The following is a 72089-nucleotide window of genomic DNA, read 5'->3' as shown; positions in this document are numbered from 1 at the left end:
ACTGCAGGTCCCAGTAATTCCATAGGCATGGAAATAGTAGAAAATATGAGTTTCTGAGAAGAGCATGTGGAAATTGGTGTTTCTCTGCTCATTCTCACGTTATGTCTCTGTGTTCGGCACTGAAATTTCAGCTGCTTTTAGCAGGAAAATTTTATGTAGTACCCAGGGGCGGCTCGCAGGGCATTGAAGGGGCGGGGCGGCACGTAGGTGGGGGTGATCTAAACATTAAAATAAATTAAATTTCAAAAACAACACTTACCTCACTCCTCACGGCGCTGCGCCTCTCCTCCGTCTTGCTGCTGGTACAGGCTTCCAGCCTGCCCTGCGGCCAATCCTGATGTGCTAAAAGCAGTGTCAGGATTGGCTGGGAGGGCCTAGTGAGCAGTTGCCGGGCTGGAGAGAGCGTGCTGCGCATGTATGTTTGGCTGGCCCGAGATGGCCAGCCAAACATACATGCACTTTGAGGGGGAGTGCTGTGCAGACCCCTTCCCTGCTCATCACCCCTAGGCCCTGCCCCTTCAAAAGAAAAGGATAATAAACAGAGTTTATTATCTTTTTCTTTGAAAGGTTTTTCAGCTGCCGCTGCTGGTGTGGGGGGGTGACACTCCCCCGCCCTAATAGAGGAGCCACCCATGGTAGCACCACAACTTGTAAACCTGACGGGGCCAGTAACTCTTGTTACTAATAGCACTGGGTTTTTAGAGGGGATTATTAATGAGGTCATGTGACTTAAACTACATTCATTTTTATTGAGGCAATACAAAGTTCAAGTTTACCCTTGCCTACAATGATTTTTGTCTACCTCAAATGTCAAATAAACAAAAAGTGGTTAGAGGAATGTTTCCAAATACAGTAGTCTAAACCAGTTGTGCCCAAACGTTTTAGAACCATAACCCAACTTTTAGAATGGAAAAATGTTGTGTCCCTCTTAGCTCCAATGGACATGAAGAGGGTGTTTTTTGCACTGTGCATTGTGTGGTGGAGCACTTACATTTACAAACAGTACATTTTCCATTGACATTGCCACTACATTTGCACAGACATAGAGGTTTCAATGATAAACTGTATTGCAAAAATTATAATGTCGGATTATTACTGAATATTTAACATTTTGCACCCCAAGTAAGGTGTCTTGATTTGCTTTAATCCTATTTAAAACTTTGTTTCCATGTTTACAAAAATAAAAGTGTTAAATTTTTACTTCCCTAACTTCTAAATGTGTATGTGTCATTTACAGGTATTTACATTTTGTTGAGTTACAAAAACACGACATTCAACAGCCTGTCCTTTCGCACACCTATACACCTGAAAAATTGTCACATAATTTCATAAATTATCACCAAAATGATCACAGATGCATGGAGGGAAAACACTTTTATGTGGAAGCACACACCTTCTGCCCAATCAAAACACGTACTCCAGGCTCCCAACATATGGACGGAGCCAAAGCCTGTCGCTAGTGATAGAGCGTTCCGACCTAATAAATTACCTGTATGTGGACGCTCTTAGGTCGATGAATCTTTTGACCAAGTGGGGCTCTCCTCACCCAAGATCAGTCAATTTAATCAAATCAATAATCAATAACGAACATAAGCAATGCCCTGATCAACATAACACTTCACAATTAATCCAGAAAACATTTCGGCGAACTATGACCTTTCGGCCATAAATAACCACACCAGTTTATTCAAAGTTAATTAATTTATTTCCCTATATTAACAAAGCTAGCACAATATAAATGTGTCTCAACACCAAATGATATATGTAAATGAACATTAATAGCTGTCCATAACGGCGGAAAAGATGCAATCTATGCAGCATTTGAATAACAAGGCATTCGATAATAGCAATGCAAATCACTAAAACTATAATCTGTAATGAGCTAATTGCATACATTGGTCAGCATAACAAGGTCTCAAATTGCATCGTGCAACAAACAAATCCTCATCTATCCTCAAATTAGCATCTGCATGTGGGACTTCATGCGAAAACAATTTAGCAACATTAATTTGGAAAACTCCTAACTAGGGCTCTTATCAAAATCAGCAGTTGGTTACCTAAAAGAAACACAATGCAATTGTACATTTCCTTTCATATTTACCAAATTCAATCAGCATTCAAGGAAGTCTTCGTCTCACAGGTACCGGTTTTGATCAGCATGGATACCGGTTTCGATCAGCATGGGACGGGGCAAAGGGGCAGGGTGGACGGGGCAATTGCCTCACAGCGGCAAGATAAAAGGACAAAACTACTACTTCATGCAAAGGGATGAATCAAAGTTAAAGTCTCTAGGGCGAGAATTTCTTAAAGTCTCTTTCTCTCGATTAGAGAAAGCACCAAAGTCTCTTTCAAAATGGCGTCGCAGCAAGATGGGCCATAATAGCTGCAATGTCCTGCAAAATGGCGGGTAAAGCTGGTAATGGCGAATAATGGCGAATAATAGCGAATGGCGAATGGCTAATGGCCGCTTTCTTCTCGTGCACCTGGTTTAAATAGACATCAGTTCAAGTCCAGTAGGGTCTTCCATTGGAGGGTTCATAGGTTGGCTTCAAATTGTCCAATCAAAAACTACAGTTCACAAGCTTCTACCTAAGCATACATTATCCTTGGAGTCGGGAACGTAAGTTGCAACATATTTTACCAATTAACTCACTTTCAGAGCGTCCATTGTCTGCACCTGCAGATTGACCTTGGAGCAAAGAAGAAGATGCCAGGCTGGCACGAAACCTTAAAGATAAGCATGTGAACCGATCTCACTGGAAAAGTACAGCTTCAAGCAAGAATACACGTTTTAGTAGCACATTGGAAAAACACGAGCATCGAAATCGTGAGACAAGGCAACTAGGCCAAAGCCTCCACTAAAGTTATGCTAAGCTAAGACATTTCTAACAAGCAAATCATGGCACACGTTTACGATTATGTCAAATTCGTACAACTCTAATACATCACGTTATATAAAGCACGCTTATAAATGTTGGCAAACTACTCTGAGGGCACATTTGTCCCCGTACAATCTTTATTAGTTTGGTTAAAGCCACACTTGATTATTGCAGTACTACGTTTATGCGCTAATAAATGTAAAACCTTCATTTCTGCGTCATCAATCCCTCCTCTGATGACTACTTGTCATCACACAAAACTATTCCCACAAATTTTATTCCATTAAAATTCTGTCAGTTCTCTTTGCCTTTTAATTCCCCTTGTTCTTGCCTTGTATTCTTCTGCCATTCTTTTCATCATTTTCTCTTCCTTCCTTCTTTTAATTCTTGCCATGATCATTATTATTCCCCTTTTTATTCCCCAAATCCCAAAAATGCAAATCAGTACTATTAATATTCCCTGTATTATTTTTAGCAATATTCCATTCCAAATGCCACCAAGCCAATTTCCCACTGAAGCAATTCCCTTTCCAACCTTCTCCCAAACTCCTGGTTCTTTCAATTCCTTCAAGTCTGCACTCTCTTTTGTTAGATTTGCAAGCATTGTTTTAATGTTCACACTGTTGTCTGGTATATACGTGCAACAGTGTCGCGCACCAAGCATTTTGCAAACGCCGCCATCCTTTGCTAAAAGAATGTCTAGGGCAAGCCTGTTTTGAAGAGTCATAGCTCTCTCTGCTGCAAGTTCAGCATCCATCAGGATTATAGCACCTGAAAACTTTGTCAACATGTTATCCACTATAGTAGACAACTTTCTTATTTTGATGGAATTCAACACAACTCCCAATGAAGGAATCATGGCTCCAAATATATCTCCTACCACAGCAGCTGCGGTCTCTCTTTTCTGGATACGATGAGATCCAGACGTCTTTGAAATCACCGATGGGTCATCCAGTTGATAAACCTTTGGGAACACTATACCCAAATAACATCTCCCCCACCATCCCTTTGGAAGACGATAATAGGCATTATGCCCACAAATGTAATATACACCTGGTATGACAGGGTCAAGTCCGTTCAGCATGAATGTCCATTTGGCCTTAAAGATAAACGTATGTTTACATTCACTCGCTCCCACAAAAATGTTGTCATAATAAGATTCACCTCGATATATACAAAATTTCCCTACATGCCAAGCATCTAAAGCTATTCTCCCTTGTGTTCTTATTGCGGCAAAAGCATAATTATCTACTGAAGTCCTCTTACTTAGCTCTTTTTCTAATTTCGCATTCATTTGTGCCCTTCTATCATCTGTGCGATCTAAAAAGCTTATTTCTACTGCAGAGAGCGAGCAGGTAAGATTTTCCCTATGTGCGTGAGCCGTTTTAAAAGGTTGCATTGGCTCGAAAAATTCCCTCATTATTTTAGCATCCCAATCTTTAGCAATCTGGCTTAGCTGCGTGATTATAGGGACATATGCAAAGGTAACATCATAATTCGAGTAAAAATACTGTATGTTTGTCTGACCATAAAACCTAGAAGTTACTATACTACATGTAATCCCATATGTAAGAGGCATGTGGTGATAAGTCACCCCTTCCTTTACCGATGTCGGTATCTGTGTACACACATAACAATCTTTCGCATCCATAGTCTCAACATATTCTGTTAGCAAGCGATAGAAAACGTTATACGAAAGTTCCTTTTTATCATGCAAGTGTCTCTCATCTAATTCTAGTCTTTTCAATGCGGTTAGTTCAGTGACAGTAACAGGAACAGGAGTAGAAGCATCAATTTTCTCATTCTCACCCTTACTACGCGTTGCAAGCACTATTGTCATTATTATTAGTACACATGCAGCTATCAAGCCTATACACGCATATTTACAATATTTCACTCTACTGTTTTGTGTAGCGTACCCAGTCATGATCTGTATAGAATCAGAGAGCTAGAAGCACCTAAAAAAAAAACTATTTAGCAATTCAGTTATAAAGCTGAAGGAGCGCAATGTTCACACAGTTCTCTTCAGGAGCCCAGTCACTTTTCGGTTAGCAGCATTTGTCTCAATTCGGCAATAACTCAATCCTCTTTTTTTTTTTTTTTTTCTGTTAGCAACGTTGTCTCAAATCGGGTTTAAGAGTCAATCAGGTTATCAAAGTCTTATCAAGTTAGCAAATGTCTCATCCGGTTTAGCAATGTCTCAGCTGGTTGTATCACGTTAGATTATAGCAATGTCATTTATCAGCTTTTCAATCAACAGTGTCCATAAAACTTTTCTTTTCTATTGGTATCTCTTCTTCTTCGTTCTCGAGGCTAAGAGATACAAATTCGTCAGTCCAATCGTCATTGACTACATATGCCCATTCTGGACCGGAATATCTCCTGTTTGGTATTCTTTTCCTTTTCAATTTTGCCTCTCTCTTTGATTCTGCCTCACTGGTACTTTCCTCTTTGGCAAAGTCTTTTTCTTCACTTGGTGTTGGTACCACGACAGACACTTCCTTTCTTTTCTCTTTCACTTTTGGCCCTTCACCGTCGTTCAACTTTTCTCTAGTCTTTACTTTTACTGGTGATATATTTGGTCTTTTCTTTGCACTGTGTCCATTCGATGGACCTGCGATCTCTTCTGAAGAAGTTTGAACAGTTTCGTTCTGTTCTGCCTTGTCCCCTCCTTCTGGGGAGTCAATCAGGTTTTTCTTTTCTTTTTCTGTGCCGTTTGCTTCTGGGAAAGCCCTCCTCTGATCAGGCTTTCCTGCTTCTTCACCTCTTTCGAGCCCTCTGTCACCGTTACTTTCTTCAGGCTCTTTGTCACTTTCAGCTGCTTCAGGCTCTTTGTCACCTTCAGCTGCTTCAGGCTCTTTGCTACCTTCAGCTGCTTCGTCGCTGTCTGAGGCTTCTCCTTGGTCTTCCCCAAGTGAATCGGTTGTTTCGTCCTCAGAGAATATTTCTCTCTCCTCTATTTCTGCTTGTTCGCTTCTAGTTCTGTTTTGCTCTGTCTCAGCGCTTGACACTTTGTTATCAGGAACTGGCAGTTTCAGCGCTTCAACTTCCTCATCTGTGGGACACAACACTTTCTTTGTATGACTGGCGTGAATCCAGTTGGGAACTCCCGCACACTTCACAGCGGTAGTTGTCGTCAGGATCACTTGGAAAGGGCCTTTCCAACGGGGTTCCAGACACGACTTCCTCACGTGCTTCTTTACCACGACCCAGTCACCTGCTCTCAGTGTGTGTCCTGGACCTTGGATCGGTGGCAAGGTGGTTGCTTCCACCTGGTGAGAGAAAGAGCGAACCACGTCAGCCAGACCTTTGCAGTAGTCTAACACCATATCATCTGTAATATTCAAAAGCGCGTTTGCGGGAACTGCAGGAAGTCTCATGGCCCTGCCCATGAGAATCTCGTGCGGGGACAATCCAGTCTTTCTGTCAGGGGTGTTTCTCATTGACATTAACACCAAAGGCAATGCGTCAGGCCATTTCAAATTTGTCGATGCACATATTTTCGCCATTCTTGATTTCAGTGTACCATTCATTTGTTCCACCAGTCCTGAGGCTTCTGGGCGATAGCTACAATGCAGTTTTTGCTCAATGTTCAGCGCTGCGCAAAGTAACTTTATCACCTCGTTATTGAAGTGACTTCCTCTATCTGATTCTAAAGAGATCGAGAATCCGAAACGTGGTATCAATTCCCTCAACAATAGTTTTGCAACTGTAAGGCTGTCATTTCTACGTGTGGGGTATGCTTCAATCCAGTGACTAAAAATGCACACAATCACCAACACATACTTCAGACCTCCATGCACAGGCATCTCAATAAAGTCCATCTGCATTCTGCTGAAAGGGCCGCCTGCCCTACCGATGTGGCTCACGTTCACAACCGTTCCCTTTCCTGGGTTCATCTGTTGACAAATGACACATCGATGGCAGATTGCTTCTGCATCTTGACGGAATCTGGGGTTAAACCAATCAGTTTTGAACAATCTTATCATGGCATCTCTCCCTAGGTGAGCCTGCCCATGATAGAACCGCGCTAGCTGCGATAAGAGACAATTTGGTAAAACAAATTTTCCCTCATTTGAAACCCATAACTCATCTGGTCTCTTTGTACATTGTGATTTAATCCAGGAAGCTTTTTCATCCTCCCTGACGCTATTCTGTAATGCTTTTAGTTCATCCATTGTATCCACGACCTTCAAGGCAAATTCTTCAGCTGGTTCGAGCTCTGGCTCACTTATCGAATTCCATTCATCCCTGAGCAATATACAGTTCAAGGCACAAAATCTTGCGACTTGATCCGCATATGCATTTCCCAGGGAAACATAGTCCTGTCCTTTTGTATGAGCACTACACTTTACCACTGCAATTTCGGCTGGCATCTGAATGGCGTGTAACAATTCCCTTATTCTCTCCCCGTTTTTCACTGGGGACCCTGAAGAGGTCAGGAAACCTCTCTGTGACCATAATTGCCCAAAGTCGTGCACAATTCCAAACCCGTACTGACTATCAGTGTAAATGGTAACCTTCATCAATGTAGACAGTTGGAATGCTCTTGTAAGGGCTACAAGCTCTGCTACTTGTGCAGAATAGACTCCTTGAAGCCAGGACGCTTCCAAGACACCTGTTACAGTACATACAGCATATCCTGCTTTCAATATTCCCAATGCATCTCTTAAACATGACCCATCAACAAAAACAATTTGGTCATTTTCATCGAGCTTAGTATCCTTAATGTCAGGTCGGGGTTTTGTGCAAAATTCAGTCACCTGAAGACAGTCGTGCTCGACGTCCTCAGCGTTCTCAATTTCAGCATTTTCACCGGGAAGCAAGGTTGCTGGATTCAACGTAGTGCACCTTTTCAGCTGCACATTCGGTGAGCCCAGAATTATTGTTTCATACCTTGTGAGTCTTGCTCCAGTCATGTGTTGCGTTCGGGAGCGGGTCAAAAGTATCTCAACTGAGTGAGGGACCATGACTGTTAATGGGTGTCCCATCACTATTCCTTCACTCTGAGTGAGGCTGATACCAACTACTGCTACGGCGCGCAAACACCCTGGAAGTGCTGCTGCGACCGGATCCAAAGTAGCTGAAAAATACGCTACTGGTCTGTTTATGCCACTGTGGGCTTGGGTCAAGACAGACAAAGAACATGCATCACGTTCATGACAAAACAATGTGAAAGGCTTTATGTAATCAGGCATACCTAAAGCTGGAGCCCTGCACATGCATTCTTTCAATTCAATAAAAGCATCCATCTCATCTCCTTTCAGCTCAATTTCATCCAATGCATCCTTCTGGGTCAGTTTCAGTAAGGGCTTTGCTAGAGTTGAGAAGTTGGGAATCCACTGGCGACAGTAGCCCACCATCCCCAAAAACTTCCTCACCTCCCTCCTTGTCTTTGGTGGACTCATTTGAAGTACACTTGTTATTCTTTCCTTCATTATTCTCCGTGACCCTTTCTCTATTTGATGACCTAAATATTTCACCTTCTTCTGACAGAACTGCAACTTTGAAGGAGACACCTTGTGTCCATTCCTTCCCAAATGGTTCAGTAGAGCAATGGTATCGGCTGTGCAGCCACTTTCTGTCTTAGACGCAATCAGTAAGTCATCGATGTACTGTACTAGGGTTGACTCGAATGGCAATTCTAACGCTTCCAAGTCTTTCTTTAGAATCTGATTGAAAATTGACGGTGACTCCGAAAACCCTTGAGGAATTCGACACCAACTGTAAACTCTGTCTAAGAATTTGAAACAAAAGAGAAATTGGCTGTCCTCATGAAGAGGCACCGAAAAGAATGCTTGTGACAAGTCGATGACTGAGAACCACTCGGCATCGCAAGGAACTTGAAACATTATCACAGCTGGATTCGGTACTACAGGGCAACATTTAACTATGATGTCATTTATTTTCCTCAAGTCCTGCACAATTCGGACCTTTCCACTCGGCTTTATCAGTCCCATGATTGGTGAATTACATGGACTGCTTAACACTTCTTTCAATACTCCCTGTTTTACAAACTCGTCAATGAGTTGGGTGACTTTCATGAGGGTGTCTTGTGCCATTTGGTATTGTGGGGTCTGGGGAAAGGTTACATTAGGTTTCACTGTCACTTTCACTGGTTCCATTCCTTTCACCAATCCCACCTCTTTTCCTGTCATATCCCACACTTCTTTTCCGACTGTTTCCCGTAATTCAGCTGGAATATCTGCTTCAGTTATCATCGGAAAAAGGTTAATCAAAGGATATTCTTCATCGACAGTTTCCATCTCATCCCCTTCTACACTGTCCTCATCTTCCCCATCTTGCTCGTCTGAATTCTTATTCCATTGTTCGAACACATAATCGAACATCCCAATTTGCACAATAGGTCTCTCCCTAACAATGATATTGGGCTTGAGTCACATACCACAAAATTGTGTAACCCTTGATAGTTACCAATTCTGACTGGTACTGGATCTGTGATTGGGTTCGTCAGGTGCCTGTTTGCTACTCCCACTATTTGAACTGTTCTCCCTGAGAGTGGCAAATTTGGTACTTCAATGCTCCTAACAGTTGAACGTGTGGCTCCTGTGTCAACCAAGAATGAAACATGGTGACCCATGACTCTTCCCTCCACATACGGACCCTTTTGATCAACTTCCAAGGATGCTGCAAGCACACAATTTCCCTCCTCATCTGAACTTTCACTCTCCCATACATTGTTTATTCCATTCTCACTGTGTAATGGGAACTGTTGTACTGTGCCATTTGTACTCATCACCTGACCCGAGACCTGTGGAGGAACCATCACTTGCTGCTGACTCACTGGTGCCAAGGGTAGTTGCATTTGCTGATTAGGTACCATAGGAAACTGCTGTTGCATTGGCTGCATTTGCGTCATCTGCATACGGGGCATCTGCATCTGCTGCGGCTGCATGGGCTGTAATCACTGCAGCTGATTTATGGTCTGAAAATTTGGGTTTGGACCTCTCATTTTCGGTCCCCTCATTGTCTGGAATGCATTGACATCATTGTTTTGCTGACCAACACCTGCACCTTCCTGCACCACCATCGGGCACTCGCGTTTCCAATGCCCGACGATTCTGCACACGTGACACGGCATGACCCTTTTCATTGCCTGCACACCATTCGGAATCACAACAGTGTTCAAATCCGGACCATTACTCCCAAAACCTCCTCTGCCTCTGCCCCTCGCCTGTGGCTGAAACATCATATTTCCCTGCGGCTGCGGCTGCGGTATCTGCTGTTGGAACCCTTGCAACCCTTGCAAACCTGTCTGAGCTGCTTTAAGTTGCATCATCATCACTTTCTCTTTCAACCTCTTCTGTTTCACTTCAATTTCGTCGCTACAGTATTTCGCATAATTCAACACCTCATCAATAGGTTTCGACTGCCAACAAATCAAATGCGTCTTTATCATCTGACTTATCTCTGGTCTCAGCCCTTCCACGAATCTAAACACAAAATGAAGCATGTCCTTCGCCTCTATTGTTTCCGTACCACTGTAGTTCTTGAACGCCTTCAACAACCTCTCATAGTAACCATGAATCGACTCTTTAGCCTCTTGGGCGGTTCGATCAATCTTCTGCCAATCCACATTTTTCGCGGCAACCTTCGTCTTCAAATGCTCAATCACCTTATAGTACAAGCTCATCACCATAGGTGATGGTGCACCCGTGTCCCTGTCTCTCTCTGGTTCACTTGTCGGCCAACCTACAGCCCTTTTGCAGTCTTCCCACAAATCTGCCGGAACCACAATCTCAAAGAGGGTGTTCAGGTCTTCCCAAAGACATTTTGCAAGCTTCACAAACCTATCAGTCTGTTGATACCATTCAATCGGTTTCTCTCTCAGTTTGGGAAAATCATCCGTAAAAGACTGAATGTCACTTCTGTGCCACGGTACATGTACTAATTTTCCCCCTGCTGTCTCCCTCATTGGTAACATGGTTATTGGATCACTACTCTGTGGTCTTTTCTCGTTGTGCTCTGGGACACTGTCTTTCTTCTTTTCCTTTTTCCTTGCCCACCTGCTTTCCCATTTGTCTAAGCACCTCCACACTTGTGCACTCTGCAGCAATTCTCTAAGGTGTGTTTTCATGCCTGCTGACCTCATGTGTTCAAAGTCTGTGGTCCCGAAATCCAATCTATAGCTCCTGCTCAAGTGTTTTGTCTTGTCTATCTCAACCCCGTTTTTGTCAGCTATTTCTTGCAACCTTCTATGTACCTTGTTCACTTCCCTCGTAATCCTGGGACATAGATACCTCAGCTCTTCTTCCGAGTAGGACTCTAACCTATTCAGACCCATAGTCCCTTCCACCAATTCTTCTGCTTCCATGTTCAACCTTACCCTATTCAGATAGTCTTCTCCCTTCCCACTGGCTGAGCTTTGTGTGGAATTCAGACTGTTGAACCACTGTGTTAGCTGTTGCGCATTCAACCCCATCAGTGTAGCATTCACATCGACTGCCATTGATGGTTGCGGCAACTTTTCAGTGTTCGATGACAGCGGTATCACCAGTGGGGGACTCGACCTCACCATTGTTGACTGAGCACATATGGGACTAAACTCCATCAAGGACCCAGATCCAGTTGGCTGAGCCACTATCGGAGTTGTCTCTGGAGTGTTTTCTATGCACCTTCTTTCCGTCCCATTCTGCACCATTAATCCTTGACCGCTCATACCTGAGTTAGGCTGAACGTACAAAGGTACCGGTGGACCTACAGTAATGGGTAGGGATATCGCATCTGGGTTCTGTCCATTCCCCAGGTTCTGAGGCATGTTCATTCCCACACTATGGGTCATCATTGCCGGCATGCCCGCCTGACTCCCCGTCATCTGAGCATGTGTGTTTCCCCCCTGCATCTGCTTTTGAGGCATCAAAAACTGGGTTGATTCAGCTTGTGCCAATGTTGGGTTGTGACCATTCTGTACTCCGATTACGGTTGGATCTAGAATCATTTCCGTACTGTTGTCACTGCTGTAGTACCTTGGGACCTGCGGCTGATAATTTTCTGCTGCTTTCAATACAGGCACATCTGGATATATTCTCCTAACCTGCGGTATCTGCGGGGTGAACAGTAAACTCGGGTCCTTAGATCCCGATGGCATTTCTGAATTCGGAGCTTCATTATTCTGTACCGGTGCCGGAGGGGCAGAACTGGTACTTGGACCTTGTCCACTCTCTGCATAAGGTGGTGGACGGTCGTTCAGCAATTGCATGATGAACTCCTCATCCTCTGACTCGTCTTCCTCTCTATCTTTGGAACACCTCCTGTTTGTCTTACAGGTAGCTTTGTTGCCTGTCGCCTCTTCTTCCTTAGCAATTGCGGGAAACAATTTTATCCCCTGCAATATATCTGACCTCCACACCTTCTGTGCATTATCCCACCTAGCGTCCGCTAGTGTCTTTTCTGCCTTTCTTATCCTGGTCTCGAACTTCTTTTGCTGTTGCTGTCTAGCCATTAGTTCCCAAATCGCTAGAGCCTCAAACTGTGCTGGCCTTGGAGGTACCTTCATGTCGTACATCGCGAATCTCAAATTCTCTAGGATCCTTATATTGAATGTCCCATGGATCGGGAACGCTACGCTCCCATGTTTCTCTGTCAGCTTGTGCCATTGCTTTAGCCAAAGGCACGGAGCTACCCCCCTTTCCTCCATTACAATGTAAGCTGGTGTACCTTCGGGTGGCGTCTCCTCTCCTACACTCGCCTTAATGTAAGACTCCCCCTTCATCGCACTCTTTAATGCTTTCAAAAATTTCTTTTTCTCGTCTTTTATTTCACAAATTTGTAATCAATAGGTGACTTTAATTCCCGGAATACTCTTCGCTTGCCTTTCCCCTTCCAATCGAGCCCCACGGACTGCGTCCAATCCGTGCGCGACCCTTCTCTGCAACCAACCTATCCCAGCGCGGCTCCTAGTGACGTCACACTCACACACACTGCGGCTGACAAAGCCTCGCGGCTAGTCCTCCTTCACTCAGCTCCTCTCGTAACAACTTCTAGCATATATCGCGAGCAACAAAAATAATAATAAAACAGATCTGTCGGTTTACTACAGGAAGGGTAACACAATCGCTTCAGGACCTTAGGGATTTTTCACTAGCCTCGGCAGTTATTCCATCTTTCTCGGTCCCCACGTTCGCAAGCAAATCTGACCCGCAGACTGCTCTCAACTTGTCAATGATCTATTCTAGTGCACTTAGAATTTGCCAAAGCCCGAAGTCGAAGTTTTCTTTCACTCCCTTAACACACGTACCGACTCGTTGACCACGCCCGATCAACCTACTAAACCGACCAGACCACAACATAAAACAAGTGTCTCATACACTTTTCAACATACTCCGGAGTCTCTTGACCTCGCAGGGCCCGTCTCAACAACAACAACCACGTGGACCTTTTTCTGCACAAAGCGCCACATACACATGAAGTTCGACGACTTCCCTACTCTCACACTCGGAGTCGCACCTCCGCTATTCTCTAAAATCCTCGCAACCTTTTCACACAATCTGCGGCAATAAGCTATGCAAGCGCAAAATCCTAACTTCACTCATACCATCACTAGTACCGCCAACGCCGATCTCACACCTCCATTCTCTCCATTCGCAAGCTCCGAGATCCCGGGAAAGTCGCGGGGGACTTAGCCCATCATCATTTTCTCAATCTGTTTTACCCAAGAAAAATCTAATTCAACACCATATACCTCTCGAGTGGGGTCCCAAAATGCCAAACCGTTAATTCAACACCATGTACTTTAAGAGTGAGGGGTCCCAAAAGGCGAAACCGTTAATTCAACACCATGTACTTTAAGAGTGAGGGGTCCCAAAGGGCGAAACCGTCCTCTGCTACCATCTACTGATAGAGCGTTCCGACCTAATAAATTACCTGTATGTGGACGCTCTTAGGTCGATGAATCTTTTGACCAAGTGGGGCTCTCCTCACCCAAGATCAGTCAATTTAATCAAATCAATAATCAATAACGAACATAAGCAATGCCCTGATCAACATAACACTTCACAATTAATCCAGAAAACATTTCGGCGAACTATGACCTTTCGGCCATAAATAACCACACCAGTTTATTCAAAGTTAATTAATTTATTTCCCTATATTAACAAAGCTAGCACAATATAAATGTGTCTCAACACCAAATGATATATGTAAATGAACATTAATAGCTGTCCATAACGGCGGAAAAGATGCAATCTATGCAGCATTTGAATAACAAGGCATTCGATAATAGCAATGCAAATCACTAAAACTATAATCTGTAATGAGCTAATTGCATACATTGGTCAGCATAACAAGGTCTCAAATTGCATCGTGCAACAAACGAATCCTCATCTATCCTCAAATTAGCATCTGCATGTGGGACTTCATGCGAAAACAATTTAGCAACATTAATTTGGAAAACTCCTAACTAGGGCTCTTATCAAAATCAGCAGTTGGTTACCTAAAAGAAACACAATGCAATTGTACATTTCCTTTCATATTTACCAAATTCAATCAGCATTCAAGGAAGTCTTCGTCTCACAGGTACCGGTTTTGATCAGCATGGATACCGGTTTCGATCAGCATGGGACGGGGCAAAGGGGCAGGGTGGACGGGGCAATTGCCTCACAGCGGCAAGATAAAAGGACAAAACTATTACTTCATGCAAAGGGACGAATCAAAGTTAAAGTCTCTAGGGCGAGAATTTCTTAAAGTCTCTTTCTCTCGATTAGAGAAAGCATCAAAGTCTCTTTCAAAATGGCGTCGCAGCAAGATGGGCCATAATAGCTGCAATGTCCTGCAAAATGGCGGGTAAAGCTGGTAATGGCGAATAATGGCGAATAATAGCGAATGGCGAGTGGCTAATGGCCGCTTTCTTCTCGTGCACCTGATTTAAATAGACATCAGTTCAAGTCCAGTAGGGTCTTCCATTGGAGGGTTCATAGGTTGGCTTCAAATTGTCCAATCAAAAACTACAGTTCACAAGCTTCTACCTAAGCATACATTATCCTTGGAGTCGGGAACGTAAGTTGCAACATATTTTACCAATTAACTCACTTTCAGAGCGTCCATTGTCTGCACCTGCAGATTGACCTTGGAGCAAAGAAGAAGATGCCAGGCTGGCACGAAACCTTAAAGATAAGCATGTGAACCGATCTCACTGGAAAAGTACAGCTTCAAGCAAGAATACACGTTTTAGTAGCACATTGGAAAAACACGAGCATCGAAATCGTGAGACAAGGCAACTAGGCCAAAGCCTCCACTAAAGTTATGCTAAGCTAAGACATTTCTAACAAGCAAATCATGGCACACGTTTACGATTATGTCAAATTCGTACAACTCTAATACATCACGTTATATAAAGCACGCTTAGAAATGTTGGCAAACTACTCTGAGGGCACATTTGTCCCCGTACAATCTTTATTAGTTCGGTTAAAGCCACACTTGATTATTGCAGTACTACGTTTATGCTGCGTCATCACTAGCGATGCTCACATAATTGTCTGGCGACAGCTGCACTGTCAAGCCAGTCCATAGAAAGCAGCAATTTGTCAGAACACAGAGCCTGATATTTAACCTCTGTCATAAAGCGCAGCAAATATGACAAGATAAATACAGAATGTTATCTTGCACATCAGCACAGAGTCTAACCTGCATGCTTAATGTTAGAAATGGGGTTTCTGGTTGGCAGTCAGTTTGCACTCTCTCCAAGCAGGGACCCTCACTCTAGTCAGGGCAATGGATATACAGACTTATATAACCACTGGACACCCCCTTGGTAGCTTAGCACAAGCAGTCAGGCGTACCTCAAAGGCAATGTGTAAAGCATGTGTACCAACACACACAGTAATACAGTGAAAACACTACAAAATGGGCATCACACCAGTTTAGATAAATAGGCAATATTTTTCTAAATCAAACAAGACCAAAACAACAAAAATCCAACATACACAAGTCAAGATACAAATTTTAAAAATAAAAAGAGTCTTACTCCATAGAAAACAATGGAAACGTTGATTTTACACAAAGTACCTGGTTTACGTAAAAAATAAAGCCACACGGGCGAGCGTGCATCAGAAAAGTCAGAAATGTAATGATTCCTCGCAAGTGAGGCCATGCGTCGTGTTTGTCTGGTTGGGTAGGCAATGTGTCATTTTTCTCCCCCGCAAGAGAGAGATACATTGATTTCTGGACAGGGCACCTCGGATCCACGCATGTTCACGATGACTTTGATGCCCAGCGATGATGAATGAGAAATCCTGGTCATACGGTGATGGAAAACCACACTGTGTGAGGTTTGTGTCGTTTTCAGCAGCAGCAAGCTGGTGTTGTATTGTTTTTCAAGCCGCGATGCAGGTGATACTTTGAAATCAGCTGCAAGGTGGGTGTCTCATCATTTTTCAGGAGGTGCGTCGGAATTTTTCCCACACAGCTCCCTGTGCCTGGATTTCAGTCCTTGTTCTAGCAGCTTCACCTTCAAGGACCCAGGGACTGGATAGGGCACCACTTGGTAGGGCAGGGGTCTCAGCAAAGACTCCAGGTGCTGGTAGAGGAAGTCTTTGATGGCCCTGAGACTTCAAAACAGGAGGCAAGCTCAGTCCAAGCCCTTGGAGATTCTTCACAAGCAGGAATATACCACAAAGTCCAGTCTTTGTCCCCTTTCACAGGCAAAAGCAGGAACTGCAGGATAGCCCAACACAGAATAGTCACAGGAAGGGGCAGCACTTCTCCTCAGCTCTTCAGCTCTTCTCCTTGGCAGAGGTCCTCTTGGTTCTAGAAGCAAATCTAAAAATCTGGGGGTTGGGTCCACTACTTATACTCCTTTCTGCTTTTGAAGTAGGCAAACTTAAAAGGAAAGTCTCTGTTGTTCACAGGACCCTGCCTTGCCCAGGCCTGGCCTCAGATATTCACCAGGGGGTTGAAGAGTACATTGTGGAGGGCAGGCAAAGCCCATTCAGGTGTAAGTGACCACTCCTCCCTCCACTTTAGTTCAAATGGCTCATCAGGATATGCAAGCTACACCCCAGCTTCCTTTGTGTCACTGTCTGGAGGGAATTCACAAATAGTGCAACTGTCATTCTGACACAGACAGGGAATACACAAGCAGGCGGAGTCACAGAATGGTTTAAACAAGGGAATGCCCACTTTCTAAAAGTGTCATTTTCAAACAGACAATTTAAAAAACAACTTTACCTAAAGATGTATTTTTAAATCGTGAGTTCAGAGACCCCAAACTCTATATCACTCAAAGGGAAACTGCACTGAAAAGTTATTTAAAGGCAGTTCCCATGTTAACCCATGAAAGAGATAGGCCTTGCAACAATAAAGACCACATTTGGCAGTATTTCACTGTTAGGACATGTAAAACACATCAGTACATGTCCAACCTTTAACATACACTGCACCCTGCCCATGGGGCTACCAAGGGCCTACCTTAGGGGCACCTTACATGTATAAAAAGGGGTCGTTTGGGCCTGGTAAATGGGTATACTTGCAAGGTCAAATTGGCAGCTTAAAACTGCACACACATACATTGCAGTGGCAGGTCTGAAACATGTTTACAGGGCTGCTACTGTGGGTGGCATAACCAGTGCTGCAGGCCCACAAGTAGCATTTGATTACAGGCTCTGGGCACCTCTAGTCCACTTTACTAGTGACTTACTAGTAAATCAATTATGACAATTATGAAAAAGCTAATTACACATACAATTTACACAGGAAATGCTTGCACTTTAGCACTGCTCAACAGTCCAGCCCACAGTCAAAACATGGGAAGCAGAGGCAAAAAAGACAGGGGAGACTACACCAAGGATGCAATGTCTAACACTTATGATAAATAGTAAATCAACGAGGATGACTGTAGTCATCAGTCAGTCCTCACAACCTAATTGCAATGAAATAGTTACTGAATGTCGTTATTTTAATTAGAAACACATGAACCGTAGAAACGCTTTTTGATGTCACAGCATATATTTTCATATACCTCTTAATGCCCCCAAAATAGATGTGCACTCGCTCATGTGAATAAGTGAAAAATTGTGAGCTTACAAACTTAAAAATTTACTTCTCAGTAAGCAACACATGGTGACAAATAATGCAACCAAGGAATACACCAGTACAGACAATTTGATATACAAGTGGTCACCACCTTTTACAGAGATTTTTTGACACAGCTATAAATTTAAAGAAGCAAATCTAAACTGAATCAGAGGAGGGGGCTTTGGTGGAGGGGTTGACTGTTCAGTCCTGTTGCCCATCCATCAAGATCTAATTAAACCTATTTTTGGCCTGAAACTGTTAATGTATTTCACCCTCTATCACAGTGGTTCCCAACCTTTTGACTCCTGAGGACCCCTCACTACTGGAAGCCCCTGGACCCCCAAACAATTTCTGCAATTTAAATTTCAAACATTAAAACAGTAATTCACAAAAAATACACAAACAAGTACACACTAAACAAATACTCAAATTACTAAAGATGTAGGTGGTCATTTTGACATTGGCGGTAAAAACCGCCTATCTCCACGGTGACGGCCGCCAAAATACCACCACTGCGGCTACCATCCATCTGCCATATTATGAGCACTGCTGGACTTCCACGACAAGAAGGATGGAAATCCGGCAGTGTTCATGGTGGCGGACGGTGGTAAGGTGGCGCTGATACCACCAGCACCACCACACCAGTAGAATGCCGCCAGACATATTATGACAGGCAATACGGCCTAGCGGTATTCTGCTGGCGGGGCGCTGCTGGTGGTAGCAGTGCCTCTTCCCGTTCCCTAATGGAAGACCTCCTCGCTCAAGGTAAGTCGGGCTTCCGACAGCCGAGGGGTGTGGGAGGGTGGGGTTTGTGTTGTGTGTGTGTGTCTGAGTGTGTGCATGAATGTGTGAGCGTGTGTGTGAATGCGTTTGTGTGTGTTGTGTTGTTTGGATGGTTGTATGCGTGTCAGTGAATGCGTGTAAGAATGGTGAAATGAGTGCGTGTCTGCATGTCAGTGTGATTGTGTGTAAGAATGTGTGCAAGCATGTCTGGAAGTATGCGTGTATGCCAGTGTGAGTGACTGGGTGTATGCATGGTGCATGTCTGCGGGTGTGTGTGTGTGTGTATGGGGGCTGTGTGTGATGAACGGAGGGGGTGTTTGTGTTTGGATCGGGCGATGGGGGTTAGAGTGTGTATGGGGGGTGGGGCTTTGGATGGAGTGGGTTGAGGGTGTCAGGTGTGTGTTGGGGGAATTGGGGAGCTGCCTACCAGTGACAGGGAAGGAATTCCTTGTCACCAGTAGGTACTATTGGCTCAGTTTTCGTGGTGTTGCTAGCGTCACAAAAACCATGGTGGTAGGCCAGCTGCCGGTGGTACTGTGCTGGCTGCCGGGTTGGAGATTGATATCTCCAGCCCGGCAGCTGATACCCCCATGGCAGTATGAGTGGAGAAGTGGCGGACTGGCTGCAGCCAACCCTCCATTCTCATAATGTGGCGGTATGTACCACCAGCCTGTTTGCGGTACTACCGCCACATTAACACTCACCGCTGGGGTCATAATGGCCCCCATAATTATGTTATATTGACAAAATATGCAAAAATGGAAAAACTAATGGGAAGGTTAGTGCTGCATGAGCCTCTCATCTCTCCAAAGCCTCTCTGTCACATGTATTTCATTTGTTTTATAGCACCGCACATACCAGTGTAAGGTGTCGGAGCACTTTACAGGGGACTACAAGGTGAAGGATTCACATACCATCTTTAATGGTAGACATTTTTTAACAGTGCTTGGTCTGGAGAAGCACAAAAGCAGGATTCAGAACATAACACAGTGGCTAGCGTTGACCATAATAATAATGCATTTCTCTGTAAGCAAACCTTTTTTTTAGCAGCATAAGGATAATGAAAGACTTGGGAAAAAACATAGCTTTCTAAATTGTTCCATGCAGCTCTTTGCTGGCAGTTCATAGCTCACTGTGCAAGATTATGATTATAACTAATGAACTGCACAGTAACAAATGAATCTCAGTGACAAAAGCAGTAACCAACTGTGCTATGCATAAAATACTTTTCTTTGCATGACACACGTTCTTTGCAGCAGGAATATTAACCATCTGCGCTACCTTAGATGAGTCAAAACTGCCACTAGACAAAACTCCCATCCCTCTCCAGCAAGTGCATTAGTCACTAGGGTTATCTTCACATTTTTATTTTTGACACAAAGCTTACAAGATACTTTGCAGTGCTTTTAAAGCTGCTGCCTAAATGAATTAACAAATATAAAAACACACAGGTTTCTGTAGAGGCCCCAGCTGCAGAAGTGCATTTCTGCCAGCCCGGGTCTGCGGACCCTCTGGGAATGTGTCAACGACCAGGCTGTGAACCGCTACTCTATCCTTTTGAGGTCTTCTCTGAGAACCACGTAGGACAGTTCAAATAATTTCCAAGAACTTAATATCAACTGTCTCTTTCTTCCTTTACTGTCAGTGGCGGCCCGATATAGGATTTAAAGGTGTCTTTATGTATTGCTTTGACTTTCACTACCCACCCAAAAGTGGATTTAGACCCACTAGTGGATCTCGACCCCAGTTTGGGAAGCACTGGCCTAAACCAGTGGTTCCCAATCTGTGGTCCAGGGAGCCCTGGGGGTCCGCGAAGCCTCCTCAGGGGGTCCGTGACTACTTAGAAAATTAAGTACTATTAACAGATTAGGTCCCCAGCTTTTAGTAATGACTCAGTAGGGGGTCCTCTGATTCCAAAAATGATTCATTGGGGGGCCCTGGGTTCCAGTAATGATAAAGTGGGGGTCCGCAGAAGTCAAAAGGCTGGGAACCACTGGCCTAAACTAATGACAAACACTCTGGGTAGCATTTATACAATTCCAGGTCTAACCTTTATCTAATAAGGTCGAAAATAATCTGGAATTGCCTTTGCGAGACTCTCTTACCAAGAGCAACAGGGTTAGTGCTGATTTGCATAAGGTGGGTCTTTGTCTAGAGTGGCACAATGGGTGAAGAATTTTGTGCTTAGTATACCGCCCTCAAAGACGCCATAGCTCCAAAATTGCTAAATCTACATTCTACGTTTTCCTCTAAAATGCTTAAGACAAAACTAATGTAAAATGATGGTTTGTTGACAGCTAGACCCACACTTGAATTCCATTCACAAGTTCCATCTTCTTAAAACACTGCCCTGGGAACTAACAGGTAGGAGTTTAAATTAAGTAGCTTTCTATTGAGTGAAAAAAATAAACTGGGAGGCAATGGATAAAAACAGAGAAGGAAAAGAAGGGATAAAAGAAAAATAAGACTGAAAGGAGAAAAACGGCGCAGAGAGGAAGAGAGTGCAGCTGTATTGTAGAACAAGAGGGAAAGAAACAAGGGAAAACGAACAAATAAATTGGAATGATAAAAGAGTAGCATGAGAAGGGTAAGAAGGATAATGTTACAGAAAGAAAGCGAAGACTGGGAGAGTAGAGGAAGCATGAGAGTGAGCAGGGAAATGTTAAAAAGTAAACAGAGGAAAGAGGGGTAGAGAGAGTGAAGAGAAGTAGAATTGAGAAGAGGACAAATGGGATGGGTCACCAGAGAGGGTAAAGGGGAAGAAGGCGCTGGAGACAGAAAGAGACGGGTAGGAGAAAGAAAACACGAGTGTAGGAGTAAGGCAAATAAGAGAAAAACAGCAGGATGAAATAGAGGGTAAATTTAGAGTATTGAACAAGAGGTAAAGAGGAAATGACTAAGAGAAACAAAAAGAGCAAATGCAATCACAGAGAGATTCAATGCAAGGCAGGCGGGGATGGAAAGGCGCGCATCAGTGTAAAGTGTATTTAACAATCATGATTCCAGCTTGGTAAACGGGATGGCCTCGCTAAGGTACATTTCGCTCTCTCATCTGTAAGCATTCGTGTGTTATCAGTGGGCTGTTACACTGCCCTCCTGTCCCCACATTACTGATGAGCACGAAAAGTGCTGCACGAAGCACTTAGAAGCTGTAATAATGGCAAATGAAAATCGTTATTTCTTCTCACGATAGCAGATCGTTATCTTGGTCACTTAACTTTTTTACATTTCTGTAGATTGCTGTTCAAGCATCGACCCTTGTGTAAAGAGTAAATCAATGCATCATGGTGCAAACAATACTGGCTGATTTAATTCCATAGATTTATGGTTCAACGTTCAAACAGTGCACTTTATGGAACATGTTTACCATTTAAGGTGAAGCTGTATTTTGTGCATTTTTACTCCCCACATGCTCATTTAGGCCCTTGCTACGAGTGACCTGTTAATTCCAACAGGCCTGGTAACAGCTATGGGGCCTGTGCAATTCTGAGCTCTCCAGCCGTATTCCACCCAGTGATTTCACCTGCTGTGAGCAGACAAGGCTTCCTGTGGAAATACTGGGGAAACCTTGCAGAAATTAGCATGGTAAATCTTATTTCCACATTATTCACTGATAGAGTATAGTCCCGTATATCTCCCCCCTCTGAAATCACCGCCCCCTCTTGTAAGACGGGGGTTGTTTAACCATAAAAAGGGAATACCGCTTGTATATATGATAAGAGGTCACGGGAAAGGATGAAGAAATATAAATGTTCCTAGAATAAACTCGCCAGACCTAACCAGCGGTCAACCCTGCAAAAGAATAAACCACTGACTGACTGGAATTGCACCACTGATAGAGAGGCCGTTCCTGGGGCTTTCATTGGAGAGGGAGGGGGAGGGGCGCGTGGACTGTAGTATTCCTGCAAGCCACGCATGGCATTAAGACGACTATGAGGCCTGGGCCCCCATGGTAGTAGCACATCTCTCGTTACGCTACTAAGAGCAGAATATATTTCTCCTCCCCACCAACTTGGAGAAATTGGGTCCGAACCCCAACGAGACTGTGGTAAACTACAGTAGTGGGTGTCACAATTCAGCCTGTCTGCCTGCAGTCAAGAATGCACTCTAAGAGCAGTGAAAACAGCATTCAGCCCTCTGAGTTCTGTAGTAGAAGGCTCAGCAATGTGTCAGTGACTGTCAGCAGGTTCATGACCACACTTGGTTGTCATTACCGCTGCATTTCACAGTACTGCTGCACTATCTGTGGTACCCATGTGCTTCATAAACAGTGCTTTTCTGCAAGTAGGAGCGCCTTATATGTGACCTGCAGGTGAATTTCCAAAGCAAACCACTCTTACTGATAAAAGAAGAACTGTGACTCGATTATCACTTTACGATAAGAATATAAATTTAATTCCCTTGTTTACTGAATGCAAAGTCCCAGATAAACACAGGGGCCCAGATTTACTAATGGCGTGGTTGCACTTGCTTCACCAAAAGTCAACACTAGCGCTTAGGTCTGATGTAGTAAGCCACGCAAAGCCACCTTGCTTGGATCTGCGTGGCCTTGCCTGACTTACTAAATCTAAAGTAATGCAAGACAGTGCAAGTGTCTCCGATATGCTACTCTGCGTTGGGAAGGCGTTCCATGGGTGAAGTTTGGGCATTCCCAAGCATCCACCAATGGATTGTGGTGCATCCCTAGATTTACTAAGAATAGTAAACGTTGGAATGCATCAAAATGGTACACCATCTCAATCAAGGCTTAAGGAGGATAAATATAATTTCTTATCCTTATTTTCTGTTTCTACATGTGCTGCAGAAGCAAGAGAGAGAGAGCAGGAATTCAGCATATATTAGCAATTATGGGGCATTCCTGCTCTCTCCATTTGACACCGGACAGCAAGTTATCTAATGCATGGCATTGCATCAAATGTTCGTAAGTTGCAGTCACAAAAGCTGCCTGGGCTAATCGGCAGACTGTGATTGCAAAAGTGATTGCACTAAAGTGGCATTTGTGAGCAGAAAGTTTTGTGACTCACAAAATCAACATTACAGTATGCTGTGAATCACAAGAAAAGAGGGATGGTGCAGTCAACACTTCCTGGTGATTGGCAAAGAAATACCCTACTGGTTGACAACTGTTCCTCCGACCAGAAACCATCAACAGATTAAGCCTGCCAACAGGAGTCTGTTTCCAGTTGCAAAGTGAGAGCTACCCACGAGGGCCCCCTCCTGTTGTGTAAATGAAAGTCATGGCATCATAGAACGTAGAGTCTGCTTCTATGATCCCTCCATGCTTCTCCCATTTCCTTTGAGCAGTGTGCCATTTGTTTTCTTTTCTATTGCAGCCTCTGTCTCTTTAGGGGCGATATGTTGCAATTACTGCACTTGAGAAAGGAGAGATGAATGCCTGTTGTCACTTGCAGGCCTTCAATCAGAAAGATCTACAGAGGACATCCTGCCTCGTGAATATTATTAGTGCATGATATTTGTACATTCTTGCGAATGACCTTGAGGGCTCCGCTAGATTAGCAGATGAGGCATAGAGTAGACACCCATGGGTGCATTCGCAAATTCTGTGAAAACACTGCAGCTGCAATTTCACCTTTCCATTCGTACATATGGACTAAACTGAAATATAACTAGATTGATATGTAAGTAGGCCAGTTTCCCAGTAGAAAGAAGGCAGTAAAGGGAGGCTGAGGTGGAAGAATGGGTCTCCAGTGGCATAATCGTGCCCTTATAGTATTGCTTTCAAACACGAATGCACAGGCGTATTCATGCATATATGGACTCGCTCAAGCATGGAGGCAAAAAATCGTTCTTGCATGCCTTAACTCACTTATTGATTCTCTAACCCATTCATGTATCAGGTGATTCACTCATATCCAATTTAAAACATGCGTTCACAAGTTCTCTCACCCACTAACACAATTTGAAATTAAGATACGAGTAACATCAACAGTTTAGGAAAAAAGTGAACAAAATGGCCAGATTAGATAAACCGTCTATATAGCGTTTCCTGCCCGTCCAGCATAGACCCAGGACAGCTGGTCTTCATGCTATCCATAAAAAGAAAATGTCCACTTATTTAATCTAAAAGGAATTAATATAGCGTGTGAACATTTAGGTGTTTCTGATATCAGGAGCTATTAATGAAACACTTTGTCCATTGTTTCTACAAAATCGCTCACATAACCCATAATGACAGAATCCCGAAAATAATAAAACAAAGTTACAGCAAAATGTTAAAATTCAATTACAGAAATATTTTAATTGTCAATGTCTGATAATGCACACACATTCACCCAAGGTGGCTTGAACTGTGGGCCCAATTTATTAAAGAGTTTTACCCATTCCTTGTCCATGGAAAATGTTTTAGTATGTCTGGCCCCATACTCAGTGACCTACACAAAACATTTTAAGAGTTGTACTAGGCTCAAATATGCAATAATGATATTGAATATATCATTATTTCTGAGGGTCAGGTGATAAAAGTATCAATCATCACTTCCTTTTGATACCCTTAGACAAACAATAATTTATCATAATTGAAGGTGTGGAGATCCTGGCATAGTGTCTGAGATGCCCGGTTCCCAGTAGAGAGGGCTACCCTAGTCTGTTTCAGTTCATACACTATTTACAGGATAAAGATCCCCTGCTGTACATTATAAGGATCTTGCAAGTCAATCAGAAGTTCCATAACAATATAGAGGAACGAGGCCGAAGGCCGAGTTTTTTCATGAGGTGACTTGTGATAGAGCGTTCCGACCTAATAAATTACCTGTATGTGGACGCTCTTAGGTCGATGAATCTTTTGACCAAGTGGGGCTCTCCTCACCCGAGATCAGTCAATTTAATCAAATCAATAATCAATAACGAACATAAGCAATGCCCTGATCAACATAACACTTCACAATTAATCCAGAAAACATTTCGGCGAACTATGACCTTTCGGCCATAAATAACCACACCAGTTTATTCAAAGTTAATGAATTTATTTCCCTATATTAACAAAGCTAGCACGATATAAATGTGTCTCAACACCAAATGATATATGTAAATGAACATTAATAGCTGTCCATAACGGCGGAAAAGATGCAATCTATGCAGCATTTGAATAACGAGGCATTCGATAATAGCAATGCAAATCACTAAAACTATAATCTGTAATGAGCTAATTGCATACATTGGTCAGCATAACAAGGTCTCAAATTGCATCGTGCAACAAATGAATCCTCATCTATCCTCAAATTAGCATCTGCATGTGGGACTTCATGCGAAAACAATTTAGCAACATTAATTTGGAAAACTCCTAACTAGGGCTCTTATAAAAAATCAGCAGTTGGTTACCTAAAAAGAAACACAATGCAATTGTACATTTCCTTTCATATTTACAAAATTCAATCAGCATTCAAGGAAGTCTTCGTCTCACAGGTACCGGTTTCGATCAGCATGGATACCGGTTTCGATCAGCATGGGACGGGCAAAGGGGCAGGGTGGACGGGGCAATTGCCTCACAGCGGCAAGATAAAAGGACAAAACTACTACTTCATGCAAAGGGACGAATCAAAGTTAAAGTCTCTAGGGCGAGAATTTCTTAAAGTCTCTTTCTCTCGATTTGAGAAAGCATCAAAGTCTCTTTCAAAATGGCGTCGCAGCAAGATGGGCCATAACAGCTGCAATGTCCTGCAAAATGGCGAGTAAAGCTGGTAATGGCGAATAATGGCGAATAATTGCGAATAATAGCTAATGGCGAATGGCTAATAGCTGCTTTCTTCTTGTGCACCAGGTTTAAATAGACAACAGTTCAAGTCCAGTAGGGTCTTCCATTGGAGGGTTCATAGGTTGGCTTCAAATTGTCCAATCAAAAACTACAGTTCACAAGCTTCTACCTAAGCATATATTATCCTTGGAGTCGGGAACGTAAGTTGCAACATATTTTTCCAATTAACTCACTTTCAGAGCGTCCATTGTCTGCACCTGCAGATTGACCTTGGAGCAAAGAAGAAGATGCCAGGCTGGCACGAAACCTTAAAGATAAGCATGTGAACCGATCTCACTGGAAAAGTACAGCTTCAAGCAAGAATACACGTTTCATTAGCACGCTAGAAAAACACGAGCATCTAAATCGTGAGACAAGGCAACTAGGCCAAAGCCTCCACTAAAGTTATGCTAAGCTAAGACATTTCTAACAAGCTAATCATGGCACACGTTTACGATTATGTGAAATTCGTACAATTCTAATACATCACGTTACATAAAGCACGCTTATAAATGTTGGCAAACTACTCTGAGGGCACATTTGTCCCCGTACAATCTTTATTATTTCAGTTAAAGTCACACTTGATTATTGCAATACTACGTTTATGCGCTAATAAATGTAAAACCTTCATTTCTGCGTCATCAATCCCTCCTCTGATGACTACTTGTCATCACACAAAACTATTCCCACAAATTTTATTCCATTAAAATTCTGTCAGTTCTCTCTGCCTTTTAGTTCCCCTTGTTCTTGCCTTGTATTCTTCTGCCATTCTTTTCATCATTTTCTCTTCCTTCCTTCTTTTAATTCTTGCCATGATCATTAATATTCCCCTTTTTATTCCCCAAATCCCAAAGATGCAAATCAGTACTATTAATATTCCCCGTATTATTTTTAGCAATATTCCATTCCAAATGCCACCAAGCCAATTTCCCACTGAAGCAATTCCCTTTCCAACCTTCTCCCAAACTCCTGGTTCTTTCAATTCCTTCAAGTCTGCACTCTCTTTCGTTAAATTTGCAAGCATTGTTTTCATTTTCAGACTGTTGTCTGGTATATACGTGCAACAGTGTCGCGCACCAAGCATTCTGCAAACGCCGCCATCCTTTGCTAAAAGAATGTCTAGGGCAAGCCTGTTTTGAAGAGTCATAGCTCTTTCTGCTGCAAGTTCAGCATCCATCAGGATTATAGCACCTGAAAACTTTGTCAACATGTTATCCACTATAGTAGACAACTTTCTTATTTTGATGGAATTCAACACAACTCCCAATGAAGGAATCATGGCTCCAAATATATCTCCTACCACAGCAGCTGCGGTCTCTCTTTTCTGGATACGATGAGATCCAGGCGTCTTTGAAATCACCGATGGGTCATCCAGTTGATAAACCTTTGGGAACACTATACCCAAATAACATCTCCCCCACCATCCCTTTGGAAGACGATAATAGGCATTATGCCCACAAATGTAATATACACCTGGTATGACAGGGTCAAGTCCGTTCAGCATGAATGTCCATTTGGCCTTAAAGATAAACGTATGTTTACATTCACTCGCTCTCACAAAAATGTTGTCATAATAAGATTCACCTCGATATATACAAAATTTCCCTACATGCAAAGCATCTAAAGCTATTCTCCCTTGTGTTCTTATTGCGGCAAAAGCATAATGATCTACTGAAGTCCTCTTACTTAGCTCTTTTTCTAATTTTGCATTCATTTGTGCCCTTCTATCATCTGTGCGATCTAAAAAGCTTATTTCTACTGCAGAGAGCGAGCAGGTAAGATTTTCCCTATGTGCGTGAGCCGTTTCAAAAGGTTGCATTGGCTCGAAAAATTCCCTCATTATTTTTGCATCCCAATCTTTAGCAATCTGGCTTAGCTGCGTGATTATAGGAACATATGCAAAGGTAACATCATAATTCAAGTAAAAATACTGTATGTTTGTCTGACCATAAAATCTAGAAGTTACTATACTACATGTAATCCCATATGTAAGAGGCATGTGGTGATAAGTCACCCCTTCCTTTACCGATGTCGGTATCTGTGTACACACATAACAATCTTTCGCATCCATAGTCTCAACATATTCTGTTAGCAAGCGATAGAAAACGTTATACGAAAGTTCCTTTTTATCATGCAAGTGTCTCTCATCTAATTCTAGTCTTTTCAATGCGGTTAGTTCAGTGACAGTAACAGGAACAGGAGTAGAAGCATCAATTTTCTCATTCTCACCCTTACCATGCGTTGCAAGCACAATTGCCATTATTATTAGTACACATGCAGCTATCAAGCCTATACACGCATATTTACAATATTTCACTCTACTGTTTTGTGTCATGATCTGTATAGAATCAGAGAGCTAGAAGCACCTAAAAAAACAAACTATTTAGCAATTCAGTTACAAAGCTGAACGAGCGCAATGTTCACACAGTTCTCTTCAGGAGCTCAATCACTTATCGGTTAGCAGCATTTGTCTCAATTCGGCAATAACTCAATCCTTTTTTTTTTCTTTTTTTTTTTCCCAGTTAGCAACGTTGTCTCAAATCGGTTTAAGAGTCAATCAGGTTATCAAAGTCTTATCAAGTTAGCAAATGTCTCATCCGGTTTAGCAATGTTTCAGCTGGTTGTATCACGTTAGATTATAGCAAGCAATGTCATTTATCACCCCTTTTTTTTTTTTTTTTTTTTTCAGTCAATAGTGTCCATAAAACTTTTCTTTTCTATTGGTATCTCTTCTTCTTCGTTCTCGAGGCTAAGAGATACAAATTCGTCAGTCCAGTCGTCATTGACTACATATGCCCATTCTGGACCGGAATATCTCCTGTTTGGTATTCTTTTCCTTTTCAATTTTGCCTCTCTCTTTGATTCTGCCTCACTGGTACTTTCCTCTTTGGCAAAGTCTTTTTCTTCACTTGGTGTTGGTACCACGACAGACACTTCCTTTCTTTTCTCTTTCACTTTTGTCCCTTCACCGTCATTCAACTTTTCTCTAGTCTTTGCTTTTACTGGTGATATATTTGGTCTTTTCTTTGCACTGTGTCCATTTGATGGACCTGCGATCTCTTCTGAAGAAGTTTGAACAGTTTCGTTCTGTTCTGCCTTGTCCCCTCCTTCTGGGGAGTCAATCACGTTTTCCTTTTCTCTTTCTGTGCCGTCTGCTTCTGGGAAAGCCCTCCTCTGATCAGGCTTTCCTGCTTCTTCACCTCTTTCGAGCCCTTTGTCACCGTTACTTTCTTCAGGCTCTTTGTCACTTTCAGCTGCTTCAGGCTCTTTGTCACCTTCAGCTGCTTCAGGCTCTTTGCTACCTTCAGCTGCTTCAGGCTCTTTGTTGCCTTCAGCTGCTTCGTCGCTGTCTGAGGCTTCTCCTTGGTCTTCCCCAAGTGAATCGGTTGTTTCGTCCTCAGAGAATATTTCTCTCTCCTCTATTTCTGCTTGTTCGCTTCTAGTTCTGTTTTGCTCTGTCTCAGCGCTTGGCACTTTGTTATCAGGAACTGGCAGTTTCAGCGCTTCAACTTCCTCATCTGTGGGACACAACACTTTCTTTGTATGACTGGCGTGAATCCAGTTGGGAACTCCCGCACACTTCACAGCGGTAGTGGTCGTCAGGATCACTTGGAAAGGGCCTTTCCAACGGGGTTCCAGACACGACTTCCTCACATGCTTCTTTACCACGACCCAGTCACCTGCTCTCAGTGTGTGTCCTGGACCTTGGATCGGTGGCAAGGTGGTTGCTTCCACCTGGTGAGAAAAAGAGCGAACCACGTCAGCTAGACCTTTGCAGTAGTCTAACACCATATCATCTGTAATATTCAAAAGCGCGTTTGCGGGAACTGCAGGAAGTCTCATGGCCCTGCCCATGAGAATTTCGTGCGGGGACAATCCAGTCTTTCTGTCAGGGGTGTTTCTCATTGACATTAACACCAAAGGCAATGCGTCAGGCCATTTCAAATTTGTCGATGCACATATTTTCACCATTCTTGATTTCAGTGTACCATTCATCTGTTCCACCAGTCCTGAGGCTTCAGGGCGATAGCTACAATGCAGTTTTTGCTCAATGTTCAGCGCTGCGCAAAGTAACTTTATCACCTCGTTATTGAAGTGACTTCCTCTATCTGATTCTAAAGAGATCGGGAATCCGAAACGTGGTATCAACTCCCTCAACAATAGTTTTGCAACTGTAAGGCTGTCATTTCTACGTGTGGGGTATGCTTCAATCCAGTGACTAAAAATGCACACAATCACCAACACATACTTCAGACCTCCATGCACAGGCATCTCAATAAAGTCCATCTGCATTCTGCTGAACGGGCCACCCGCCCTGCCAATGTGGCTCACGTTCACAACCGTTCCCTTTCCTGGGTTCATCTGCTGACAAATGACACATCGATGGCAGACTGCTTCTGCAACTTGACGGAATCTGGGGTTAAACCAATCAGTTTTGAACAATCTTATCATTGCATCTCTCCCTAGGTGAGCCTGCCCATGATAGAACCGCGCTAGCTGCGATAAGAGACTATTTGGTAAAACAAATTTTCCTTCATTTGAAACCCATAACTCATCTGGTCTTCTTGTACATTGTGACTTAATCCAGGAAACTCTTTCATCCTCCCTGACGCTATTCTGTAATGCTTTTAGTTCATCCATTGTATCCACAACCTTCAAGGCAAATGCTTCAGCTGGTTCGAGTTCTGGTTCACTTATCAAATTCCATTCATCCCTGAGCAATATACAGTTCAAGGCACAAAATCTTGCGACTTGATCCGCATATGCATTTCCCAGAGAAACATAGTCCTGTCCTTTTGTATGAGCACTACACTTTACCACTGCAATTTCGGCTGGCATCTGAATGGCGTGTAACAATTCCCTTATTCTCTCCCCGTTTTTCACTGGGGACCCTGAAGAGGTCAGGAAACCTCTCTGTGACCATAGTTGCCCAAAGTCGTGCACAATTCCAAACCCGTACTGACTGTCAGTGTAAATGGTAACCTTCATCAATGTAGACAGTTGGCATGCTCTTGTAAGGGCTACAAGCTCTGCTACTTGTGCGGAATAGACTCCTTGAAGCCAGGATGCTTCCAAGACACCTGTCACAGTACATACAGCATATCCTGCTTTCAAAATTCCCAACCCATCTCTTAGACATGAACCATCAACAAAAATAATATGGTCATTTTCATCAAGCTTAGTATCCCTAATATCAGGTCGGGGTTTTGTGCAAAATTCAGTCACCTGAAGGCAGTCGTGCTCGACGTCTTCAGCGTTCTCAATTTCAGCATTTTCACCGGGAAGCAAGGTTGCTGGATTCAACGTAGTGCACCTTTTCAGCTGCACATTCGGTGAGCCCAGAATTATTGTTTCATACCTTGTGAGTCTTGCTCCAGTCATGTGTTGCGTTCGGGAGCGGGTCAAAAGTATCTCAACTGAGTGAGGGACCATGACTGTTAATGGGTGTCCCATCACTATTCCTTCACTCTGAGTGAGGCTGATACCAACTGCTGCTACGGCGCGCAAACACCCTGGCACTGCTGCTGCGACCGGATCCAAAGTAGCTGAAAAATACGCTACTGGTCTGTTTATGCCACCATGGGCTTGGGTCAAGACAGACAAAGAACATGCATCACATTCATGACAAAACAATGTGAAAGGCTTTGTGTAATCAGGCATACCTAAAGCTGGAGCCCTGCACATGCATTCTTTCAATTCAATGAAAGCATCCATCTCATCTCCTTTCAGCTCAATTTCATCCAAGGCATCCTTCTGGGTCAGTTTCAGTAAAGGCTTTGCTAGAGTTGAAAAGTTGGGAATCCACTGGCGACAGTAGCTCACCATCCCCAAAAACTTCCTCACCTCCCTCCTCGTCTTTGGTGGACTCATTTGAAGTACATTTGTTATTCTTTCCTTCATTATTCTCTGTGACCCTTTCTCTATTTGATGACCCAAGTATTTCACTTTCTTCTGACAGAACTGCAACTTTGAAGGAGACACCTTGTGTCCATTCCTTCCCAAACGGTTCAGCAGAGCAATGGTGTCGGCTGTGCAGCCACTTTCTGTCTTAGACGCAATCAGTAAGTCATTGATGTACTGTACTAGGGTTGACTCGAATGGCAATTCTAACGCTTCCAAGTCCTTCTTTAGAATCTGATTGAAAATTGACGGTGACTCCGAAAACCCTTGGGGAATTCGACACCAACTGTAAACTCTGTCTAAGAATTTAAAACAAAAGAGAAATTGGCTGTCCTCATGAAGAGGCACCGAAAAGAATGCTTGTGACAAGTCGATGACTGAGAACCACTCGGCATCGCAAGGTATTTGAAACATTATCACAGCTGGATTCGGTACTACAGGGCAACATTTAATTATGATGTCATTTATTTTCCTCAAGTCCTGCACAATTCGGACCTTTCCACTCGGCTTTATCAGTCCCATTATTGGTGAATTACATGGACTGCTTAACACTTCTTTCAATACTCCCTGTTTTACAAACTCGTCAATGAGTTGGGCGACTTTCATGAGGGTGTCTTGTGCCATGTGGTATTGTGGGGTCTGGGGAAAGGTTACATTTGGTTTTACGGTCACTTTCACTGGTTCCACTCCTTTCACCAATCCCACCTCTTTTCCTGTCATATCCCACACTTCTTTTCCGACTGATTCCCGTAATTCAGCTGGAATATCTGATTCAGTTATCATCGGAAAAAGGTTAATCAGAGGATATTCTTCATCGACAGTTTCCATCTCATCCCCTTCTACACTGTCCTCATCTTCCCCATCACTGCTCGTCTGAATTCTTATTCCATTGTTCGAACACATAATCGAACATCCCAATTTGCACAATAGGTCTCTCCCTAACAATGCTATCGGGCTTGAGTCACATACCACAAAATTGTGTAACCCTTGATAGTTACCAATGCTGACTGGTACTGGATCTGTGATTGGGTTCGTCAGGTGCCTGTTTGCTACTCCCACTACTTGAACTGTTCTCCCTGAGAGTGGCAAATTTGGTACTTCAATGCTCCTAACAGTTGAACGTGTGGCTCCTGTGTCAACCAAGAATGAAACATGATGACCCATGACTCTTCCCTCCACATACGGACCCTTTTGATCAACTTCCAAGGATGCTGCAAGCACACAATTTCCCTCCTCATCTGAACTTTCACTCTCCCATACATTGTTTATTCCATTCTCACTGTGTAATGGGAACTGTTGTACTGTGCCATTTGTACTCATCACCTGACCCGAGACCTGTGGAGGAACCATCACTTGCTGCTGACTCACTGGTGCCAAGGGTATTTGCATTTGCTGATTAGGTACCATAGGAAACTGCTGTTGCATTGGCTGCATTTGCGTCATCTGCATACGGGGCATCTGCATCTGCTGCGGCTGCATGGGCTGTAATCCCTGCAGCTGATTTATGGTCTGAAAATTTGGGTTTGGACCTCTCATTTTCGGTCCCCTCATTGTCTGGAATGCATTGACATCATTGTTTTGCTGACCAACACCTGCACCTTCCTGCACCACCATCTGGCACTCGCGTTTCCAATGTCCGACGATTCCGCACGCGTGACACGGCATCACCCTTTTCATTGCCTGCACACCATTCGGAATCACAACAGTGTTCAAATCCGGACCATTACTCCCAAAGCCTCCTCTGCCTCTGCCTCTCGCCTGTGGCTGAAACATCATATTTTCCTGCGGCTGCGGCTGCGGCTGCGGTATCTGCTGTTGGAACCCTTGCAACCCTGTCTGAGCTGCTTTAAGTTGCATCATCATCACTTTCTCTTTCAACCTTTTCTGTTTCACTTCAATTTCGTCGCTACAGTATTTCGCATAATTCAACACCTCATCAATAGGTTTCGACTGCCAACAAATCAAATGCGTCTTTATCATCTGACTTATCTCTGGTCTCAGCCCTTCCACGAATCTAAACTCAAAATGAAGCATGTCCTTCGCCTCTATTGTTTCCGTGCCACTGTAGTTCTTAAACACCTTCAACAACCTCTCATAGTAACCATGAATCGACTCTTTAGCCTCTTGGGCAGTTCGATCAATCTTCTGCCAATCCACATTTTTCGTGGCAACCTTCGTCTTCAGATGCTCAATCACCTTATAGTACAGGCTCATCACCATAGGTGATGGTGCACCCGTGTCCCTGTCTCTCTCTGGTTCACTTGTCGGCCAACCTACAGCCCTTTTGCAGTCTTCCCACAAATCTGCCGGAACCACAATCTCAAAGAGGGTGTTCAGGTCTTCCCAAAGACATTTTGCAAGCTTCACAAACCTATCAGTCTGTTGATACCATTCAATCGGTTTCTCCCTCAGTTTGGGAAAATCATCCGTAAAAGACTGAATGTCACTTCTGTGTCACGGTACATGTACTAATTTTCCCCCTGCTGTCTCCCTCATTGGTAACATGGTTATTGCATCACTACTCTGTGGTCTTTTCTCGTTGTGCTCTGGGACACTGTCTTTCTTCTTTTCCCTTTTCTTTGCCCACCTGCTTTCCCATTTGTCTAAGCACCTCCACACTTGTGCACTCTGCAGCAATTCTCTAAGGTGTGTTTTCATGCCTGCTGACCTCATGTGTTCAAAGTCTGTGGTCCCGAAATCCAATCTATAGCTCCTACTCAAGTGTTTTGTCTTGTCTATCTCAACCCCGTTTTTGTCAGCTATTTCTTGCAACCTTCTATGTACCTTGTTCACTTCTCTCGTAATCCTGGGACATAGATACCTCAGCTCTTCTTCCGAGTAGGACTCTAACCTATTCAAACCCATAGTCCCTTCCACCAATTCTTCCGCTTCCATGTTCAACCTTACCCTATTCAAATAGTCTTCTCCCTTCCCACTGGCTGAGCTTTGTGTGGAATTCAGACTGTTGAACCACTGTGTTAGCTGTTGCGCATTCAACCCCATCAGTGTAGCATTCACATCGACTGCCATTGATGGTTGCGGCAACTTTTCAGTGTTCGATGATAGCGGTATCACCAGTGGGAGACTCGACCTCACCATTGTTGACTGAGCACATATGGGACTAAACTCCATCAAGGACCCAGATCCAGTTGGCTGAGCCACTATCGGAGTTGTCTCTGGAGTGTTTTCTATGCACCTCCTTTCCGTCCCATTCTGCACCATTAATCCTTGACCGCTCATACCTGAGTTAGGCTGAACGTACAAAGGTACCGGTGGACCTACAGTAATGGGTAGGGATATCGCATCTGGGTTCTGTCCATTCCCCAGGTTCTGAGGCATGTTCATTCCCACACTATGGGTCATCATTGCTGGCATGCCCGTCTGACTCCCCGTCATCTGAGCATGTGCTGTTCCCCCCTGCATCTGTTTTTGAGGCATCAAAAACTGGGTTGATTCAGCTTGTGCCAATGTTGGGTTGCGACCATTCTGTACTCCCATTACGGTTGGATCTAGGATCATTTCCGTACTGTTGTCACTGCTGTAGTACCTTGGGACCTGCGGCTGATAATTTTCTGCTGTTTTCAATATAGGCACATCTGGATATATTCTCCTAACCTGCGGTATCTGCGGGGTGAACAGTAAACTCGGGTCCTTAGATCCCGATGGCATTTCTGAATTCGGAGTTTCATTATTCTGTACCGGTGCCGGAGGGGCAGAACTGGTACTTGGACCTTGTTCACTCTCTACATAAGGTGGTGGACGGTCGTTCAGCAATTGCATGATGAACTCCTCATCCTCTGACTCGTCTTCCTCTCTATCTTTGGAACACCTCCTGTTTGTCTTACAGGTAGCTTTCTTGCCTGTCGCCTCTTCTTCCTTAGCAATTGCAGGAAACAATTTTATCCCCTGCAATATATCTGACCTCCCCACCTTCTGTGCATTATCCCACCTAGCATCTGCTAGTGTCTTTTCTGCCTTTCTTATCCTGGTCTCGAACTTCTTTTGCTGTTGCTGTCTAGCCATTAGTTCCCAAATCGCTAAAGCCTCAAACTGTGCTGGCCTTGGAGGTACCTTCATGTCGTACATCGCGAATCTCAAATTTTCTAGGATCCTTATATTGAATGTCCCATGGATCGGGAACGCTACGCTCCCATGTTTCTCTGTCAGCTTGTGCCATTGCTTTAGCCAAAGGCACGGAGCTACACCCCTTTCCTCCATTACAATGTAAGCTGGTGTACCTTCGGGTGGCGTCTCCTCTCCTACGCTCGCCTTAATGTAAGACTCCCCCTTCATCGCACTCTTTAATGCTTTCAAAAATTTCATTTTCTCGTCTTTTATTTCTCAAAATTTGTAATCAATAAGTGACTTTAATTCCCGGAATACTCTTCGCTTGCCTTTCCCCTTCCAATCGAGCCCCACGGACTGCGTCCAATCCGTGCGCGACCCTTCTCTGCAACCAACCTATCCCAGCGCGCCTCCTAGTGACGTCACACTCACACATACTGCGGCTGACAAAGCCTCGCGGATAGTCCTCCTTCACTCAGCTCCTCTCGTAACAACTTCTAGCATATATCGCGAGCAACAAAAATAATAATAAAACAGATCTGTCGGTTTACTACAGGAAGGGTAACACAATCGCTTCAGGACCTTAGGGATTTTTCACTAGCCTCGGCAGTTATTCCATCTTTCTCGGTCCCCACGTTCGCAAGCAAATCTGACCCGCAGACTGCTCTCAACTTGTCAATGATCTATTCTAGTGCACTTAGAATTTGTCAAAGCTCGAAGTCGAAGTTTTCTTTCACTCCCTTAACACACGTACCGACTCGTTGACCACGCCCGATCAACCTACTAAACCGACCAGACCACAACATAAAACAAGTGTCTCATACACTTTTCAACATACTCCGGAGTCTCTTGACCTCGCAGGGCCCGTCACAACAACAACAACCATGTGGACCTTTTTCTGCACAAAGCGCCACATACACATGAAGTTCGACGACTTCCCTACTCTCACACTCGGAGTCGCACCTCCGCTATTCTCTAAAATCCTCGCAACCTTTTCACACAATCTGCGGCAATAAGCTATGCAAGCGCAAAATCCTAACTTCACTCATACCATCACTAGTACCGCCAACGCCGATCTCACACCTCCATTCTCTCCATTCGCAAGCTCCGAGATCCCGGGAAAGTCGCGGGGGACTTAGCCCATCATCATTTTCTCAATCTGTTTTACCCAAGAAAAATCTAATTCAACACCATATACCTCTCGAGTGGGGTCCCAAAATGCCAAACCGTTAATTCAACACCATGTACTTTAAGAGTGAGGGGTCCCAAAGGGCGAAACCGTCCTCTGCTACCATCTACTGATAGAGCGTTCCGACCTAATAAATGTGGACGCTCTTAGGTCGATGAATCTTTTGACCAAGTGGGGCTCTCCTCACCCGAGATCAGTCAATTTAATCAAATCAATAATCAATAACGAACATAAGCAATGCCCTGATCAACATAACACTTCACAATTAATCCAGAAAACATTTCGGCGAACTATGACCTTTCGGCCATAAATAACCACACCAGTTTATTCAAAGTTAATGAATTTATTTCCCTATATTAACAAAGCTAGCACAATATAAATGTGTCTCAACACCAAATGATATATGTAAATGAACATTAATAGCTGTCCATAACGGCGGAAAAGTTGCAATCTATGCAGCATTTGAATAACGAGGCATTCGATAATAGCAATGCAAATCACTAAAACTATAATCTGTAATGAGCTAATTGCATACATTGGTCAGCATAACAAGGTCTCAAATTGCATCGTGCAACAAATGAATCCTCATCTATCCTCAAATTAGCATCTGCATGTGGGACTTCATGCGAAAACAATTTAGCAACATTAATTTGGAAAACTCCTAACTAGGGGTCTTATCAAAAATCAGCAGTTGGTTACCTAAAAAGAAACACAATGCAATTGTACATTTCCTTTCATATTTACCAAATTCAATCAGCATTCAAGGAAGTCTTCGTCTCACAGGTACCGGTTTCGATCAGCATGGATACCGGTTTCGATCAGCATGGGACGGGGCAAAGGGGCAGGGTGGACGGGGCAATTGCCTCACAGCGGCAAGATAAAAGGACAAAACTACTACTTCATGCAAAGGGACGAATCAAAGTTAAAGTCTCTAGGGCGAGAATTTCTTAAAGTCTCTTTCTCTCGATTTGAGAAAGCATCAAAGTCTCTTTCAAAATGGCGTCGCAGCAAGATGGGCCATAACAGCTGCAATGTCCTGCAAAATGGCGAGTAAAGCTGGTAATGGCGAATAATGGCGAATAATAGCGAATAATAGCTAATGGCGAATGGCTAATAGCTGCTTTCTTCTTGTGCACCAGGTTTAAATAGACAACAGTTCAAGTCCAGTAGGGTCTTCCATTGGAGGGTTCATAGGTTGGCTTCAAATTGTCCAATCAAAAACTACAGTTCACAAGCTTCTACCTAAGCATACATTATCCTTGGAGTCGGGAACGTAAGTTGCAACATATTTTTCCAATTAACTCACTTTCAGAGCGTCCATTGTCTGCACCTGCAGATTGACCTTGGAGCAAAGAAGAAGATGCCAGGCTGGCACGAAACCTTAAAGATAAGCATGTGAACCGATCTCACTGGAAAAGTACAGCTTCAAGCAAGAATACACGTTTCATTAGCACGCTAGAAAAACACGAGCATCTAAATCGTGAGACAAGGCAACTAGGCCAAAGCCTCCACTAAAGTTATGCTAAGCTAAGACATTTCTAACAAGCTAATCATGGCACACGTTTACGATTATGTCAAATTCGTACAATTCTAATACATCACGTTACATAAAGCACGCTTATAAATGTTGGCAAACTACTCTGAGGGCACATTTGTCCCCATATAATCTTTATTATTTCAGTTAAAGTTACACTTGATTATTGCAATACTACGTTTATGCGCTAATAAATGTAAAACCTTCATTTCTGCGTCATCACTTCCAATATCCTTATCATGTATGCCAGGGGGTACTTTGTCCAATATCATACATGGTCACACCATCACCTTTCCCTCAGACCACTTAAAGCCTTTGTGTGTTGCTCTTTCATATGAAAGAGCGAGCATATTTACTGACATGAAAAATACAAATAAAACCTCTAGTGCTAAGTTGAACACATCAAACACCTGCTAGATATTTGTTGCAAACAGATAATAAAAACACTTCAATACAAGCCAGTTTTTTTTAAACAAAAATGCTGCAGTAGCACGGAATATGTAGAAACATTCAGAAAGATTCTAGAGTCCAAAAAAGTAAGCTATTAAAATAGAGCAGAAGAAAGAAAAACAGCATTCTGTTTTCATTGCATTACACGGGTGCTTCAGTTTCCCTCCATGACCTGACCTGCCTTTCACCTCCGCTGATGACTGACAGCAGGTATTGTGATGTCAGAGAGCATATAGTAGTCCCGCTCTGCTGTCCTTTCTTTATTATGGGCAACTGGGTGTGTCACAAGAGGCTGTTATTTACATAGGAATTGCAGAATCCTATGTAATATAGATCCATTCATTTATTGGATGATCGGGGTACCTTTCTTTATGTTATCTGTACTGCTGCAGACCCAGCTGAACTGTTTAGGTTTCCTGAAAACGTAACGATCCAGCCCTCTTGCATTTCTATTGCTGTAAAGCAAAGAATCACCATAAGATCCCTGTGCTAAGGCAGGAAATGGGTTCATAAACAAGACGTCTTCTCATAAAAGTGGCTTATTTCCAAAACAATGGTTTAACAGTGCACTGAAACAACCACTAATCAAATCAAATCAAATCATTAACATTTATAAAGCGCGCTACTCACCCGTGGGGGTCTCAAGGTGCTAGGGGAAAAAGGGGGGGTTATCGCTGCTCGAACAGCCAGGTCTTTAGGAGTCTCCGGAAAGCGGAGTGGTCCTGGGTGGTCCTGAGGCTGGTGGGGAGGGAGTTCCAGGTCTTGGCCGCCAGGAAGGAGAAAGATCTCCCACCCGCCGTGGAGCGGCGGATGCAAGGGACAGCAGCGAGTGCGAGGCCAGAGGAGCGGAGGAGGCGGGTGGGGACGTAGAAGCTGAGGCGTCTGTTGAGGTATTCCGGTCCCTTGTCGTGGAGGGCTTTGTGTGCGTGGGTGAGAAGTCGGAAGGTGATCCTTTTGCAGACTGGGAGCCAGTGCAGGTGTCTCAGGTGTGCGGAGATGTGGCTGCTGCGGGGTATGTCGAGGATGAGGCGGGCCGAGGCGTTTTGAATGCGTTGCAGGCGATTTTGGAGTTTGGCTGTGGTCCTGGCGTAGAGGGTGTTGCCGTAGTCCAGGCGGCTCGTGACGAGGGCGTGGGTCACGGTTTTTCTGGTGTCGGCGGGGATCCAGCGGAAGATCTTGCGGAGCATGCGGAGGGTGAGGAAGCAGGCGGAGGACACGGCGTTGACTTGCTTGGTCATGGTGAGAAGAGGGTCCAAGATGAAGCCGAGGTTGCGGGCGTGGTCTGTGGGGGTCGGTGCGGTGCCGAGGGCCGTGGGCCACCAGGAGTCGTCCCAGGCGGACGGGGTGTTGCCGAGGATGAGGACTTCCGTTTTTTCAGAGTTCAGCTTTAGGCGGCTGAGCCTCATCCAATCTGCGATGTCCTTCATACCCTCTTGTAGGTTGGTCTTGGCGCTGGCGGGGTCCTTGGTGAGGGAGAGTATAAGTTGGGTGTCGTCGGCGTAGGAGGTGATGATGATGTCGTGCTTGCGTACGATGTTGGCGAGGGGGCTCATGTAGACATTGAAGAGTGTCGGGCTGAGTGATGAGCCTTGGGGTACGCCGCAGATGATCTCGGTGGGTTCTGAGCAAAACGGAGGGAGGTAAACTCTTTGGGAACGGTTTGAGAGGAAGGAGGCGATCCAGTCCAGGGCCTGGCCTTGGATTCCGGTGGAGCGGAGGCTGGTGATTAGGGTGCGGTGACAGACGGTGTCAAAGGCAGCCGAGAGGTCGAGCAGAATGAGGGCGACTGTTTCACCGTTGTCCATCAGGGTTCTGATGTCGTCAGTGACTGAGATGAGGGCGGTTTCAGTGCTGTGGTTGGTTCGGAATCTGGTTTGTGAGGGGTCGAGCAGGTTGTTGTCTTCCAGGAAGGTGGTCAGCTGTTTGTTGACGGTCTTCTCTATTACTTTGGCTGGGAAAGGTAGAAGAGAGATGGGGCGGAAGTTTTTCAGGTCGCTCGGGTCAGCCGTAGGTTTCTTTAGTAGGGCGTTGACTTCGGCGTGTTTCCAGCATTCGGGGAAGGTAGCAGAAGAAAAAGAAGAGTTGATGATGGTCTGGAGGTGCGGAGCGATGATGTCATCGGCTTTGTTAAAGATGAAGTGCGGCCAGGGGTCCAAAGGGGCGCCGGAGTGGATAGAGTTCATGATGGATTTGGTTTCTTCTGTGTTGATGTGGGACCAGTTGTTGAGGGTGATGGCCGTGGATGCCGGTTCAGTGGTGTTTGGTTGGGTCTGGTGTCCGAAGCTGTCGTGGAGGTCGCTAATCTTGCGATGGAAGAAAGTGGCGAGGGATTCGCACAGATCCTGTGAGGGCGTGACGGCGTTGGCGCTGGTGTTGGAGAACTCCTTGACGATGCTGAAGAGTTCTCTGCTGTTGTGTCTGTTTTTGTCCAGTCTGTCGGTGAAAAAGTTCCTTTTGGCGGCGCGGATCAGGTGGTAGTGTTCGCGGGTAGCGTTCTTGAGGGCGGTCATGTTGTCAGCGGTGCGGTCCTTGCGCCAGGCTTTCTCAAGGGCGCGACAAGTTTTCTTTGATTCTTTGAGGTTGTCAGAGAACCAGAGAGGTTTTTTGGTGTTGGTCTGTCGATGCGTGCGTTTGAGGGGAGCAAGGATGTCTGCGCAGTTGGAGATCCAGTTTGTGAGGTTGAGGGCTGCGTCGTTGGGGTCGGTGGTGAGGGTGGGTTGGTTGGCGGTGAGTGCGGAGAAGAGTTGCTCTTCGGGGATCTTGTTCCACTGTCGACGAGGGATGGGTTGGGTGCGGAGGTGGCAGGTCTCGCGTCGGAATGTGAAGTGGACGCAGCTGTGGTCGGTCCAGTGTAGGGCGGAGTCGTGGCTGTAGAAGACGTGTTTGCTGGCGGAGAAGATGGGGTCAAGCGTGTGTCCGGCGATGTGGGTGGCGGTGTTCACCAGTTGTTTGAGGCCGAGGTTGGCGAGGTTGTCGAGCAGGGTGGTGGTGTTGGGGTCGTTGTTTTGTTCCAGATGGAAGTTGAGGTCACCTAGGAGGATGTAGTCCGGCGAGGCGAGGGCGTGCGGGGAGATGAAGTCGGCGATGGCGTCGCTGAAAGGGGCGCGTGGCCCGGGAGGACGGTAGATGAGGGATCCTCTGAGGGTGGTCCTCGGATCGGTGCGAATCTGAAAATGCAGGTGTTCAGCGGCGAGAGGGGTGTCTTCGGTGGAGGTGGTGACGCTGATGGAGTCTTTGAAGACGATGGCAATACCTCCTCCTACCTGGTTGGTGCGGTCTTTTCTGGAGATCTTGTAGCCTTCGGGGATGGCAGTGGCGATGTCAGGGGCCGAGGAGGCATTCATCCAGGTCTCCGTGATGAAGGCGACGTCCGGTGCTATGGAGTCCAGGAGGTCCCAGAGTTCAACGGCGTGTTTGTGGACGGAGCGAGCATTGACTAGGATGCACTTGAGGTGGTTGATGGCGCGTGGGCTTGTGGTCGTGGTTGTTGCGTGGTGGAAGGTGCGTTTGCAGGAGTTGCAGGCGAAGGGTCCATGGGTGCGTTTGGGGTTAGCTTGGAAGCAAGTGTTGGAGCGTCCTGGGTTGAGGGCGTGGAGGGTGATGGGGTCGTAGCGGGTCAGCGAGGCTTGGGAGAGCTGGGGACCAGGGGTCGTGGCGCTGGGCGCGGGACAGGCACGGACGGGCGCAGACGGGCTTGCCTCTGGCGTGCCTCTGCCGCGCCAGCGGCGCGCCAGCGGCGCGCCGCCATATGAGGTAGGATGGGGGGGAGGGGTCAGGTGGGGGCGAATGGGAGCTGGGGGGCGGGGGCGTGCAGGAGGTCGCGGCGGGAAAGCGCGAGGGAGGGGGGGACAGGTAGAGTGAGAAGAGCTGGGGGAGGGGGGTTTAAGGGTGGAGGGGGTGAGTGTTAGGAGGTTTAGGAGATAAGGGAGAAAGATAGGAGTAGGGTTGAGAAGATAGGGGAGGGGGGGTTGTAGAGGTGGGTGAGGGTGGGAGGTAGAGTGAGAGGATAGGAAGATAGGTAATAGAGCGGGTGAGGGAGGGGGGGAGAGATAGAGAAATAGATAGAGAAAATAGATAGATAGGGAAATCGATAGATAGGGAAATAGATAGAGAGATAGGAAGATAGGAGGAGGTGGAGAGTGAGGGAGTTAGATAGTGGGATAGCGAGATATAGAGATAGGTAGATAGGAGGAGTGAGGGAGGTAGATAGTGAACGGGTTAGATAGGGGAGATAGAGAGGGGGATGCGAGTGGGGGAGGGGGATGAGGCAGGAGCAGGAGGGCAGGCGCGGGGAGAAGAGGACGGAGGAGGCAGAAGAGCCGAAGTCAGAAGACAAGAAGAACAGAAGAACAGAAGATAAGAAGACAAGAAGAACAGAAGAACAGAAGAACAGAAGAACAGAAGACCGGAAGGAGAGAAGAAAGGAAGATCAGAAGACCGGAAGGAGAGAAGAAAGAAAGACCGGAAGAACACAGAAGAACACAGAAGAACACAGAAGAACACAGAAGAAGATACAGAAAACGAAGAACAGAGGGCAGAAGACCACAGAAGAAGATGAGGAAGAAGAGAAGTAGAGTGAAGACGGGGGAAAGAAGAGTACAGAAGAAGATTACAGACGAGGAGCGAGGAGGAAGAACAGAAGAACAGAGAAGAAGAAAAGAAGAAAAGAAGCAGGAGCAGGAGAGAGGGTGAGTAGCACGGGGCAGAGCAAGGGGCTGGGGGGGGGGGGTACTTACTGTGAGGTGGGTCTCAGGAACTCAGGAACCTGGAGGAGCTGCAGCGGCAGGGGGAGCGACCTACCCTTGGGTAGGTAACACTAGGCAACACGTTTGTGCTTTGAAGTGACCTTAAAAGAGAAATAACAAGAACAATGAACACATATTCATTGATTCTTGCAAAATACTGCCCACACTTTGTCAGTAATATGCTGTCTTGCAATATGACCTTTATTTCATTTTTCCTTCACAGTCCATGTCTGCTTCACTCAGCTCCACCCTTCTCTTTCTTATGCCTTGTACAATTTCACAGCACTGTATACATTAGGCAGTTAGGTCTGGCATTGCTCTATCAATTTGATAGGGACAGTAATGTTATTTAGGTGCCAAAGTTTAGTGCAAAAGTCCAATGGTGGACTTTGTTTTGATTATGAATTTGTTGTATACATCTTCCATATGAAGCTATTATCATAAACAACAGGGGGACTGTTCATAAACTTTAATTTGAAATACGTAAAGCAGTGCTACTCATATTACAAAATGCTACTTACAAAACACATGTGGGGAGATTTCTTCCTTTCCGTTGGACGTAATTACAGCAGATTTGGAGAAAAGCTAGCTCTTGGTCCAGAAAGCATGTTTTTTTGTGATTTGATGTAAATCCGTTCAGTAGTTTTTGAGGTATTAGAGTTTAAAAAATATAGGTATCTAGGGACACGGATCCTCCGCGGATTCAACTGTCCCCGTGCTGATATCTGACTGGCTGGCAACACTTCAATAAGGAAGTGTTAGCAGCCATTCTGGGACTAGGCTTCAGCCGAGTCCCACAAAAATAGTTTAAAAAAGGGACCAGGGCAGGGTCACCCCGAGCCTCTAGCCTTTGTCTAGGGGGTCCCTCACAAAACCTTTAGGACTAAAAAGCATTTTTTTTTTTAAATATCCCTGGTGGGATGATATTGAGGTATGCGGGGGGTGTTTGCATGGCCCCCATGCCCTGGGGACCACCACTTCTCAGGGCTGAAACAATCATTTCAAATGCGGAGGCCTGTATGGGCTAGATAAGAAATGTATGTACGGGCCTGCACACCCTCCACAGCCCTGGGGGCAGCCACCTCCCTGGGGCAATTTATTCCAATTAAGAGGTGCCACGCGGTCACCCCTGTAGCCCTGAGGACTGCCACCTCCCCAGGGCTGAAAAATAATAATAAAGGCAGTCCCCGGGGCTAACAAACATTGAAGGGGGCCGCGCCACCCCCCTCGTGGAGACAATAATGGCCCTGGGCACCACCACCTCCCAGAATGGCTCCTGCTATGCCCCGGGGTGCCCACCCCCAGGATATAGCTGTTTTCCTGCCAATTCAAAGCAAATACTCTGTTTCCAGCAGGTGAGAGCGCTCTTGCCAAAGTGGAGGCTTTTTCTCTTTCCATGCCCGCAAAGATTCAGGCAGGGAAATAGATGAAATGATTGCTCTTGCACATGGGAGCTGCATGCTTAGCAGCTCCCTGTGTCCAAGAGCAATGCTGGCTCCCGCAGGAGGCGATAAGCCGGCTGGGACCATGGGGCCTTGAGGCTTCCCCCATGGTCCCCAAAGCTGCTGACTAGGTGCCCTTGAGGCACCCAGGAGACATGGCCAGGCTCCAGGGGATGGGGTTCCGGGGGCCAAATTAAAAAAACAAAGTTAGTTAGCTATAGTTAGGATAACTTTTTAAACGTACAAAACCATAGAAATTCAGCACTTATAGTTAGAGTTATTTCATGTAGCTATAACTTGTGCTCTGAGGTAACTATAACTCACACATTCGCCATGCAAAACTAATTACCCCACATATTGCAACACTCATGGCATCCTGAATCACATCATTGATAATATCAATGTAATATTTGCAGTAAAGTGAGGAGAAAACTGTGCATGGCAGAGGTGCGAGTTATAGTTACTTGAAATAACTCTAACTGCTGAATTCCTATGGTGTTGTGCATTTAAAATGTAAGGATAGATAGATAGATAGATAGATAGATAGATAGATAGATAGATAGACATTATAGTAAGGTTGGCATTTTACCCTGACAAAGCCAATAGAAATTTGGCAGTTATACATAAAGTTATTCTTACATTAAGAAACTATAACTCGTGGCCTAAAGTTACTTAACGGCAGGAGTTCTAGGTTCTTCACCTAAGTATAACCAGATGTATAACAATACCTGCTTAGTTTCTATGGATTGTGTGGGTAAAACGTCAACCTAACTATAACGTCCTAGCAACGTTTGTTTTTTTCAGTGATTTTCTATGTTTTTTTTTTACATAAAGTAATCCATATTTACCGTACGTTAACACAACCACACCCGGCCCTCCCTGCATGCACCCAACCCCATGTTTCACACGGCCTTTGACAGCACTTACAGTACTTTGACAGTACTTTGGTGTACTTTGGTGTACTTTGGCAGTACTTTGGTGTGTGAGTGTTATTTTCAATTGGGCTTTGAATCCGCTGATCCATTGTTGATGTACACTGTGGTCGCACTGTGCACTGTAATGGATCTGCGAATTCATGGATTGGCCAAAATAAAAATAGACTAAAAGGGGTGATTGTTCACAACAAAAGGAGTAGATGTTAATGAGTTTACTAGATGTATTATTTTTATGCACACTATACACTGGGTGATACAGATGGATACTGCATGTGGACATGATCCCACAAATATCACATTATGAAAGAAATAGATTATGCGGAATTAGTTATGGATTGGGTTTCATGGATGGGATTAGTACTTACCTAATTGTTTTGTCTATATAGAAAGGATCTGTGTTTGGGACGGAAGTGAAGTAAAGGACGCATTCAGAATGAGAACCGAAGGAGACTTGGGGAGGTTAGTTTTATCTGGCTAGTGGCAAGATTGTATAATGATTAGTTGAGGATGCTTTCTAATGAGTTGAGTGATTGAATGTTTGAGATTGTTTTATTTAATGCGATGTTTTGATAAAGTAATAGGGTTTTTTTCATTTACTTGGTGTGGTTTTAAGTAAAGTCATGTTAGGGGTATAGGAGTTTTCGTAAAAAGAATTGAATGAGATCAGAGGATATTTAGGGAGTTATTTTTATATGTGTACATATTTGTGTTTGTTTATTTTTTAGTTGTGAGCTATGTTGAAAGAATTATAATGGGAGGATATCGTACTGTCCTGAAGAAGGTGGTGGAAGAAGTGTGAAGAAACCACCGAAACACGTCGACGCCTGTTGAATTGCTGGATCAATTGGAACTGCCCAAAATAGATTTAAAAATTGGAAATACAAATCAAGGGGATAGTATAGGCCAAAATTTGGACAGTATCAAACGATAGACTAGGGAATTTGTCTTGTGTTTTGTCTTCCATTTTATGTGGTGTTTTTTAGTATTATTATTAGTATTTGTCTCTGTTTAAGACATTTTATTTATGTATTTTAGATGGGATTAATTATTAATAAATATTTTCTTAGATATTTCCTTTATCAAGACTGATCATTAGTGGCTATGCTTGATAGTGCAGCATGCTGAGTGGTGCTTAGTTTGGTGCTCCCTCTTGTTTATTTTTTCTTTTTCATTGTGTCACGGTGCCCTGTCCCCGAGGTGGTGATAGGTTGTGGGGCCCTAGCTCCCCTCTTTCTAAAGTTCAGAGTACAACCTTTGGGATGGAGAGATTGTTTATCCATAGGCTTTTACAGTGGATTCGTTCAAAACATTTGGGTTTAGTGAAGATCAACTTAATAGAATCATTGGTAAAAATGGCAAAGTTAGTGGGAAGGTATCGATTGTTTCCACTGATGGTGAAAAAAGGAATAACATTTTTAATTTGAAAAAGAAGACTATTAGAACGTAATTACATGCTGACTTCCTGATTGAATATGTTAAGTCTGGTATTATTCCAATTGGACTCCAGGTTAGAAAAGAACCAGGTTTGTTTGTGGACAATAAGACATTTCTTGAAACTTGGACCTTGATAGCAAATCGATGCAGCCGCGATTGGATGCTCCTAATTATAGAAACAGCGCAAAGGGTGGTGATTGTTGAGAAACAGGACATTGGGGAATTGGTAAAAACCCTGAAGGACAGCATGGTCTTGGATAATACAAACAAATGCTTGGAAGAATTGAATCATGAAGTTGAGGGATACAGGGATTATCTTATAAATAAGAAACCAATTAAACTTAGGAGAGATACCAATAGATTCAATTATGAACTGATATATCCCTACCTTCAGAAAGATTATTACCAGAGAAAAAGAGATCAGGGGTGACATGGCTCCAAGAGGGAGGTGGATGACACCGAAGGGTGTTAGGAAACATGTCACTTTCTCAGAATCATCAGGTTCAGGTAGTGAAGAAGAGGAATTTATACATGGAGGTAAGGATTGCCCAGATATAGGAGAACATAATAATGGTAATTTTTTAGAACCATGCCTACGATCTTGCCCAAAAAGTGGGGGGACCAGAGGGAGGGGTCTACCACAGAGGAATCAACCCCAAGAGTACATGAGAACCAGGAACCAAAGATACTGGAGGTAGATAAAGCACCCCTTATAAATCTATCAAGGAAGAGGCTCACACACAAGGAGATAGAAGTTTTAGAGAGGGTTTGAGTTTTGTTCCAACAGCGAGGGTGGATAGATTAGAATTACAGAAGGATTTACGGGCTTTCTTTAGGAAGGTTAGGCTACAGAAGTTCTTTGCAGAGCGGGAATATCATACTGATAGAGGGAACATTTCCGGACTAAAACCAAAGGCTATCTTTACACCTACCCTTGTACAAGTAGGGAAAGAAGTGGAGCTTTTTGAAAATTTGGTAGAGATGGAAATTCAGTGAATTCTTCAGGACTCGCTTAGACTGAATTATATTTTTACCGCTGAACAGCTCAATACTCCTGAGTCTCTCCAGAAGGACTCAAGCATTATTATAAAACCCGGTGATAAAGGTGGTGGGATTGTAATTTTTGATATTTTAGATTATGAAAGACGAGCTGTGGAACTTCTTTCAGTGAAGGACCACTATCAGAAAGTCCCTATGAGTAGGTTGGAAACTTTAAAGCAGGAAGTAGGTAGAATCATAGATGAGGGACTAATGGCAGGATGAATTCGTGAAGAGGAGGGGCGTTTTTTCAATAATGACAACCCGATTATTCCAGCTTTCTATGGACTCCCCAAAATTCATAAAAATCTGATGAATGCACCTTTGAGGCCGATAATATCTTGTATTGGGTCCCTATTGGAACCTCTGAGCAAATATGTTGACAGTTTTTTAAAACCCTTAGTTGGGGGAACTAAGATCTTATGTGAGGGATTCAGCCCACATAGTATCTAAGGTTGAGGGTATGGCATTTGATAAAAATAGGCAATTTTTGGTCACCCTGGATATGGAAGCCCTATAAACGAATATCCCACAGGACAAGACGATTGAAGTGATTAACTGTTGCCTGGCGACGACGGACCTGAGAGGGGCAAATAGAGATTTTATTGTAAAATGTGTGACCTTGGTTTTAAAGAACAATTTATATTTACAGCTCAAAGGGACCAGTATGGGAGCTACTTGTGCCCCAAGTCTGGCCTGCCTGTATGTTGGTGAATTTGAGAGGAAACACATACATAATGAGATAGCCCCCTTCTTTCAGAATGTATTGTCCTGGTATCGATTTATAGATGATATCTTTTTTGTGTGGGAGGGGTCCTGTGAAAAGCTTGCCCAGTTTCTAACGTGGCTGAATTTGGGGGACAGTAATTTGAAGTTCACAGCCTACATCAGCAATGTTGCAGTTGATTTCCTTGATATCACTATCAAGGAAAACAATGGATGCCTGGAAGTTGAGTTGCTCACAAAGCTCACTGACAGAAATATCCTTCTTCATTATTCTAGTATTTATCCGAAAGCCCAAAGGGAAAGTATTCCCTTTGGGCAATTTTCGAGACTTAGAAGGAATTGCACCTCATTGGATGATTTTTACAAACATTCTGCAGTATTAAAACAAAAACTCAAGGATAGAGGGTATTGATGTAGGAAGAATAGGAATACATCACATACAAACAAACAAAAGGTCCCCAAATCTCAATACAAACATTTTAGGCTAGATAGTTGTAAACCAATGTAAGTAGTGAAAGGCTTAATACATGACATGTTAAAAAAAGAAAGACTGTGGGTTCAATAGAAAAGGCAGGTCATATTTAGGACAAACAAACACTCATTACTTAGGAAACTTATACACATGCTGCATTGTTAAGTTAGCTTTGTTGAAACACACAAGAGGCCCAAGCCACATTAGAATGAGAGTTTTTCTTTAAAGCGGCACCAACTGTTGCTTTCAAAATGTTCACTTAGCATGAACAGGGTGGAACAGAAGGGTGTATCCTTCCTTAACACAGGGGTCCTAAAAACCAGAAGTCATTCATATTGTGTTAAGGGGATCTGTGTAAGGGTCAGATAAGTATTTGCAAGGCAGGGCTACCATGAGCAGCACGCAACATATAGGTGGTCATTCTGACCTCGGCGGTAAAAGGCGCCTACCGCCGGTCAGAAATCCTCCATAATTCCGCCGCGGTCGCGGTAACCCGCCACGGTCATTCTGACCCGCAGCAGCCAAACCTCCGAAAATCCGACAGCCACAACAGACCGCCAGACCAGCGGTCGGCGGAAAAGTGGAGGTGACCAAACCTCCACCGTCACGCCAACAGAAATACGCCCATGCCATTACGACCCACGAATCCACGCGGCGGTCTTTCAAACGCGGTTTACCATTGGCGGTACACACCGCCGCGGTCAGAATACACACAAACGAACAAAACTCAGCCACATTGGCCGATTTGAATTCCACACACCTGATACACATACACACACCACTCCCACACACACAATACAATATAAAACACACACCCACATCACTCACAAACCCCTACGACAAAAAATTCAGAAAGAAGCACTGAGAGACACATCAGCGATCACAGAATACCATCACACAGAGGCACACTACACCATCACCCACACAATATCCACACACAAAACAACACACACCACCACACTCAACACACTTAACTACACATACTCCACCCCACACATCATACACACCACTCCATGGCACCCCAAAGACAGCCCCGCTTCTCAGACGAAGAACTCAGGGTCATGGTGGAGGAAATCGTTCGGGTAGAGCCCCAGCTCTTCGGCACACAGGTCCAATACACCAGCATTGCCCGGAGGACGGAGCTATGGCAGAGGATTGTCGACAGGGTCAACGCTGTGGGACAGCACCCCAGAAATCGGGAAGACATCAGGAAGCGATGGAACGACCTACGGGGGAAGGTGCGTTCCATGGTATCCAGGCACAACATCGCCGTGCAGAAGACTGGCGGAGGACCCCCACCTCAACCCCCACAATTTACAACATGGGAGGAGGAAGTCTTGAACATCCTGCATCCTGACGGCCTCGCAGGAGTCGGCGGAGGAATGGACACTGGTAAGTTGAAGCTTCACTACTGCTTCCCCCCCACCTGCATGCCAAATCATACCCCAACCCTCACCCCCATCCTCAAACCCCACCCTCACCCCCACCCCCATCCTCACCCCCACCCTCACCCCCACCACCATCCTCACCCCCACCACCATCCTCACCCCCACCACCATCCTCACCCCCACCCCCAGCACACCTATTCCCTGCCAATGTCTCACCATCACAACCCACACATCCCAAAACCTAGGCCTGCATGCGTCCACTAAGCATGGACACCCATCACCAAAGCATGCCCAATGCATATACACATCCCCCCCACAAGCCACCCTCACCAAAGCCCCCACACACGAATGCCAGCACTTGGGGACACGGGAACCCACAGATACACCCATATGCCACACATTGAAACTATAACCATACCTCTATACCCCTGCAGGACCCGACCGTCAACACACCGCCACGGAGGGCCCAGAATTCTCCACACCCCCCACCCAAGAGGCCGTCAGCGATGACAGCAGCTCTGTCGACCTGGACACCGATGACCAGCCCGGACCATCGGGGACCTCTGGACAGTCGGTTCCCCTCACACAGGCACAGGCCACTACAGACCCAAACCCCTCTAGGAACACCAGCACAGCTCCCACCCAGCGGGCCCATGCCTCTGTCTCCAGGGCGCGTCAATCTGCGGTGTGCCTACCACTACAGGGCACCCAGGATAACCCACCACCCCAACAACAACAGGGACCTGGGGGCAGTGGTAGTGGGTACACCGGCCAGGGGGCAGAGGCCCAGGGAAACAGGGCAACTCGGAGGGCAGCTGTGCGACAGGGGGGGGACGGGCCCAGGGAACCCACTCTCCACGAGGCCCTCACCACCATCATGGGAGCATACAACCGCTCCCAGGAGACGATGGCAACGGTACTGGCCCGGTTCCAGGAGATCCATGTACTGCAGGAGGAACACTATCGGGGGTACAGGGAGGACATCAGAGCCCTCACCTCCACCCTGGTTACCATGGTAGGGCTGCTGCAGGACCTTATCAACACCAGGACGGACACTCAACAACAACAAAGGGCCCCTGCCACTAGCCTGGACCAAGAACAGCCAACCACCTCCGCCGGCGCTAGTGGACAGGAGGCCCCCGCACAACAGCAGCCCACCAGACCCCCACCTCCTGCAGGAGAAGAACCACCCCGCAAGAGGGCCCTGAGATCTCGCAAGAAGACAGAGTAGGATGTCAAGACCCCCGCCAGCAAAGGATACCACCTGATGTTATCCCACTGTCCCACATTGTCACCCTGTCCATCCTTGAACTGCCCATGCTCCATCTCTCCACAGGCCTCTGGACAATGCACCTGTGTGACTGTTACTCTGGACTCTGCCATGGACATTCCTTCACCATAGCCCCCACCCACTTGAAACCACCCATCCCATTTTGAGCACTGAAATAAACACCCATTTAGCACAAAACTATATGGAGTCTGGCTGTGATTTCAAAATATTGTAATTGACATGACAGTGCAAATATGTCCTTGTACATAGTGAAGTCAACAAACAGCTGCCACAAAGCTGTAGTCCATGGGGAAACGAAGCACAGGACTCGTAGTGGGGACCCCAGATCTGAAATAGGGAGGGAAAAGCCACAACTCAGTCATCATACACTGGGGCAAATAGACAGGCTGCAGAGATGCAGGAGAGTAGTTCACATTCACTAAATTATGTTTGAATTGTTACCTGTGTCCTATTGGAAGTACTGTTCAATGATTCTGTCCCTGTTGTCTGTTTCAGCCCCGTCGTCTTCCTCCTCGTCACTCTCCACAGGTTCCACAGCTGCCACTACACCACCGTCTCGACCATCCTCCTGCAGGAAAGGCACCTGGCGGCGCAAAGCCAGGTTGTGAAGCATGCAGCAGGCCACGATGATGTAACACACCTTCTTAGGTGAGTACATTAGGGATCCACCTGTCATATGCAGGCACCTAAACCTGGCCTTTAGGAGGCCAAAGGTGCGTTCGATCACCCTCCTAGTACGCCCATGGGCCTCATTGTACCGTTCCTCTGCCCTGGTCCGGGGATTCCTTACTGGGGTCAGTAGCCACGACAGGTTGGGGTACCCAGAGTCCCCCAATAGCCATACACGGTGTCTCTCTAGCTGTTCCATCACGTAAGGGATGCTGCTATTCCTCAGGATGTAGGCGTCATGCACTGACCCAGGGAACTTGGCATTTACATGCGAGATGTACTGGTCAGCCAAACACACCACCTGGATGTTCATGGAATGGTAACTTTTTCTGTTCCTGTACACCTGCTCCCTGTCTCTTGGGGGAACCAAAGCCATATGGGTCCCATCAATGGCACCAATGACGTTGGGAATATGTCCAAGGGCGTAGAAATCACCCTTCACTGTAGCCAATTCGCCCACCTCAGGGAAAATGATGTAGCTCCTCACGTATTTCATCAGGGCAGACAACACTCTGGATAACACCTTCGAAAACATGGGCTGAGACATCCCAGAAGCAATTCCCACTGTTGTCTGAAATGACCCACTTGCCAGGAAATGGAGTACTGACAGGACGTGCACCAGAGGGGGAATCCCTGTGGGTTGGCAGATGGGGGACATCAGGTCGGGCTCCAGCTGGGCACACAGTTCATGTATAGTGGCACGGTCAAGCCGGTAGGTCAGGATAATGTGGCGTTCTTCCATTGTCGACAGGTCCACCAGCGGTCGGTACACGCGAGGATTCATCCGTCTCCTCGCCAAACCCAGCGGACGGTGCCTAGGAAGGACAACATGGAGCACACAGTCAAGCAACCCACAGGTACGTACTCACAGCTTGCACAGTAAACGATTCTCTATGCAGTGAATGGCGTGTCTGAGTGGCTATGCAAGGCCTAGGCCTGTGTGATGCAGTTGAAATTGAGCCATGTGGACCCTCGAAATGGCGGCTGCCTGACCTGTGAAGTGTGACAATGGGATGTGAGGTCAATGCGCTGGCGTGGCACACCGCGGCGGTCGGCGGTCGAAGACCGCGGCGCGAAGCCGCATTGGTTAACATTGAAGCCTATGGGTTTCAGGAGCCAATGGCGAAGGGCGCCGTTGGTGGCGGTACGCCCCGCCGCGGTACGCACCGCCGCGGACGTGACCGCCATTTCCTATCTACTTATCCACTTGCGACTTGAACTTTCACAGGAGAGGACCTATACTGCAAGTGTTGCTGTGACCTCGGTCTGAAGGGACAATGGCTGCTGCGACTGGGGAAAGGGCCCCTGCCTTCACTGGAGAGGAGTTGGAGAAACTTGTGGATGGGGTCTTCCCCCAGTATGCGCTACTCTACGGTCCTCCAGACCAACAAGTGAGTTTAATTCAATATGGATTTGGGGCCACTGGCTGGCTTGGGGGCCTGGCGGGGGGCCTGGCGGGGATGGGGGGCATGTTGGGGCTGGCGGGGGGCCTGGCGGGGGGCCTGGCGGGGATGGGGGGCATGTTGGGGCTGGCGGGGGGCCTGGCGGGGGGCCTGGCGGGGATGGGGGGCATGTTGGGGCTGGCGGGGGGCTTGGCGGGGGGCCTGGCAGGGATGGGGGGCATGTTGGGCCGGGCGGGGGGCCTGGCGGGGGGCCTGGCGGGGATGGGGGGCATGTTGGGCCTGGCGGGGGGCCTGACGGGGGCCTGGCGGGTATGGGGGGCGTTGGGCCACTGGCAACGAAAATGCAGACAAACTTGAACGTGGTATTTCTCCCTCCCTGTACGTGTCACATAGGTCCGCGCCCATGAGAAGATCGGGATTTGGCGTGCCATCGCCAAGGAAGTCCGGACCCTGGGGGTCCACCATCGACGGGGCACCCACTGCCGCAAGAGGTGGGAGGACATCCGCCGCGGGACCAAGAAGACCGCCGAGTCTCTGCTGGGGATGGCCTCCCAACGTAGGCGGGGTGCCTGCCGTCAACTGACCCCCCTGATGTTCCGGATCCTGGCGGTGGCCTACCCTGATTTGGATGGGCGCGTGAGGGCAGCACAGCAGACACAAGGGGGTGAGTACAAGCATCATCTACTCTGTTGTCGCGCAGTGGAGGTGTCTGGGTGGGGGAGGAGGGCTGTGGGTCCCCCTAGGCCAGGGCGATATCTGTAGGCTGGGCACCCCCGTAAGCCCCTGTGTCCCCAGCCACCACCCTCAGTAGTGTGTCAGTACAGCCATCCCTGGGCCGTGTCATCCATGGGTGCAGTTGTCAACTCTAGGCGTGTAGGGCATGTTCCACGGAATGCGTAGCGGACCCCAAGTGCGCAACTTAGTGCAGGGGGCATCTGTGTCTGTCATATCCGCTAACTGTACCGGTGATCCATGTACTCAAAATCTCTTTATTTCTCTCCCCCCCCCCCCTTTTTGTTTGTCTTTCTGTGCTTGTGTGCATCAGCATCATCAGGCGGAGGAGAAGTGGCATCGGGGCAGGAGGGAGCTGCATCTCACATGGCCCAGGAGGGCCATGCCACAGAGTCTGACTGGACCAGTGAGACGGAGGGCGAGGGGAGCTCCACAACGGGGACGACTGGAGCCTGCAGCGACAAAGGACACGTCCTCGGAAGGGAGCTCCCTTGCGGGGGTGGCACCATCCGTGCCCCCCGCTATTACAGGTACAGCCGCCACCCAGCGCACCATCTCCGCCCTCCCAGCAGCCCCTCAGCGTTTGCCCCGTGCCCGCTCTGCCAGGAAGCCGGGCATCTCCTTCGCCCCAGGCACCTCAGGCCCTGCCCCTGTTACCCCCGCTGCCCTCAGTGAGGAGGTCATTGACCTCCTCCGAACGCTCATTGTTGGGCAGACTACCCTTTTGAATGCCATCCAGGGGGTGGAGGGGGAGGTTCATCGCAGCAATGCGTACCTGGAGGGCATTCATTCGGGTCAGGCTGCCCATCAGCGATCGTTCCAGGCTCTGGCCTCAGCACTGACGGCAGCCATTGTCCCTGTCTCCTGCCTCCCTCTACTAACTCCCTCCTCCCAGTCTCATGTTCCTCTGCCTGTCCCACCCACACCATCAGACCAGCCTGCACACACCTCAACACCCAAGAGCCGCTCATCCAAACATAAGCACCACAGATCACGCAGACATTCACACAAGCAACATTCCGATGCAGACATGCCAACAGTCACTACCACCTCTGTGACCCCCACCTCCTAGTCTCCCTCCTCCCTCCCTGTGACGTCTACACTCACACCTTCATTCACCTCACCATCAGCCAGTGTTTCCATCACCAGCATACCCTCCACTCCAGTCCGCACACGTGCAGTCACCACCCCCACTGCCATTTACACGTCCCCTGTGTCCTCTCCCACTGTGTCTGTCACCCCCTCTTCCACACCACACAAACGCAGCCACCCACCCACCCAACAGCCATCCACCTCACGACAGCCTCCCGCTCCTGCACCTGCACCCAAAGACAGCAAACTTGTCTCGCCTACAACCACATCCTCTCCCTCCACTCCCATACCCACTGTACCTACCACTCTCCATTGTCCCAAGAAAATCTATCTCTCTACTGCTACCTTCTTTCCTGACCCTGAACCCCCCCCTCCTTCTCGTCGGGGTAAAAAGAGCACCTCAGCCACCACCAGCCCTGCAGCCCCCTTGACAAGGGTGCAGGGGTATTGGAGCCCACCATCCCGCAGGTCTGGATCTTCGCCCAGCAGCAAGGGAACAGCCAGCCCACCCCCTGGGAAGAGGAGCAGAAGGCGGAAGGGCCGCCGCCGGAGCCCGGATTCGATATCCCCCCAGGACACTAGCCAGCCACCGTCAACAGCCACAGCTCCAAAGGGAGGAAAGGGCCACAGACTCCCGACTAAGGAGGGCAAGGGCAGCAATGCGGAGAAGTCAGGCAGCAGGCCTGCTGTCCATGGAGGACCCGTCACAGCTGCCCAGGAGGAGCCCGCAACCCCCATAGCCGCTGCCCCGGGAGGAACCGGCACAGCTGCCCCGGGAGAGCCCACCACCCCCATAGCCGCTGCCCAGGGAGGACCCAGCCCAGCTGGCCAGGAGGGCCCCTCCACCCACAGCCCAGGTGGGCATTGAAGGAGCACCATCCCCGCTGCCCAGGAGGGCACCACCAGGCAATGAGCAGTTGGCCATAGAATGGCCGCCGTCTCCAGCACCGCTCCGCTGGGGACCGCCGTCTCAAGAACCGCTGAACTGGGCCCTTCAAGGCAAGAACCGCTGAACTGGGCCCTTCAAGGCAAGAACCGCTGAACTGGGCCCTTCAAGGCAAGAACCGCTGAACTGGGCCCTTCAAGGCAAGAACCGCTGAACTGGGCCCCGCCGTCTCCAGCACCGCTCCGCTAGGGACCGCCGTCTCAAGAACCGCTGAACTGGGCCCTTCAAGGCAAGAACCGCTGAACTGGGCTCTTCAAGGCAAGAACCGCTGAACTGGGCCCTTCAAGGCAAGAACCGCTGAACTGGGCCCTTCAAGGCAAGAACCGCTGAACTGGGCCCTTCAAGGCAAGAACCGCTGAACTGGGCCCCGCCGTCTCCAGCACCGCTCCGCTGGGGACCGCCGTCTCAAGAACCGCTGAACTGGGCCCTTCAAGGCAAGAACCGCTGAACTGGGCCCTTCAAGGCAAGAACCGCTGAACTGGGCCCTTCAAGGCAAGAACCGCTGAACTGGGCCCCGCCGTCTCCAGCACCGCTCCGCTGGGGACCGCCGTCTCAAGAACCGCTGAACTGGGCCCTTCCAGGCAGGAACCGCTGGCCCTTTGGCAGACGTGGCAGGGCAGGATCTGTCTCGGGCAGGGCTGCAGGATGTCCTCTGGCCAACATGCCTCCTCCAGTGGCAGTGGAGTCTGTTATGGACTGTTTGGACTGTGGCTTTGCTCTCCCCAGGATGGCCCAGTGGGCAGGCCACCCACTGTATGGACTGTATGGACTGTGGCTTTGCTCTCCCCAGGATGGCCCAGTAGGCAGGCCACCCACTGTATGGACTGTATGGACTGTGGCTTTGCTCTCCCCAGGATGGCCCAGTGGGCAGGCCACCCACTGTATGGACTGTTTGGACTGTGGATTTGCTCTCCCCAGGATGGCCCAGTGGGCAGGCCACCCACTGTATGGACTGTTTGGACTGTGGCTTTGCTCTCCCCAGGATGGCCCAGTGGGCAGGCCACCCACTGTATGGACTGTATGGACTGTGGCTTTGCTCTACCCAGGATGGCCCAGTGGGCAGGCCACCCACTGTATGGACTGTATGGACTGTGGCTTTGCTCTCCCCAGGATGGCCCAGTGGGCAGGCCACCCACTGTATGGACTGTTTGGACTGTGGCTTTGCTCTCCCCAGGATGGGCCAGTGGTCATGGAGTCCCCTCGTGGATCTGGCGTCGTGTACTCAAGTGGCTGAGGTGCCCCCCCTTCCCTTCCCCCTGAGGTGCCTGTCCTTTTTTCTTTCTGATGCCCCTGCAGTGTTCTCTCCGTGGAGTTCTTGTCGTGGGACTGGGCCTTGCCCCTTTGCTCAGGACCCCTGTGGTCCACGGACAGTGGTTGGACTACATTTAGTAGCTGTATATATTTTGTACATAGTTTATTTATTTATTTGGATTACTGCTGTCCATTTTTCAATATATCTGCCCGTTTGAGATCTCTTCTTTTGGTCTTTGCATTATTTCGGAAGGGGGGGTTTGTGGGTTGTGACAGTGATCTGTGGGAATGCATTGATGTGTGTGTTGTAGTGGGTGTGGGTGGGTGGGTGTGTGCCGGTAATCTTTTCCCTCCCCTGTGTCGTAGGTGCAGTACTCACCGATGTCTTCCGCGCCGCCGGGCGTGCTCCTGGTACAGGAGCAGGTATAGGAGTGCGGGGATGACCTGCAACTCGGGTTCCATACTGCCGGAATCTCGCGTGGTGTATGTGGAGGTGAGCGTTTTCCCGTTCGTAGTCTGTTTCCGCCGTGTTTTTATCGGCGGTGCTCCCGCCCCGGAAAAGGTGGCGGATTGGTGGGTCGTGATAGGGTGGGCGGTACATTGTCTGCCGCCTGGCTGTTGGCGGTGACCGCCGCGCTGTTTGTTTGTTCCGCCGTGGCGGTCGGAGTGTTAATGCGGCGGCCTGTGTTGGCGGTTCCCGCCAGGGTCAGAATTGCATATTTTGGACCGCCGGCCTGTTGGCGGGTTGGCCGCCGCTTTATCACCGACCGCCAGGGTCAGAATGAGGGCCATAATCTCTTGTTGTGCAGAAAGATAGATATGGTGAATGACGTCAGTGTAACTTACCCACCCATAAGGCCAACAAGTGCAAGTGCTTCTTTCCAAAGGCACCTCATTATCTTATCTGTACTGCTTGTAGTTGCTTACGTAAATGCTGAACTCTTGACCACAGTTTTTTGTGGTTTTTACAGTATAAATGCTACTGGTGTTTGAACCAGAACTTTGAATTTCAGTCATGCCTCTATGTGAGACTGCCTGTCGTTCCCAGCTGAAAATCGATTAAACCTATATTATTGTGTCAAAATGATTTGTTTTATTTTATTAACAGATTTCCCTCTAACAGTATCCTCACAAATTGATTAGTCACTAGTTTAAGAGGGCTCGTTTTTATGATAGGGAAAGTATGTTGCATAATCAACATAGGAACAAGGAATTGGGTAGAATTGTGTTTGTTTGTCAGTTTAGCGGCATCAGTAATAGGATCAAGAACGTCCTCAATAGGAACTAGCATGTTCTAAAAAGTGAAGGTGGAACTTGTATAGAGAAACCCCTTTATGCTTTTAGACACAATAGTAACTTAAGGAACAAATTGGTACATACCTATAGAGAGGAACGTTCAGCGAGACAACTGAATCTTGTAGGGAGTGAAGTGAAGGGCAATTACAAATGTGGAAATTGTGGTTGCTGTGATCTATGCATAGAGGCTGAATGTATTGAATATCAGGGTTTTAAAGTGACCCCTGGTAGTATGAATAATTGTCGTAGTAAAAACACAATATACCTAATTTTATGTCCTTGTAACTTGGGATATGTGGGTGAGACAGGGAGAGAATTTAGGGCTAGGTTATGTGAACACATGTCAGCTATTAGAACGTGCAAACCCAATGCACCCCTTATGGAACATTTTAAAGACATGGGACACTCGGAGAAGGATATACGCTGGTTTATCCTAGAAAAAAGTTCCCCAAGAAAAGAGGGTGTAATGTTGACAAGTTTAGAAAAAAGAGAGAACTTTGGTATATCATTAGGTTGGGAACTGTGAAGAAAGGATCGAACAGCAGGGAAGATCGGGACAGGGGGTTTCTATAGAATGCATAATATGTGGGGTCGTAGCCTCATTTAAGGGTCCTGCCAGCCTAGAGAGTCTCTAGGACAGTCAGGGGGATTACTATTTGAATTGTAAACCTTTAGGATGGCTGTCGTTGAAGTAGTGGTATCCCCTTTTGCCTTTAGCAGCCCGTTTGGTACAACTATTATATTTGCCTAATAAAGAGAGAGGACCTCTGTTTGATGCTTTGTCCATCCCTTTTAGTATTTAGTTGCATACTAGTTCCATTAAGGGTAGTGTTGAATAACCCTAAGAAAGTATGTGAGTGAATTGCATTAAATACTATAGTTGTGGAAACTAAATATGGCGCAGGATTAAGCCCGCTATGGTGAAGTCAGGGATATTAGGTGCAATGGGGAATCCAATATGGCACGGGAAAGAGACCGCCGTAATACAGACGTCAGTTTCGACTCTAGAACGTAAAGAGGAAACAAATGTCTCGTATAAAGGAAGTGAGGTAAGGCCGATGGTTGGGGGGTGAATGAAGCGAGGGAAGTTGGTTTGCGGAGGTTGAGATTGAAACTCTGCCTATTTCTTGATAGAAGCAGAGACACAGGAAATGTTTGTGATATTGTTTTTAAACACGGACGAAAGGAAGACAGAAACGCTGTCCCATTAAAGAAAGGTGAGTAGGAATTAGGTATGCCTTCAAAACGGGACCATTATTGCTTATAAATGTTTGCTTATAGAAGATTGGTGGGGGATAAAAGATGAATAGTAACCCTCTGAGTTGGCAAATTAAGTGCATTTGGTATCGTTTTTTAGACCCAGGATAAAAAGCAATATGAATAATATAACTGATGGAGTACGAAGCATTAAAGAACCTGGATATAGATGTGTAATACAGATAACATATGGCTCTTTGGAAGAACGAGGCGGGTAGAGCATAGGATTAAATGTTAATTGAGAAATTGCATCCACCTAATAATTTATTTGGTAAAACTCTGTGCTCAAGATCAAAGATAGTAATAAGGCTTATATACAGACATTTGGAATAGCCTTGATTGTGAGGAAATTGTCTTTACTTTTGGCCTTTATTTATAGATTGAAGATTAAAAGTTTAAGTGTTATTATTCGGTCCCTCTATGAAAGAAAAAAGAACTAAGGGCCCAAAGGGTAAGTTGTGTGAACTAAAAGATTGTTCATAACAAAAGGAGTAGATTTTAATGAGTTTACTAGAGGTATTATTTTTATACACACTATACACTTGGTGATATAGATGGATACTGCATGTGGACATGATCCCACAAATATCAGATTATGAAAGAAATAGATTATGCAGAATTAGTTATGGATTGGGTTTCATGGATGGGATTAGTACTTACCTAATTCTTTTGTCTATATAGAAGCGATCTGTGTTTGGGACGGAAGTGAAGTAAAAGACACATTCAGAATAAGAATGAGAACTGAAGGAGACTTGGTGAGATTAGTTTTATCTGGCTAGTGGCAAGATTGTATAATGATTAGTTGAGGATGCTTTCTAATGAGTTGAGTGATTGAATGTTTGAGATTGTTTTAATGCGATGTTTTGATAAAGGAATAGTTTTTTTTTCATTTACTTGGTGTGGTTTTAAGTAAAGTCATTATTAGGGGTATAGGGGTTTTCGTAAAAAGAATTTAATGGGATCAGAGGAAATTTAGGGAGTTATTTTTATATGTGTACATATTTGTGTTTGTTTTTTTTTTTTTAGTTGTGAGCTATGTTGAAAGAATTATAATGGGAGGATATCGTACTGTCCTGAAGAAGGTGGTGGAAGAAATGTGATGAAACCACCAAAACATGTCAACGCCTGTTGAATTGCTGGATCAATTGGAACTGCCCAAAATAGATTTGAAAATTGGAAATACAAATCAAGGGGACAGTATATACCAAAATTTGGATAGCATAAAACGATAGACTAGGGAATTTGTCTTGTGTTTTGTCTCCCATTTTATGTGATGTTTTTTAGCATTATTATTAGTATTTGTCTCTGTTTGAGATATTTTATTTATGTCTTTTAGATGGGATTAATTATTAGTAAATATTTTCTTAGATATTTCCTTTATAAAGACTGATCATTAGTGGATGTGCTTGATAGTGCAGCATGCTGAGTGGTGGATAGGTTGGTGCTCCCTCCTGGGTTTTTTTTCCTTTCCAAAATAAAAATAGGCAATTCTTTGCCCACGAAGGGTCCATCAGAGACCCCTTCATGTGTCCTATGTGGCCGGGATACTTCTATCCTAACCCCTTACGTGTGTTTTTATTTATGTTTTCTGCCCGGGGGCCCAGCCAAGATGGCGGCCACAACTTGCCTTTCAGGTTGCGGTCAGCCAGTCAGAGCCTTGCTTTTCTCCTGGATCTATGGGTTCCCCTTGAGTAGTCACAGATCCGCGAAGGATCCACGTCCCTAGATATCTATATATTTATTTCCTTTAATTACTCCTACTTTAAAAACTACTGTACAAATTTACCCCAAATTCCAAAAGGGCTCTTTCTAGCCCAAGGTATACCTTTCTGCAAAATGTTGTGTTATTCCATTGAGCGGTTCAGGCTGTAGCCTTGTCTAAAACTTGCAAAATACCTATAGACACAGCATGGGAAAAAATCTTTTTAGGATCTCGTCCCCTGCTTGACAAATTAGCCCACAAATTTCCAGACAGCAACTGAACTAACTTGCTTAATAGTTTTGAAAATTTCATGAAGATTCACCAATTGGTGCCAAAGTTATGCTTTGTCTATGGGAAACGCTTGTCCTGTCTATAATTACCTATGCATCTATCTATCTATCTATCTATCTATCTATCTATCTATCTATCTATCTATCTATCTATCTATCGCTCATTGATAGTTAAGTTATGTGCAAATCTTGTGCAGTCTTCATCCAAGAATTTACAAAGATCTATACAAGGCTTTTCACCTGTGGTATGTGTAAAGTGAGCAGATTTAGTACCAGTTGCCGAGAAATAGCATTATCTAAGGAAATCAAACCGTTTGTTATAAGGAAACATCTAACCTGCAACACGGGATTCACGGTATATGCATTGTATTGCCCATGTGATAAATTTTACATAGGCAGCACAATTCATAAGGCAACAAAATGGATATTGGAACATTCTAGGACAGTTAAGAATGAGGATAAACAAAATCCGGTTGCAAGACATTTTGCAAGTCATCATGGTAAAAATACGAGTTTGTTGAAATTCTGTGTATTGGAAAGTATTCCTGTGAGCATAAGAGGTGGCAACAGAGAACAAGAATTTCGAGGCTGGAATCAAAATTTATTATTAAATACAGGATCCTTCAGCTGAAAGGACTGAATATGGATGAAGAACTTTCAGTCCATTTAGGCTAACATAACATCATTGAGCAAAACAATTAAGAGTGAGAATGAAGTAGATTGTCTATGTGCATTTTTATGTCCATTTTGTACATAATAAATTGTGTGACCAATATTGCACACATGATAATCAGCATACAGTTACTTGATATGATTTGTATTATATTTTTGCATTATCGGGAGTTGAATGAATACAGCCTAATGGGATGGAGACAGAAGAGCTATTATATCTTGTCCCCGGAATTGGGTAGGGAACAATCTCAGGGAGCGTTATGTTAAGTATTAATAATATATAATATACTTTCCTTATTCATTTTTATTAATTTTGTATTAATTATGCTAATGATATGTTCTGAGGTACTAACCTATAACATTGAAATTAGTAGTGTGACTAATAGTAGGTAAAGAATTGGGTCACATTGATGTGTAAATATTGATAAGAAATGTGATTTGTAGTAGTTAGTATACATTTAGGTTGTTGAATGAGTCCATTCCAAAATTGCCGACATGTTTAGTGAGGAAAACTGTGAGTGTGTTACTTTAGTCCTTCTTCTATTGTTATGTATTGGGCTTGGAATGGATGTCCATATCAAGTGTGGATGGACCTCCAAAATGCTTTGATTGATTGTACTTGTGAGCAAGGAGCTTGTGCTCTGAAACGCGTTGAGTTTTTCTTGCCATTTGGTGAAATAAACAAGGTACACTTAATAATTTAGCCGTGGTACGAGGTCTACTATTCCATTAATTGCGAGTAGTTGGCACCCGTATCTGTTGGAATGTTTGGGGTTCGCCACCCTTCCACGAGCTAACCGCGTCAAAGTGGCGGCGATACAGCAAAGTGGTGTGTAGAATACAAACATATATATATATATATATATATATATATATATATATATATATATATATATATATATATATATCAATCATACTCCAAACAGTTCACAGTTGAATCAAGAAGAATGAATCGGCACACCAAAATCCATACACCAGTCATTGGCTCACACAACAACGTATTTCAGCTAACAGGTAGCCTTTGGCAAGTTGAAATGTATCATCCACCAAACACTAATATAAAGGTCATCATTCATAGACATAAAGAACACACTATATTAAGATGTGACAGACATGTTTAGTAACATCATTAATAATGTTAGGAAAATCATTGATGCATAAATAATAAAATAATTCATTGAAAAACATAAAATACCCAAAACCAAAAACATAGAAAACGAACCTGGACATTGTCATCTTGTTACCAATAGAACTAAACCCTCACCTGTGTTTTCAGATCCCAAAACAATGGGCAAAACTAGCAGGCAACTAGTGTTTCATGGATAATCAAGCAAAATAAACATAAAGTAAAATATATGAATATGACATTTCATATTTAAAAGTGAATGTAAACATCCAATGCAATATGATTGAAAACATGAGCATACATCTGAAGCATGGCACCCTGGCAATAAACCCATTGTATTAAGTGTGGATCAACTGCACAAACAATAAGCGGAAATGCTATCGACAATCTGGGGCAAGTACCCTCACTGAACAAGCAAGGAAATATGATTCTTTTTCACATGAAAGAAACATTTTGAGAACTAGGAAAAACTGTAAATGATCAACTGAACATTCACTGTATTTATGGCTAAAAATAACTCACCACCATATTCTACATAGTCCATAAAGTAGTGTTGGTTATATGCTCAACTGTCTTACAGAGTTTACTGTATATGAAGGGATAGTCCCAAAACCAACCATCATTTAGAATTGAAAAATCCACTACATTATTAGCCCTGTTGACCCACACAAGTTAACCTGGCCTACAAGTTCAAGCTTATGCAATCTAAATCCTTTCTCTGTCCACCACTCTAGAGGCTGGTGACAAACTCAAATCCTCCTAGTATCCATCATATAGAATATAAATGCAAACCTTCATAAAATCATCAAAGCAAGTGAGGGGGGAGACAAGGCCCAGCATCATGAAGCATCCTGAAGTGCTAAAGTAGCCATGTGCATGTAGTGAACTAAGTGTAGATAAAAAATAAACACAAGAGGAGAAATGAAAATTATAAATCCCCTGAATGGAATAATGATTATCCCCTCATGTTGAGGTCAGTGAGAACAAGAAAAACAAGATCATGCTATGGCCAGAAATCTGGATAGGAATACAAGGAAGCAAGGAAATAAAATTCCATCTTTCCCATGGAGTGAATATCTTCCAAATTGGAAGGACACAGGAAAAGGGAGAAAGGAGGGATAATATAAGTGCAGATTTGTATATAGAGGATACTAATATTTAAATCCTGATGTGAATTGCCAATTCCTCTTCACTGTTTAGTCCATATGGTAACTTATAGTTAAGTTTGATGATGTACAGTGAATCTAAAACCCTCAATTGATGCTCCAGCTTACCATCCATGATGTTTTTGGCTATTCTGTCAATACCATAGTATCTTGGCAATTTGCTATTTCTGCCATATTTATGGTGGAAATGCCTTGCCGTGGGATAGTTGGGATCATTGTTGGCACATAAGTGCTCCAGAATGCTCTTTTTTATAGGCAGTATGTGTAATGCCGCGCCTTGACGTGGTGTCTCTCTCTGCCTCCGCGGCAGGAACGCACTGCCAATATTCGGAGCGCCGTTCCCCGCGTTTTTGGGTTTCCTTGGTAGCAAGCCCTGGGAAGTGTGTATTACACTCCTGGTCGCGTTACCTTTACCTGTAAAGCATTTTTCTTCTTTCCTGTCGGCGGTGGTTTTTCTCTGGTCTTTTTTCCTTCTTTGCCTTTGTCTTCTACCTTTTCAACGTTCATGTTGTGTCCATCTTGTCTTCTTCCTGTTTGTATTTCCCAGCATGCTCTCTTTCTTATATACTGCTTTCTTTTTCCTATTCTTGTCTATGGGCTTTTCCCAATTCAAGATGGTGTTCTTTTCCTTTCCTGTGATGTCACTTCCCCTTTTTCAGTATATAAGCCATTTAGTTTTGCTCTACCTTGCGTTGCAAACACTTCCCTTTGGTTGTGTTCTTTGCTCCTGTTCTTCGTTCCTGCTTTTTGCCTTGGAGTATTTTTGCCTAGTTTTGTTCCTGTTGTTAAGTCCTGTTTTTTCTTCTTCTTTTTTAGGAGTTCCTGTGTGAGGTTTTTCCCCAGTACTTGGGGTTTTTTCCTCTGGGACTCCTTCTGGAGAGTACGGTCTGCTTTGGCGTTTCTTGTCAAGCTGCACTGTGGCTACTAGAAAGGGTCGCCCCTATCTGGGATTATCCAGAACCTGTAGAAGACCGGGTGTGTCCTCCAACCCTGTATCCAGAGGTGAGAAGTCAAGTGCAGTTTGTGACAGTATGGTACTGCAAATATAATGTAGATCACATAGACATTCAAAAATACCCTCTATTGTCCAAGTCCATGCACCAGCCCCCTCCCACAGCCCTGTGTGGTCTGATGTGCTGCCACTGCCCTCTATTTATCTTGATATCCCTGCCCACTCCTCCTGGCCACCTATGCCCAATTCTATGCCCCATCATTGCCCTCCTGCTTAGCCTCCGTGCTTAGCTTGCTGTCCCTACCCTCCTTCCCCCGCCCTCCGATGTCTGTGTGCATGCCTCTGCTCCTCCTTTTTGCTCACCCTGTTCCATGTGCCTGTCACCACCCCTGAGTATTCTGTAGCGGTGCCACTGCCCGCCCACCCACCTAGCATGGTCAGGTGGCTGCTGCCTGTCCTTGCCTCCTCCACCCTGCCTGTCCGTGTTTCATACCCGTATCCCCTACTTCCTGTCCTCCATGGTCCATTTTGCTGCCACTCCCTTCTGCCCTCTATGCTCTGTTGTGCTGCAACCGCTCCTCCTGCCTGCCCTGCTCAGTCTGTTGTGAAGCCCTTTTGCCCTCTTTTGTCTGTGTCCGGTACCTACCCCTCCCTTCTGTCCTCCATGTTCCTTTGTGCATGGCCCTTCCCCCTCCCTCTTGCCCACCTTAGCCATTGTGCTGCCACTAGCCCTCCCATTTGCCATGCATGGTCTTCTGTGCTGCCACAGCCTCTCCCATCTGCTGTGTGTGGTCAGCTTGCTGCCCATGACCCTCTCCCACTTTCCCTCTGTTTTCTGTGTGTATGCCATTATAGTCTCACTGTTGCCATTCATGGGGTGTTGCACTTCCAGTACCCATCCCACCTTCTCTCCCTGGTCAGCTTGCTGCTCCTGCCCCCTTGCCCACTGCCTTCTGTTTTCCATGTGCAGGCTCCTATCCCCTGCCCCTCCCTCGTGCCCTTCATGGTCCATTATGAGGCAACTGTCCCTCTTGTCTGTCCGGTATAGTCAGCTTGCTGCCCTTGCCTCTTTACCCTCTGCTCTCTGTTGTCCATGTGCATGGCCCTGTCCCTTCCCTATTCCTTTCCATGATCTGTTGCTCTGAACTGCCATTCCACTTGCCCTTTGTGGTGTATTGTGCTGCTGCAACCCATGACGCCTGCCATGTGAGGTCAGTCTGGTTTCCCTGCCCATCTCCCTTCTGACCTCAGTTATTGAGTGTACTTCAACGCATGATGACAAATACGTTTGGAGTAGTAGAAAATGTGATCTTTTTTCAAGATGACATTTTGGTCATGGGTGAGACAATTGAAAAACAGATGTCATTTTGAGAAAAGGGTTGAAAATTCTGGGAGAGACTGGCTTGTGTTTGAATCAGGAAAAATGCACATTTTTAACCGAGCAAATTGAACTTGGGATTGCCATTTCCAATGGAAGTATCAAACCAAAAAAAAAATTATTGGAGGCGATCAGACTGGCACCCTCTCCTACTGATAAGGATCAATTAAGATCATTTTTAGGTTTGATAGAATATTATTCAAAATTTGTGGACAGATTTCCTAACAAAACAGAAACTGTAAGGAAATTACTGCATAAAGGAAACAAACTAAAGAGGAGAGTGAACAACAAAAATGCTTTGTGAATATTAAAAATTAGATTTGTGATGCAGGGATTCTCACTGCTTTCATCATAAAGCTAAAGTCGATACTAATGGTGGATGCCAGTGCAATATCCCATGGGAGCAATGAGAGAACAGTGGCATTTGGTTCACGTACCCTGACACAAGCAGAGAGAAACTACTTTGTAATAGAGTGTGCAGCTTTAGCTGTAGTACGAGGTGTTGAAAATGGCAGAGTATACTTGTGGGGGCTGCAAGTTATCCTGCGTAGTTATCACAAGCATTTGTCCAAAATGTTGTCAGGTGATGCAGGCAAAAGGTCATCAAGACTGGCTAGATTAGCGGCAATATTACAAAAGTATCATTACAGGGTGGAATTTATTCAAGGATGGAAGAATGTGCAAGCAGATTGTTTACCCAGATTATCTCTTGATTGGGAAATGGTGGATGGTCAGTCAGTAAAGGATTTTGTTACAGAAAGGGCGATAGCCTTAGTTCAAGATGTTGTAGAGAATGGTTTGGGTGCTTTTATGAAGTGGGATTGGGAGAAAGAAATGAAGTCAGATTGTGTTGTTAATGAAGTCATTACGATGATTTGTAAAGGAGCTAGAAGAGAAAGCAATTTACTTGTGTCAATGAGGCCTTACATAAATGTGTTGGATGAGTTGTCAGTTTGTGGCGACAGCATAGTAATGAGAGGTGACCAATGTGTTCCACCCAGTGGTTTGAAATTTAGGTTGTTCAGCTTGGTGTATGAGGGGCATTTAGGCTAAGGACTGCCTAGCAAAAGGACCAAAGAAGGGTTTTGGTGGGCAGGTGCAGATGGCCAAGTAAAGGTTTGGATGCAGGGAAGTAAAATGTGCAAGGAAAGTGAGAAAAGGCTAAGAGTGGGGGACCAGAGAGGGTGTGGTTGAAGATTCAGGAAAATTGTGGCATATTATTTGTCTTGATTTTATTGGACCTATGTCAGAATTGCCATTTGAGTTAAGGTTTGCAGCTGTGGTATAGATGTGCATTTAAGGTGTCTCATAGTAAAGTTTATAAGAGACATTACCATGAAAACAACCATGAAGGGTTTGGAGGGAATTTTTAATGAAGAGGAAATACAATCAGTACTTATTATGGATAATGGGACTCAGTTATCTTCTAATGAAATGGTTACATTTCTAAATTTGTGTGGGGTGAGACATTCTTAAATTTCTTTATACAACCCAAAAGAAAATAGTATTGCTGAGAGGGCCAATAGATTTGTCAAGGGAACCATTCAGATGGCTATAACTAATCATTACAGTGTGAAAAATAATTATGTCTGAGATGATATGGGCATATCGCACCACTACCCATAGTACCTCTAACAATTGCCCATTTCAGTTGATGAGAGGGAAATTAGCAGGTACCAAATTAGTCCCTTAATGGCTTAAAGAGTAGGTTTTGTCTGGAGGTGAAAGTGAGCAAGACCATTGATAGATTCTAGAATAAGAGCAAGTGACTGGGTCAAGATAAAATCTGGAAGAGTGAGAGGAGGACTTTCTAAAGTCAAGAGGCCAGTTCTTGTATTGAAAGTTGGGAGGTTTTGTGTAGTTGTGGAAGGAGGTGAGAGGTGGAACATATGTTGCTTTGTACCAGAGGGATGGAGAATGTATATGGAAGGAGGGTGAATGATGTTCTGGTAAGATGTTGTGCGCAAACGAAAGAAACAAAGAGGTGGTATGCTCTGGTACAGGATTGTGTGTGAGTGAAAAAGATAAGGATGTCTCTTATGTACCTCTGGACACTAATAATTTGGTCATTGAAAGAGGAATGGATAGTTCGAGATTTTCTAGTAGTATGAGAACTCGTATACCACCATCCTATTTGGTTAAAGTTAAAGTTTAAAATGTTATGCCGTTCCTGAACATTTCACCTAACTATAACGTTACTTTGGCCTTTGATCTTTTCAGTTGATACTGGGTAGTTATAGTTAGGATCGTGTTTTCATAGGATATGCATTTTTGTGTTGCTAATAACCTTGGCCCAGTTTGTAAAGTCTCCACAAAACTTTCCAAAAAGTGCTACGTCTTGACTATTGTGTGCAAGGAACGTTTTGGGGTGATCTGTCAAGCGGGGACCGAGAAAAAGGGGTGGTTCCAAAATGCATTTTACCCATTCATTTTTCCATAGGAACTTTAGACGCCACTACAGCCCAAAACGCTGAACAAATTTACACCATATTTGGCAGAGAGCTGGAACTTGGTCTGGAAAGAGTGCTTTGTGATCATTTGGTGTAAATCCTTTCAGTAATTTTTTTAGCAACTCATTCTCAATAACTTTGTATATCTAGAGATGCAAAGCTTCTGTAAATCGGACAGATCTCCTACTGAGATCTGAATACCTGCCACCACATCAACAATGAAGTGTGGGCATCATCTTAAGACTTGGGACTGAGTCCCGAGTTCTAAAAAATGCAAAAACAAAAAGAAAGACATAAGGGGATTGAGTAGGGATAACCTGACCTCCTAGCCTCTGTGGTGGGGCCTGTGGTGGTTGACAATTAGTGGAGGATCTGCACTTCTTTTTTAAAACCCCTGGGGTGGGCCTGGGCCTGTGGGGATGATGCAATTATTATTTTTAAAGGGGGGGTGGTAATATTTACTATTCTTAGCATGTTTTGTGTACATGGGTTGTTCTTATTCTTATAGAACTATAGCGTACCCATGGTTCTTTGTGTTCTATTAAACTTTGTTATAGAATGTATTATTTGAAGAGGAGACAGTGAAGGCTCTTGCTTGGGCTGTGGCTAGAGTTTCTTCTAAGAAAAATAAACTTGAAATTGATCATTCATGCTT

The sequence above is a fragment of the Pleurodeles waltl genome, chromosome 7 (assembly GCF_031143425.1).
Source record: "Pleurodeles waltl isolate 20211129_DDA chromosome 7, aPleWal1.hap1.20221129, whole genome shotgun sequence".
NCBI lineage: Eukaryota > Metazoa > Chordata > Amphibia > Caudata > Salamandridae > Pleurodeles > Pleurodeles waltl.
This window is presented reverse-complemented; position numbering follows the sequence as displayed.